General features: G+C 28.3%; 3 protein-coding genes across 3 annotated transcripts; 2 read left to right on the top strand and 1 right to left on the bottom strand.

Moving 5' to 3' along the window:
• The first annotated feature begins 9,448 nt into the window (after nt 1–9,448).
• On the top strand, nt 9,449–17,330 carry LOC113870079 (vinorine synthase-like). Its single transcript, XM_027506678.1, has 2 exons — nt 9,449–10,770; nt 17,300–17,330. The coding sequence occupies exons 1-2, from the start codon at nt 9,449–9,451 to the stop codon at nt 17,328–17,330; spliced, it is 1,353 nt and encodes a 450-aa protein (XP_027362479.1).
• A 14,188-nt stretch (nt 17,331–31,518) lies between these two features.
• Nucleotides 31,519–33,381, bottom strand: LOC113870080 (B3 domain-containing transcription factor VRN1-like). The gene is made up of 5 exons (XM_027506679.1): nt 32,865–33,381; nt 32,626–32,765; nt 32,106–32,183; nt 31,848–32,021; nt 31,519–31,761 (listed from the first exon to the last, which is right to left on the bottom strand). Exons 1-5 carry the CDS (start codon nt 33,379–33,381, stop codon nt 31,519–31,521), a joined length of 1,152 nt encoding a protein of 383 aa, XP_027362480.1.
• A 5,416-nt stretch (nt 33,382–38,797) lies between these two features.
• LOC113870081 lies at nt 38,798–39,343 on the top strand. Its single transcript, XM_027506680.1, has one exon. It carries the CDS (start codon nt 38,798–38,800, stop codon nt 39,341–39,343), a length of 546 nt encoding a protein of 181 aa, XP_027362481.1.
• The last annotated feature ends 32,746 nt before the right edge of the window (nt 39,344–72,089 follow it).

Here is a 72,089-nt window from a genome sequence, read left to right on the forward strand (position 1 = left end):
ATGTTTGCTTGCATTGTATGAAAAGTACTTGATATGTAATATTATGGGACTTGTTGAGTGATTTTGTGAAATTTTATGAAATATATTCGAGTAAAATGATATAAGGCAACGATGATGATATCATATGATTTACAGTTGAAATTTTATCAATAAATGTATGCGTGGAATGAACTTAGTCTGAAAGTGCTTTACTAAGCACGATCTGATGAGTGAAGAAGAGAATAATTTGAGAATAACCTAAGAATCGAATACAGATTTGATCTAGTGTGAATAGTTCCAGAGATACACTGGGGGTATAGAGTCCGGAGACGATGAAAATCTGGAGGAAACGTAAGGTGGTGAGCCACATTCGTGTATGTGTACACACTCTTTCTGAGAGCGAATGCGTCACATGACCTCACACTCGTGTCTTGAATGCGTCACATGACCTCACACTCGTGTCTTGACTAGACTCCCGACTATGCCTTTGCTAAGAGGCCTGATTATTGTACATGTTATATCCGTATTGGAATGAGAAAATGAATAATAGATAATAAATTGTGAACGATGTGTGTTTAAATATGTTTACTATGTGAAATTAGTGTAAATATAGATATGTTGCAATTATACTATAAATTATAATTTTGTGATATAATGTTTGCAAAGGGATAGAATAGACGCTCATACTTACTAATAATTTCAGGGAATCAGGATGATGGAGCCTCAAAGAAGGATTAGATTAATAGATAGTTCTGTATATTTTAGGTTAAATTATGTATTCAATGAGTATCAGAGAGTAAATTATTTTAAATTCGCTGTACTTGTAAAAGATGAACCTAGAGTTTTTGTTATGATATAGATGAATTTCTCTTGAAGTATCCCTTTTGACTTTCCTAGGAATAGAATACACCAGACCTTGTGTGTATATATGTACAAAGGTACCGTTAGGACCCCAGCAACTTTCACGTATTTATTTACCTACCATGACCACGACTCTCTCGGAAGACTGTCTAGATGGAACTTTGAGCGTGTCACTAGCACAGAGGTTAAAGCTTTTGGGTGATCACTACCTGGGATCAGATGAGGATCTGAATTTGGAAGACTTAGCTGAGATAGAGAGTTGGGACGCTAGAGATGAGTAAGACTGATCTTCAGTAGTGTGTTTTGGGAAAATTGCTCTGGAACTTATACTTGTTTATGGATTGTAAATATTATGATTATGTATATGTTGTGTTAAGTCCCATTCATTTTGATAACAGTTTGTAAAGTTTGATGCTAATGTATGTAATTTATATTTAGATTTCCCAAATTGAAGAATACTTAGTGTAATCGTAATGTTTATTTATTCTTCACTGTATTTATTATTATTATTGTTATATTAGTATTGCCAGTTTTAAAATTTCCATTTACATATAGAACTTAAAGAAATTTTTCAGTAATTTTCCATAATCAATTCATTAAATTCATCAAACGATATTTATATTAAATGATTAAGAATAATTTATGCATTGTACGAATTTTGAGATAAGGATGTTACACCTCCCTATGCTAATTCTCTCATAATCATTAACTCTCCTCTTAGTAGTACATAACTCTTTGAGAAACTTTGCATATTTCAAAATCTATTTAATGGCATCCAAGAGTGGAATGTTCACTTTAACTCTTCTTAAAGTCTAAAAAATCTCTTTATCAAGGTTTGTTGGTGGCTTTTGTTTCACAACTCTGTTTGGAAAGGGAAGGAGTGTTTTTTTTTAACAGTATATGGAGAAGGTGAAGTACTGAGAGCAGAAATATCATGATTTTGTATAATAGCTTGTGTCTATGTTTTGTTGCTTGTCACCCTCAATATTATTAAGTACTCCTTTATTATGTTGGCTATTTTGTATCGCTTTCTCACTCCTTAATATGATAACACTTATTTTTCTTGGATTAATTTCTGGTTGAGAAGGTGGTTAACTAGATCGTTGAGACTTAAATTGGTTCATAGTATTAGCTAGTTGACCAATCTGAGTCTGGAGATCTTATATAGTTGCAATAATATTTTGTTGGAACTGTAAATTGCTTTTATCCATCTATTTTACCAAATTCTCAATTATGGTTCAACATTTTGGCTTGGCCTATTGTATTGCAATTTTGTTGTTGCCTAAGTGGAAGGGATCTATAATTACTACGATGTTGTCCAAATCATTGTTGTTGTTTCCAAATAACATATCTCATATTTGGATGGTCATTGAATGTATGATTATGGGATTGATATTAAAATCTATATTATTGTCTCTGAGGTTACTAAAAATTTTGAGCTCCATATTACTCTTCCCTTCTACTAAAAACTCCTTGGACAGAAGCTTGCTAATTACTATCTTGATGTAAAGGATAATAATTTGAGTATGTTCCATGAATGAACAATTTGTTGTGTAACAACTAACTGCCTCACAAAGGTGGTCAGCTTCTCAATTTTGCTCTTAAGTTTGCTCTCAGCTGTCATCTGGTTAGGATGATATATATTATGAACTTCTTTTATTGACATTATAGCTCTAATATTAAAATGTTGAGAATTTTCTACCATGCTATCAATCAATGCTCTGACTGTAATTGGTGTTTTATCAATAAGGGCTCAACCACTGGCTGTATCAAGCATGTTTCTCTCCGTTGGAGCAAGACTCTCATAAAAGTATTGAATAAACAACTGAACACTAATTTAGTGGTGTGGACACGTTGCATACAATTTCTTGAACCTCTCAGAGTATTCATACAAAGTCTCTTGAGGAAACCACTTTGCCACTTATTTCTTTTCTGATTATTGTTGCTTTAGATGCAAGGAAAATTTTCTCGAAAAGCATCTTCTTCATGTCAATCCAACAAATTACTGATCTTAATTGCAAATAGTATAACCAATCATTTCTCGCTTATTTGAGACACTTTTTTGCTTAAGTTAAGGATTTTTAACTTAAGCGAAGGATTTTTTGCTTGAGCTAAAATAAAGATGGACAATTCTTATCTATTCTCGTTTGAGCTAAAAGAAATATTCCTTAGAAATTCTTTCATTTTGAAAACAAAAATAATGAAAAGAAATTAGGGTGTTATAATAGACTTTAATCTTTGATTGGTGAAATTAGATCTTTACTTTAATCTTGTAGAATTATTTGTCTCTATAGCATTTTTAGTAAGACTAATAGATATGTTGACTTTCTTACTAGTTTAACACATCTTGAAAATGACGATGACAATTTTTATTTACTTTTCTCTCTTTAACTTTTTCCTCTTCTTTGTGAGAATAATAATGATATAAGTTTAACTTAGAGTGATTAGTTAAGTTTTATTTTGTCGGACTTTTAAGTTCATTAATTAAAAATAAATAAATAAATAATGAATTTTAATATCATTAAAAATATAGTATAAATATTTTCATATTAATAAAATAATAAAATTTTGGTTGTATAATAATAATAAATAAATAATTTTAATACACTAAGGATAAAAATTATGAACTAAATTTATTAAATTTATTTATAAAAAAATATATTGAAAATCAATACTTTCTATTTATATATGTTTTAATTAACTCCTTAATATAAAAGATATTTATAAGTAGAAAGATGAAAGATCCTTTTTTTATATACATCCCTTTTTAGTGAAATTTTATTCACGTGAGAATAAATTAAAATAAATAAATAAAATCCAAATTAAATAAAAATTAGAAAAATTAAAAATTAAAAAAACTTTTAATTTTGAATTGAATTGTATAACTACTTTAAAAATCAATAAAATTCAATTCAAATCAATTTTGTGTATATATTATTTTACTTTTTAAGTTAACTCTTTTCTTTACAATTATATATTTGTAATATAACAATGCTTAACTATATTTTCTTTATTTTACTCTCAAAGTTACATTTTATTATTATACTTTTACAAATACAACTTATTATTCAGCGTGTTTATAAATTTTAAAAAATAAGTTTTAATTAAAAATAAAAAATAATAATAATGAAATAGTTTATTTACCACTTTCTAACTAATATATAATTGAAAAACTAACAATACATTTACTAACATATTCTTAGTTGTTGGTTAAATTGATTAAAATTCTCAAAAATTATATGACTTCTTATTTTTATACCTTTAATTTAATTATTTTTTCTTGCACTTTTATAGTTTTTAATAAATTTTAATTAATAATTAAGTATTTTTTAAAAATATATATTAAAATGTTAGATAAATATCCAAATCATCCTATGTAAATATTTTTAATACTTGAATTATATTGGATTTAAGATTTGAACAAATTCAAACTAAATTGTAAAATATATTTAGGGGTAGAATATTCTTACACTAGTGTAAGTCTAAAAACTCTTACACTTGATTTGAGCATTTCATTTAATTTATATCTAATGAGTTATAATTTATTACTTTACTGATCGTTAGATGTAAGTTAAATAAAATGCTCTAATCAAGTATACAAATTTTTAAACTTACACTAATATAAAAATATTTTTTCTAAATATATTATGTAGTTTAATTTTAATTTTTTTTTGGAATTCTATAGTTTAGTTTGAATTTGTTCAAATTTTAATTCCAATATGATAAGATCCTTTCCTTCCGCGTATACGTATGATCAAATGAACGATTTCCAAGTATATGAGCATTTATTCTTAAATTGGTCTAAACTAAATTACAAACACTCCTAGTAAATCTAAATTTTCATTAACATTCTTAAGAATTATTTTTCTAAATACATTTCCTTTTATTTATGTTATGATTAATTTTATTTTCAAATACCTTTTCTTTTGGTTTCCAAATAACTTTCTTTCTTTAAACCAGTAAATTTTTCAAACACTGCACGAGAACTATTAAATAAATTTTAAAATAAATAGTTAAAATGTATTATATAATTATTTTTAAATTTAATAAACTTTATAATTTAAAAAGAGTAAGTATTAAACTTATTAGTAACTTTTAATTATTTTATTAAATAAATAGATACATTTTATAAATTAAAATCAAACTTATAAAAGTTTTAAAATTTGAATTAAATAGTAAAAACTTATTTGACATGACATGAAAAAGAAAACTAATTTTTAAAAGTTATTTGGTTTGACAAAACTCCTAAAAGCGTTATAATTTAAGAAATTATGAGATTGATTTTAAATTTACTTTAAATTCACAATGAAACCAGTCAGCTAACACTACGCTGAAAATGAGATAAGAGAGCGGTTCCGTTTTAAATTAGAGAGCGTTTAGAACTGCTCTAAAATCTCGTGCTATCCAATATATTACATTTGGGAGAGCGGTTAAATAACCACTCTCAAATGTTAAGATTGGAGAGCGGTTCTGCGTGAAACCGCTCTCTAAAGTATGTGTGTAAGATTAGATAGCGGTTCCACGCAGAACCGCTCTCCAAAATATGAATTTAAACCGTGAATCTGAAATTTGAAATTTATTTATTTACAAGTTTTCTGTAGCAAACTAAAATTAATTTATTGTTACGTTTAAATTTTAATTTACAAGCCTGACAATCAAAATTTCTTCATTTTTATCACAAATCAAAATTAAATCTTGAGTTCATACGCTATGTTAATCAAACAGCCATATTTGCAAAAATCAAACAATAAACAGAGAAAAAGAGAACAAATTAATAAGATAATTCACCGTTAACAAAGAGAAAATAAAAGAAAGAGAGAATGAATGATTTAGCATTAATAAAGAGAAAAAGAAAAAATGGAAAGAACTGTGAAAAAGGTACCTACAAATGTGAACGAAGAACTGTGGAGACATAGAAGATGAAGAGAACCTATAAACGTGAAAGAGAACAAATTAGGAAGACAAAGAGAACTATAAAAACATAAAAGATGAAAAGAACTTACAGAAGTAAAAGAGACCAACTTTGTTAGGAAGACAAAGAGATTCATAAGTTGAGCATGAGCGTGTTTCATTTATAAAAGTTAAAGACTTTAAAGAGCGGTTCTTTATTAACCGTTCTCCAAGAACAACTTTAGAGAGCGATTATTTATTAACTGCTCTCTAATATATGACTTTAGAGAGCGGTTAATAGAGAACCGCTCTCAGAAGTATAGATCTGAGAGCGGTTCAACACTAACTTGCTCTCTAAAGTATATTTTAGAGAATGGTTAACAGATAACCGCTCTTAAAAATATAGATCTGAGAGCAGTTTAACGTTAACCGCTCTCTAAATATATTGTTACAAAGCAGTTTTTACTAACTGCTATCTAAGTTAGCGCTTCAAAAGCTTATTTTTGACGTAGTGTAACAACATTTAATTATTAATTAGTGTGAAAAAAAAAATGAGCAAGTCCTCCTAAGTTCTCTTCCATCACATTGAGGCAATGCAATGCACCTTTTTCAATTATTCATTTTTCTTTCTATAAATGCAGCTTGGTTCAATCTTCAATGTGACCTGAATAATATTTTTAATGGTTTTTTTAGCTTATACAACATTACATTGGATAAGAAACTATATACAACAAATTTTTATTAAAAATTATAAAATTAGATATATTAATTATGATAATTTTTAATAAATTTTTATCACATGTAACTTATTAGATATAATGTACATGTTAAAAAAAATATTTTTTTAAATGTAGTCATTTTTCTTATGACAATGAGACAGTAAACTAGCAAATTTCAAATTAATTTGATTTTGCTGTAAATTTATTAGAAACATGAAATCAAAGGCATGTGCTTGTTTTTGTAATAATTATATTTTTATATTCAATTTTTTATATATTTTTTCTTTCTTTCTTTCTTTTTACTTTCTTAAAAATATCAATATTTTGTAATTAAACCAATCATCAATTTGATAATTGTGATGAAACCAATAGTATATATATATATATATATATATATAAAGTATTAAAAAATTTAAATGATTTATTATTTTAATTATGGTTGAATTAGTAAAAATAATGTTAAATATATATTAAATAATAAAATAATCTAAAATCTAAAAGAATTTAATTAAAATTTTAAATCAACATGTAATGATCTTATATATGATAAAAATTATAATAAATAATTAAATAATAAAAATTAATATATAAATATTATGCATGACTTTTTTTTTTTATTAAAATCTTAGAATAAAATAAAAAGGAAGTCCTTATGAATTAGGTGGTTCAATTTGTTCAATTTTAATTAACTTTTAACTAATTTTTCTTTCCACTAATTTCTTAGCTTTATCTAAGATTTTAACTTACCTGTTCTCAGTTTCTCGGTGAAACAGATTGAATTAGATGGTCCATTTTAATTTTGATAACTATGACTAAGTTTAATAAAAAGGGAAAATGATCATAGATTGAGTTAAATTAAACGATAATGTTAAATTTAACAAATAATATTTTAAAATATGTTTTAGTGAAATTAAACTTTATTAATTAAATTGTTCAACTTAAAATATTTATAACTTCCCATTTAATAATTACTATTATGCAAAAGGTAAATTACAAAAAAAATTAGAGAATCAAATTTTAGCATTAAATAAATGAAATATTTAATAACATTTTAAAATATAAAAAATCAGCTATATTATATTAAATATTAAAAAACGTCACGTCTTATTTTATGCTTTTGCTGTTAAGGAGTTACAAATTAAACATATATAAATATATTAAATAAAAATAGCAAATAAAAAATCAAATTAAATGACCATTAAATGTTATGTCACTCAGTCAAAGAGTCAAAAATAACTCCAACTTATAATTTATGTCACCAACCTTTCATTCAATGCCATTATCAATTTCATTTAAATGACCATTAAATGTTATGTCACACAGTCAAAAAGTCAAAAATAACTCCAACCTATAATTTATTATGATTTTATCTGACTCGAAAACTTCTAGATACATTTGATCTAGATAAAATAAAAAAAAATAACTCCATCATAAAATAATAAAACGTTTCAATTTAAATAACTTAATTTTTAACACTACATAAATTAAAACTTTTATACAATATACCTAAAGATACATGATAAGAAATTAATAAATATTAATTTTTTATTAAAAATATAACATTTAATATTATTGTGTAATTTTTAATGCGTTGAATCAAGTGATTTTCATAAAAAAATTATCATATACAAATTTTTATTATGTATCCTTTCACACATCGTTAAAAATTATCAGTATGCAAATAATAAAAGAGACACACACGTTATCTCATGCAGTTAAAGAACACCAAATTTAATATATATAATTATATTATTATTTTTTAATTTATATAAAATGAATAAATAATTTTTATTAAAAGATAAAATATTTAATAATATTAATGCATTAAATTTTATTATAATTTTTTAAATATTTTTAGTATTTAATAGTATAAATACATTAAATTATATAATTTTTAATAAAAAATATTATATACAATTCTTTATTACTTATAATATTGTACTGATTAAAAAAATATTATGTAAAATACAAAGATCAATTTTTTAAAATCATAAATTAAATGAAATTAAAAATTTTCTCATGCAGCATCACTAATACCCTCATTCTCACGCGTTTAATAATTACTATTACATGAAAATAATTAATAATATTTTAAAATATCAATTAGAGTATCTTATATATATATATATATATTATGTTTTTTTATTTAAGAATTTTTTTATGCAAAATACTTACATTATTAATATAGTTATAAAAATAATATTTTTAAAAAATTATTAATAAATACTTAAGAGTAATCATAATCATAAATTGATCCAATTTCATGGAGTTTAACGGTCACGTGTAATTTTCAATTTCATTATAACTGATTCCACCGACGTCCCATTCTACCGTCCTCTTATTTAATATTCATTATAAAAAAAGATAAAACCATAAAATAAAAATAAACAAATAAAATAATTGAATACTAATATCTTAAAATATTAAAAAATAATCACATCTATCTCTCATTCACTAACCACTTTTATCGAAAGCATAAAACGCAAACGTTTTAATAAATTAATTCTTAATACTAAAAATAAGTAAAACAATTAATATATTTTAAAATATAAAAAATAATATCAACTATATCATATTAAATACAAAAAATATAATTCAAAAACCTTTGCATAGATAGTGTCTAAGAATCACTATAAAGTGAAATTACTTTATGTAGAATATATAAATAATAATCTTACAAAATACTTCAACGGTACTTTTTTATTAATGATTTTAACCTAAGCATTTTAGGATATCATTAATAATAATTTGTTACATGTTTGAATGCATTTTATATAAATTTAGTGATATTATTAGTTTCTTCATATGATAAATATAATATTTGTAATAAAAAAATTATTTATAATTATAATTTTATTCCTTCTAAAAATTATTTCTATATTAAATAGTTTCTTATATGTATTTAATAATATTAGCAAATTGTTTCAAGGCAAGGAATATAAAGTGATTGTTGTTTGTGGCTTTCTCACCACAGCTGAAATTGTATACACAAAAGTAAAATGGAAGCTAAATGTAAGATTATGTCAACTCAAAGAGTGAAGCCATCCTCTACAACACCTAGTCATCTCAAACACTTCAAACTTTCCTTTCTTGATCAATTGGCACCGAATCAGTATGTTCCATTTCTCCTTTTCTATTCTAAATCTGATGTGAGTGGTTATGGCAAGTTTACAACCTTGTGTGACAAACTAAAGGATTCCTTATCAAATCTCTTAACTTTCTACTACCCATTTTGTGGAAGAATCAAAGAAAATTCCTATGTTGATTGTAATGATGAAGGCGTGCTTTTCATTGAGTCTAAAATCTCTTGTAGCCTCACCAACATTCTAGAACATCCAAAGGTCAACCTGTTGAAAAAATTACTTCCACTAGATCCATTTGGAAGTAGAGTAAACAATGGTAATGATGAGGAATCGGCAATGATGGCAATTCAAGTTAGTGAACTAAGTTGTGGTGGTATAGTACTGGGAGTGTGCTTACTCCACAAGGTTGCTGATGGTATAGCAACAGCCTCATTCCTCAATGCTTGGGTTGAAATGGCAAATAAGGTAAATGATAACACAATCATCAAACCTTATATGGAAGCAAGTTTGTTGTTTCCAACAAGAGACATGGAATTTTCTAGTCCACTATCTGGTCGTGTTGACAACAAAGAACTCACAACCTTAAGGTTAGTGTTTGATGGAACAAGCATGTTTAGGCTAAAATCCGAAATGGGTGGCTACAATCCTACTAAGGTAGAAGCTGTGACGGCTCTCATTTGGAAATCAATGATGGAAGCAACAATTGCAAGATCAAGGGCTCAAGAGTATGTAATTATAAGGTCCTTGGTAACACATGTTGTGAACATTCGCACTCGTGTTGTGCCAACATTGCCGGAGCGTAACATAGGAAATATTGTTCAGCTGGCCGTTACTCCTTTGATTGAACACCAAGTGAGAGGAAGTGTTAGTGTTGAGTTGAAGGATTTGGCAATGATGGTTAGGAAAGCAATAATGAGATTTGATGGGGATTATGTGAGTAAAATCAAAGGTGATGGTGGGTTTGATGTGGTTGTGGAGTCCATGAAGCAAGTGATGCCTACACATCTAGAGGGTGTTCAATGGTGTGACTTCACTAGCTGGACAAGATTTCCATTATATGAAGCTAATTTTGGATGGGGAATTCCAACTTGGGTGAGTACTGTTGGCATGCCTGTGAAAAATAATGTGACTTTGTTGGCCACCAAATGTGGGGAAGGAATAGAGGCATGGGTTAATTTGGATGAAGAAGACATGGTTGAATTTGAGCGCAATCAAAAGCTTTTGGAGTATGCATTGATGTCACGAGCTTGATCTTGTTGACAACTATTTATATTTCAAGGATGACATTTGTTTTGTTGTTTACATGTATGTTTTGTTAGATTTCAAATGGAAATAATACCGGTGAAAATTGTGCTTAATTTTGTTTCTGATTTATGGAAATGAGATTCTGAATGAATTTAATTATAATTACATTGAAAAATATATTTAATGTGCATGTAAATGAAAGGAAAGTACTGAATCATGTTAATTTCTTTTTTGTAAATATTTTATTTTACTGGTTGGATGGAAGACTAGCAACAATATGTTTCAAAGTATTTTTATTGAAAAAATTATTTGTTTAAACATTTCTTCTTTTAGAATTTTGTTTGACCCAACATTCTTTTTATTGTAAATATAAGTAGTTAGAGATTTTGTATTTCTCAATTCATTGCTAGTTTATAAAGTTTAAGGCGTAGCATATTGAGAAGTTATGTGGATCTTGAATGACATAATAATCATATAAATTTCACTTTTTCTTACTTTTAAATTAATGTCTTTTTTATATTTTTTTAAATTTTTATTGAATTTTAGTCACTATAGTAAAAAGTATATGAAAAAGTGTGTAATTATTAGCTTTATATATATATAAAAAGCAAAGACAAGTTATGAAATGTAATGGTTGGTATATTAATTCCTCATCCAATTAGGTAGAGAAGAAACAACTCAAAAATAGTGGACGAAAGAAAACTTTGGTTTGGATTATTTGTCCATTCGATTATATACATTCTTGATAACAGTATACGTATATGTATGTCTATTTTCTTTTTGTTCATTATGTATATGCATGTTAAGAGAGACATTACAGGATCATTCATATAATATTAACACAAAAAAGGGGCTCTATAATTACAATTTTGTTCACTCACTTAATTATGCATATATACCAAATAAAATTTAGAAGAGGTCACAGTACAAAATAACACTTTACAGTGAAGGTTCGTAAGAAACTTATTGTCAAATCCTATTCATTGTTTTAACAAACAAATCATGCTACTCTAGTTTTCTTTGTGGCGGTTGATCTCCAAGTTCTTTGCCATCAAAGGGATTTTTCTAGCGCCTTTCCTTTTTTAATTTTGTATACGCTGAGGATAGGTGCAATTTCTTTTAATTTAATGATATTATATTTAAAAATTAGGATTATACACTGAAAAATCGAATAAATAGGTAGACAAATCATATATAAAAAAAGGAAAAGGACAGTTTAATATATAGGTAAGAAATAAAATTAAGTTAACATGGTTAATTATTTTTTTTTATTTTCTCACCCTTAAGTTTACAAAATGCACCCTTCTACAATTGCTAATACACTTCAACAATTGTCTCACCTTCAATGACCTATAAACTTATGCTTCTAGCCTTTTACTTTACTATGAAATGAGGCAATGTTGTTTATTCATTCACTCCTAAATTCATTCCTTTTTTCATGTGTTGTGTTTCTTCAACCAATTTGGGAAACCAAAAATTTTTCTTGGTATCGAATGATGAATACTTAGCTTCTTGAATCTGCTACAACATAAATATTGTGATTTATGCCATTGTGATCCCATGAAAATTCTTTTGCATTATTTTAAACTAAACTTGCCATAGCTATTTCACAACTCTTCCCCAAATGATGTTGGGTACTAGACTACCATCCTATTTAATAAAAGGTCCAAAATGAGCAACTCACTTTATCTTACTTATACAAGTAGATATAAGTCTTTAGGGTTGTTTGTGTGTTATTGAGAGAGAGGTCATACTCACATTCTATGCCCTAGGGGCTCAAGAGTCGAGTAGTGAAAGGTCATTAGAGTAAAAGAACAACCACTTTTATGACAAAAGAAGAAAGAAAGTTATTCTTGCATAAACTCAAAGCAATTTTGGTAAATTTGTGTTTGCAAAGTCATTCAGCATTAGATCAGGCTAAAACTTTGACAACAATTTCACGAGGCTTGATTCTTTGTTTTGAAAAGGCTTGTGATATAATTAATAATGTTCATGTAATAGCTCTATTTGTTGGGTATTTTTATTTTCTTGATTCAAAATTTTGTAAGTTTTGTTATTGGAGTTGATTATCTGATTGTAAGCATAGTTTGCGCACTTATTTGTGACTCTCTTCTATCCTTATTTGATCATAGTGGAGTTATTTCTTTTATCTAGACAACTCATGATTTTTACCTCTCACATTGAGGGAGTTTTCTATGTTAAACAAATTTGATACCTACTTTCTATTTTATTCTTTTTAGTTGTTACAACACTTGTTGTTACTCCTCATAGATTCTTGCAAGTTGGGAGATTTGATTCTCCTACGTTATTCATTATTACATTTGTGTTGGTATCCCCTATTTGAGTTGCATAAGAGATTTTTGGCTTAAAGGCAGACTTGTATGAATGATAGAGGTGAATACAAATAGAATGGTTAGTTTGAATGACACTAATTATCACTTGTGAAAGAAGAAAATGAAAGACTTGCTACTTGTAAAGAAAATGCATCTTCTGATATGTGCTACTCAGAAGCTAGATTCTATGTCTAATGAAGAATGAGACTTTAAGTATTAACAAATGTGTGGTTTCATTTAGCATTTTGTGGATGATAATGTTTATAACCACATTGCGAGTAAGTAACAAGACAGGACTTTGAAGGAGAAGATTGAATCTTTATATGCCTCAAAGTCTTGGAACAAGTTGTATTTGCTAAGTTCCATTGTGAGTTTGAAGTATAAGAAAAAAAACTTCCATTTCATATCACTTGAACGAATTTCAACAGCTCCTTGATCAAATTTTAGGAATGGACATCAAATTTATTGATGAGATTTTGAGAAGTTAGTTGAATTCTCTACCTCACTCTTAGGAGACACTTAAGGTCTCTATTACAAACTCTGCCCCTAATGGTGTTGTCTCTTTACAAATGGTAAATAATAGTGTTCTTCATAATAACGAAGACATAAGATTTTTCATCTCAAGTTAAGGTGCTTGTCACTAAAAATAAAAAGAGAAGTCAAAAAAGAGTATCTAAAGGTGGTAGATATTAAAGCAGAAGTAAATTCAGATACAAGAATGTAAAGTATTATTGATATCACAAAACAGGGCATATATAGAAGGAATATTTTTAGTGGACAAAAGGAGAATAGAGACAAGAGAAGTAAGTCATAGGAAAAGGATCATTTTCGCTGAGTTTTGGTGTGGGAGTGATCTACTTGTTAAAATCTAATGTACTTTGATTTTTCTTCTTTTATGTAATTATTTTATTTAAAGTTCTAATGTGTATTGACTATGATTTGCAAATATTTTATTTATATATTTTAGTAATACAAATAAAACAATTGTTTAATGGTGTTCAAATTTTATTTAGTAAGTTATATTATGACGATAAATGTTTAATTATGTTTAAAATTTTATCATTTTAAATAATTATTAAATTTTAAGGATTGACTGGTGAAAAATAAAAATTTTAAATTTTCTTTCAAATTTGTATACTATAAGTATAAAGATATTCATTTTTACTTTCTTCTTTTGTTGTAGATTATCACATAAATTAAATAAATTAAGGATGTTACATATATTTGTAGAATATTAACGTGATTTAATTTTATGTTTATGATTTACTTTCTTTTATTTCATGAATATTAAATTTTTATAATAAAAGAATAAATAATAATATAAGTATATCAATTTATAGTACTAAAGTATAATTTTTTTATAGTTATATATTATAAATTGATAAAACTTACATATATTTACTTTACCTAGACTTTATGCAATAGTATTTTATTATATCTTATTTTTAATTAATTAGATAATTATCTTAATAATTAATCAAGATATATTCCTTCTCTAATTACTAACTTACTAATCAATCAACTAATTTAAATTAAAGTTATTTTATTAACGCAACATTTTATAATACTAATATATACCAATGTTACTTTAAGTTTTATAAACCATCAATATATTAAAATATTAAATATAATTTATAAAATTAATCAATTATATAATTGTTTTTATTTAATTAAAATTTATTATCTAAAACATTCTTCTAATTAAATTATTAAGTAATATAAATTATTAAGACTTACTCATATTCATCTTTCATTAATCATATATATATATATATATATATATATATTTATATATATATATATATATATATATATATATAAATAATGATTAGTTAAGATTTTATATTTTAGGAGATAAAAATGAATTAAAGAAATAATACTCTTTGAATTGAGGACAAAATTAAGTAACTAATTATTTGAATCAAGACAAGTCTAGTTATATATTAATTTAATGCATAAAAATTTACATTTTAAATTATGATGAATAAATTCAAATAATAATATTTGAGAGAAAAAAATTATAAAAAAATCATGAAATACTTAAAAATTATTAAGTTCATTAAGAAAGTGAAGATTGGGATAAGTTGCCACTTTTTATGTCATTAGTGAGGATTAAATTTAATATGTACCGGGTGATTACTTCAATATAATGTTGGATACGTATGTTTGTAGATTGGCATAAATCAATTTTTGCTATAAATTTAATTTAATTTAATTTTAGATTAATTGGATGTCAAATTATTAAATTAAGTTGTTTAGTCCATATTCTAATTAATTATTGTTATTAGGCTTATTTGAAATAACTTTATTGTTAGTGAATATGGTTTCATGGTTATTATTATTGAGTTGAGACATAATAAGTACATGACTCATTTTGTTATTAATCAGAGAGACTCTGCTTTTAACCCATTAAAAGTAATTGTTGCCTCATTTAAAAAGAACGTAAAATATTTGAAATGGTAATAGAAGTTTTGTTTTTGTATTTGATTTTCTCTTATTGATTAAGGAAGCACTCAGCCGTAAATTTATGAAAATTTATCCTTCTTATATGGACTTGACTGAGACTTGCATAAGAAATTTGAAGAAAAAATAAAATAAATTTAAAAGATTGGACCAAAGAATAAGAAAGTAGCATACTTTTTGCTTTTAATTTGATTCTAAAAGTACAAGGATTTGACTATGTGATTGGTAGGATCAAGTGTTTGTACTTGATGATGTATAAGTCTGAGAATGTCCTAGGAACCTTAAGAAAAATGTGTAGCATGGTTGGGATTTATAAGTCTTTAATTAAAAGGACATTTTTGTAAAATAATAAAGTTCAGGGACTATACTGTAATGTCAATAAGTTGCAAGGACTATTTTGAAAAAAATTACAAAGATATTTTATTTAGATAGAGGACTATTTTAGGAGTAATTAACACATAGTTTCATTAAATTTGGAGTTAAAATGAATTATATACTAAACTAGTGCTAGAAATTGGTGTTTTGTGACTTGCTGGGAGAAACTGAAACTCATGCTACTATCTATTTGTGATTAATTTATGTTTGTAATATTGTATGAAAATAAACAGTTAAAGGAATATAACCTTACTAGTTTCATGATTTTTTTTATTGGACTTGTAATGAATGAGTTATGAATTTTCAATGATGATTAATCTTTCACCTAAATGAAGGGATTATCCTTTTGAGTTGTATATGTGCCTTGAGATTTGATCTATGAACAGTAATTAGAATGTGTTATTGCAATGTGGAGCAAAAAGTGATTGGTTAAGTTATTACCAATAAGAATAGTATAATATCAAATTTCTGACATGAAATGAAGTCTAACTAACTTTTGTTGCATGCAAGAAAAATATATTTAACTATCCTAACTATCAACCATCCCATGATTTGTTGATGCGTGAACAAGTAGAAGTAGTCATTATTATTCATATAAATTGCATTGTAAATTGTGGTCCCACGAAGGATGATGTATCTTATGACACTGTATGACTACAAACTCAGAACTCTTAAGAATTTGAAGACAAAAATAATCCTTTCTTAGTTAATATTCTTTCTAAACTTTGGTAAGAATATGAAGGTATTTTAGACTAAAAGGAAGGTTATTAGTTTCACCAAGCTAGGTCTATATGGATTCAACGAGGAGAGACAAATAATAATTTTTTTCATCAAGCAATTATTATTCATAGGTTGGAAATATAATAGAAGCTCTTAGAAATTTTGAAGATCTATAAGACTCGTATGATCTTAGCTATCTTAAAAGTCATGTTTAAATCATTGTATTATAATTAATTTTATGATAAAATTAACTTTGATTGTTCAATTTTTTTATTAATTTTAGTAAGGTTGATTTGAATATTATTAATAAGATAGTTTCTTTACAAGAAATTAAAAATGCACTTTTTAATATAAGTAACTACAAATCTTCAAGTCCTGATGTAAAGTTTATTAATGAAATATTTGTTAATCTTTCTAAAATAGCAAAGGTAAACCATATTGTCTTAACTTTAATTGGTAAAAGTTTACATCTAAAATACATTAATCAGGATAGGCCTATCTCTTTATATAATATTATCTATAAAATTGTAACAAAAAATTTAGTTAATAAAATAAAATATCTTTTTTCTCTAATTAATATATAAAAATTGATGTAGTTTTGTGCCAAAGAGACAAAGGATTGATCATGTAGTCATCCTCCATTAATTAGTTTAATTTTTTGAAAATTATGAAAGGTAAGAAACAATTTATGATTTAAAAATTTGACCTCAATAGAATTTATGATAACATTAGATGAGATTTGACTGGAGAGACTTTAAATAAGGTGAGATTTAGTAAGTTTTAGTTTGATTTAGTTTATGGTTGCCTAATTTCTTCGTTTCAAATTAATTAGAATGATGACTTGTTGGAAAAGTTTCTTCCTTTTAGGAGTATTCATCAAGACAATCCTTTGTGTCTATATATTTTTTCATTTGTCTAGAAAGATTTGCTCATCATATTCAATTAAGGTAATTGTTGGAGACTTGAATCCTTTTTGTTTTGGAAGACATAGGATGAATATTTTTTACATTTTTTATATAAATAATTTAATTCTTGTGATCGAGGCATCTAAGGATCCTATTAAAGTAATTTAAGTTGTTACGTAATTGTTTTGTGAAGTCTTGAGTCAACAAATTAATAAGAATAAATACCTAGTTTTCTTTTATGTTAGTACTAGCTTTTCTAATTAAAAAAATTTAAGTTAGTAATTAGGAATTCATTGGTATGATAATCTAGACCTCTATTTAGGCACTCCAATTTTCAATAGGAAATCTAAAAGAAGTCTTTATTTTGACATCATAGATAGAATTAGGAACAAACTTCAAAATTGGAAAATTAACTCTATATTGTTGTTGGTAGGATTATTTTAGATCAAGCTAGCATAATGAGTATTCCAAATTATATAATAGTCTCAACTCATCCCTTAGGAATATGTGACGAGATTAATGGAATTTCTAAAAAATTTATTTAAAATTCTACCAATACTAGTAAAATGTATCATTTAATTTTGCGAGAGCCTTATTTTCAGGGATATTCATAAACTAATTTAGCTTATATGACGAAATTAGGTTTTGTAAGCTAAATATAAATTTATCGTTATTATATTTATCGTTGATAATATCCTTATTATTTCAAGTACAAGTTCTTGTTCTATTGTTTGGTGAGAGATTTCTAGTACTTAGACTAAAAATTAAATTTTGGAGTAACATTTAGATTTCTGAAGTCCAAAATTTTGTTTATTTATCTTATCCTAAAATTCTATAATCTAATTTGAACTTTGCTATCACCTATTTTGTTTCAAATAATGATTGAGACCGGGAAAAATTTAATTCTTATACTTTAGAAAATTTTATGATTTGATTAATATATTAATTTCTCCTAAGATTTTTGTATGTGTGAACGTGACTAGCTGGTTTCCTTTTTCACTAACTTTTTTCTCTTTAAAACATGTACATTATTTATTTCTTGCTTTTAATAATTTAGAAAATTTTGATTCCTATTTATTTAAATTAATTTGAAAATTGAAAGGATCTCCAAAATTAAGTTTTTTTTTTTCGGAAATTAATTCACGTTAAATTATTAACTAATAATAAAAGGATGAATAGGGGTATTATAAATTTTGATAGTTGTAATATATGTAGTATTATGGATATGAATTTGTGATGCATGCTTAGAGACTGTGAGGTTGCTTCAAATATATGGAATACTTTAACTTATGAAAATAATTGGTGTTTGTTCATTTTCTAGTCTTCAACTTTCTAAATTGTTATTTTTTTTAATTTGAATAAGAAATGTTCAAATGAATTGCTAACTTGGATATTTGTTTTGTTGTTGTTATCTGTTTATTATAGTTAAATAGAAATGAATGAACTTTTAATAAACATTTTCTTGATTTAAATTCTTTTTGTTGTAAATTGCATAGTTACGTAAATTATATCAATTCTGAGTTTGTGTTGTATCCTTCAAAAATTCATAGGACATGTTAGCAAGAGACACTTCTTGGTAGAATTCAAATGAAGGGACTCTTGTGATGGTTTAATAAGAGATGATTAAGGATTTTTTTTAGAGCTAGTTTCATCAAGAAATTAGGCCATTGTTCTATCTAAACTTTAGACTCTATTGACAAGTCTCATATTAGCCAAGAACCTTATCTAGAAGGTGTTTTGATTGAGTTGGACTCAAAATTGGTAATTCAATTTGTTAATTCAAATGTTTCTATAGAATAGTTAGTTATATCATGTGTATAGAGAAACTAATTGTTGAGTAAATTTTTTAGCTAATTGGGGTCTTCTTGTGCTAAGGATGAAATTATTTTAGAATCTCCCTTCTCCACTCATTTCTTTTATCATAGAGGATGATATGGTATTTTGCTTTTTCAGGTTGATTAGTTAAGTTCTTTGTTCTTTTGGGCTTGTGTATGTGTATCTCAAATCTAAATTGATTTCATCTCTGGTATGCTAAACTATGATAATGAATGATGTGCTCTAGTCAATGTTCTTTATTTTCTGATAATTTTGAACTTTGTTATTTTCTCAACAGGAAATTTCAGTGTGCTTCATTTTCAATGTTGAATTTCTATCTTCTTTTATTTTATTTTTTTGGCAAAAATTTCTATCTCTAGAAGCACCAGTTCTTTGGGAATGATTATAGTTTGACAATGCTTCTCAACTGAAATTCTTGAATATTGAATAATTTAGTATGCCTATGTGATTGTCCAATTTTGAAATTTTATTTTGATGCTTGCTCTTAAGAGTATAAATGAGTTGAACTGAACTGTTATTCTTTAAATACTTGAATAAACTTATTTATTTTATTAAAAAATAAGTTTAAACTTAAAATTAGATTCAATTATTTAAATAAACAAAATTTAAGCTTTATTTTAAAACTTTGGCACTAATAGCTCAAAAATAACTTCTATATTTTTTCATATATTCGCACACACTTAGATAATTTTAATTTTATTTGTTATATTTACTTGAGATCCATATTTTTAAATCATTATATTGTGTGTATATTATTTATTTAGTTTAAATTTTTAAAAGTTGTATTTTAAACAAGTGAGCATAATTTTTTTTAAAAATGTTATTTTTGTTATAGAAAATTAATTTTAATCATAAATAATCTTTATATAGATAAAATTATATTTTATTACTATTTTACTTTACTTTTTAACATAAAATATTCATTAATATTAAATTAATAAAAAATTATTCAAAATTTGTTGAGAAAATTAACAAATTATAAGTAAGTTAACAAGTTAAATTCAAATTTTATTTTTTTTTTAAAAAAGTCAAGCTCAAGTTTTAAATGTAACTCATTTAAATAAATAAGGTTTTTATTTCCGCCGCAACCCAGAATTAAACTTCAAATACTTACCTCCGCACAACTCATGTAGATTGGTAACATGACTCTACATTTGGCTAGACATCAGCACACAGTAATTAAGAATACTAAACGCTAACGAACATAGTCTAAGCTTTCAAATTCAGAATATATTCTGAGAGATCCAAATAGATTGCCTAAGGTTGGCCCCTGAAAATGTGAACATAAAACACTGCATCTTCTTCGTTAATGAGCTCTAAAATGCAAACATCTCCAGTAATCAATTTGCTTTCTTTTTCAAACACAGCCCAATTCTTTGACAATTTTGTTGGAGAGCCCACATGACAGAGCAAATCGACGTGCCACAATTTATTACCAAACTGTAACGTCACAGTCCTCTTGTTACTGAAGTAATTCCTCATGAAGGTGATTGGAACAACCTGCATCAAATTAATGTTCTATATATATATATAAGCAGTGTCTTAATGTTTTATATTTTGGACATCAGCTGTGTCCAAGTGTTTGTGTCGTGTCATATTTAATGTAGTCAGAATCCATGCTTCATAAGTTAATATTATAAAATTTAAATTAATAATTTTTTATATTTTAAAATGACGAAAGATTTAAAACAAATAAAGAGAAATCAAGTAACATAACATATAATATACTATGAGACGCAACAATAAGATGCTGCATGACATAAGGAGATACTAATGACTTTGATGAGAGAAAAAAAAAGCTTTACCGGCCTGTGATCTCGCTTATGATCGGGCTTTATACAGACTTTGAAAAAGGGATTTTTGGAGGTGAACTTGCTAGCTTCTTTTATAGCTTCATTTGTGAATGGAAGTGAACTAATCTATTGCGAAGGTTTCTCAGTTGCCTTCCTCTTATCTGTGGCATGGCCATTGTAAGATATTTACATTTGCATTATACACAATTCAGCTTTAGCTTTTCCCAGTGCATAATAAGATATTAATTGCCAAAAGGTCACAGGGCATTGATGTCTAAGACTTACCTTAATTAATGACATATCTTCATGTAAAATCTTTATAATGTTTTATAAAACAATGGATATGCATTTTGAGGTTGTTACAAAAGGGTTTACAATTATTCTTTACCTTCATTAGGAATAAAAATTCTGCTTCTAAAATATGGGATTCTCTTAGTGGGTATGCAATTAAATCCGTCTCCTTGAACTGCTTCAAAGGAAGAAAATCAAAACCATCAGTACTTTGCACAAACAGTATAAATATAGTTTAAAACCAAAGGCCAACTTGGATTACCTGTTGATAGAGAAGAATCTGTTTCATCTGAAAGTCCAAAGATTCTTACTTTCAAACAAAGGTCTTTACTATTTCTGAGCTCAAGAAGGCACACATCCCCCACATTCAATTGATTATCTGACGTAAATTTCATCCATCCCGTGTAAATTTTGCCGAGACTATAATTAACAAGCCATGTTCTCCCATCCAAGGACTGAAGCAGCATATCCATATGCTCTTCCTTCAAATATCTCTTTGCAAATTGAGGGAATATTCTGAATTTTTTTTCTTTTACATGTTAGAAGATCGAAACACTAAGATGTTATATTGCTGCTTTAAACAAAACATGCCAAACTATGCATCTTATTGTATAAAAATGAAACTGACCAAAGCTCACCAAAGAACGTCCAAAGACATAGGAAGGCTTCAAGACAATCGTGCAAGATGGATTATTAGATCCGAAGGTTGCAGCTCTGTTTAAAGTTGCATTAATTTTTGAAGTCAATTGCTCCATTTTTTAGCTCTCGGTGGCATTACCTATAAGAACGTTAAACAATATGGCATGCCATGAAAACATGACCTCAAAATCTCAAATGTTCCATGAAAAGAAAAGAATAATCTAATTATGAAATGTATACCATCTGCTACTTCCCTGGCAGATGCTAAAGCTGATTTCTCAAAATTAGTGTCTTGGGTCAGGTTAGCTTTAATTTGGACATGCTGAGGCATTTGTTGCAAATTGGTGTTTTTTCCAACTCCACCACTTGTGCTTGTCCTCAATTTTTTACATGGTCGAGGACATGATATGGATGTGGCTGATTTGTTAGAATTTGGAATTGGAATCATCTCATCCAAAATTTTAACAGTCTCGTTGGTGGTATGGTCAGAGTGGCCATGATCAACATTTTTAGTCTCATGGAAAAGATATTTGATTTCAAGGCAACTCATGTCAAATATGGACACCTCCAAATGAGACATTTTTTCTTGGTATTCAAACACCACAAATAATATAAAAAGGTAATAAATAAGAAAACAAGAAAGATTTTGGACATAGAATTTTGAAATTCTGACATAATATATTTATTCGATCGAATAGATACATTAGATTGAATTGAATTATTTTGCTTTACCCAGACTAATATCAAGTCAATCCATTTGATCAATAAAATGTGACCAATTAACCAACCAACAAAACTACTTGTCAAAAATTCCATCTGAATTTTTATTGAAGAATTATGCCCTACATTCCATCTGAATTTGGTCCTTCCAACCCTTTTCAAGCCAAATACCGAGTTTTTTACTGTAAAATGACCAAAAAAGAAAAATTTCTCATATAGACCCATTGCCAATTTTATTACACGAATGGACCCATTTTTGTTGCAATTCATAATTCGGTCCCCTAGGGACTGAATTCTAAGTTAGATTTTTGTTTTTTGTTTTTTTTATAATAAATAAATATTATTATTTTGTTAAAATAAATATTTATAAATATTTTATTAGTTATATATAATAAAATAAATTTTATTATTTAAATTTTGTTTTATTTTAATATTATTTAAAAATAAATAAAAATAGTAATAATATTAATTTTAAATGTTTATTAAAATTTATTTGATATATTTAAGATAATAAATAATATTTTTATTTTTATTATTATATTATTTAATATAATTTTTTTGAAAATAATATTAATATTATATTCTAAAATTATATTTTTGGTTATTTAATATTATATATTTATAAAATAAATAAAGTATTAAATAATAACCATTTTATTTATTTATTATGATATATTAATATTTATTAAAATTTATACATAATTATTTATTTAAAAAAATATGTTATTAATAATAATAAATATAATTAAATAATATTATGTAGATATATATATATATATATATATATATATATTGAATATAAATTATAAATACTAAAAATTTAAAAGATGCAATGACATTCATAAAATTAAAAATGACATGAAAAAAATTTAAAATAATAACAACAACATAAATCAATGGCGGGAACTAGAAGCTTGACCGATATTTGGACATGTCTTCCTTATATGACCAGCGGTATGACAATAAGAACAATTTTTTGCCTGACTTTGTTGTTCTCTAATGTTCATCTCTGTTCTTATCCTACTAGACTTAGGTCGACCCTTTGAAATTCTTTTCAGTTCTGGATTTGGACACAAAGTTGGGTCCGTGTAATTTGGCCAATAGTCTTCGTGTCTGAGTTCTCCAAATTGACCTTCGTATAGCCTAGAAACTTGTTGTAAGGTATACACAGGAGATATGTAGATGTCAAAGTTGTGGTGTGTATGTAAACATGAAGCAATTACATGTGAGCATGGGATGTGAACTTTTTGAAACTTGCCACAATCACACCACATTTCATCTAACCGTACTGTAAATCTTCCTACGGGTCAAATTTCTGTCAGATGTTGCGTTTCTTCGACTAAAAATCTAGTGCTTGTTCTGTCAAAGGTGATGACTCTATGAGTATTCGCCTTTGACTGTGCATCTTGAATTGCTTTAATTGCAACCTCTGAGTACATATGTCTAGCATTAATCATTGCATCTACTTCCTTGCTTCTGTCAATGAAGAACTTATTGCAACGGGTGTACGTTGCCATGACCATGGAGCAAATGGGTAAGTTTCTGGTTTTCTTCAAGACCGAATTGATTGACTCCGCTTGGTTTATTGTCATGTGTCTCTAGCATCGTCCGTTGTCCCATGCCAGTGTCCATTTTTTCCTTGGGATATTGTTTAACCATTGTGCAGCTTCAGGATTATTATCTTTTATTATGTTGTAATAGTTAAAGAATCTCAGTTCAGTCATCCCATATGCTGGAAACAAGATTACAAATTAAATTAATATAATTAACTAAGCAATTGTATAAAATATTAATGATAATATAGACTATGTAAAAAATTAAGATTACCCATATAGACGACATCTTTCTTCAGTGCAGCATTTTTGAATCGTTACATGAAGTTTTGTGCAATGTGTCTAATGCAATAGACATGGACAGAATTGTTTTCTGTCCAACCACTTCCATTTCTCAAGTATGCACTTCTTATGGCCTTGTGACGATCCGAAATGAGGCACAACCCCTCTTGTGGGGTTACCTCCTTAAGTTTTTCAAAAAAAAGAACCATGCATCGCTAGTTTCACCTTCAACCACAGCAAAGGCAATGAGAGTTATGTTGTTGCGGCCGTCTTGTGCAACTGCTACTACTAGTCAAAAATGTTCCATCCACTTGAACAATTGGTTTGCAAAAGGCAAAACCATCAATGCATGCCTTGAAGGTCCAAAACAACCTCTTGAAGAACACATTCCCCTCGTCAAGCAAGCCACCGCTGTATGCCGGTTGTGTACTCAATTTCCATATGAAGCCTGGAACATACATTTGCATTGCAAGCAACTGTCTAGGTAACTTATGGAACATACAGTCCCATTACTAAAAATGTTGTTCTAGAAGCAAAACGAACACAGATTCGCCTTCATTGGAAGAACGGTAAGTTTTACACATTAGCAACTCTAACTGAATATGTAAATCAATATTCTACATATAATGTTACTAATTTATTAATAACTGCAGGAAACTGAAAACATGATTTCATCTTTCTGTCATTCAATGCCAGAACCCAATCCCCTAATTGTTCCTATACTTGAACAACTTGGTTTTGCTGGGATAGCAAAGCTAAGGCATCTTAAAGTGGATCACGCATTGATAACAGCTTTGATCGAGAGGTGGAGACCTAAAACTCACACATTCCATTTTCCAATAGGAGAGTGCACCATAACCTGGGAGGATGTTGCACTTCAACTCGGGCTAAGAGTTGATGGTTTACCAGTCATTGGTCCAACAATGTTTGACTGGGAGGAAATGTGTGACACATATCTCGGTATCGTGCCAGTCAAGGGAGAGTCACTTATTGGCTCTATGCTAAAACTAAAGTGGCTGAGAGACAACATGTTGCCATTATCAGAAGAACCATCTGAAGAAGAAGTTCACGCCCATTGTAGAGCTTATATACTAGGTTTAATTGGAGGTGTTTTGATGCCTAACAAAACAGGCAACAAAGTACATCTTATGTATTTAACTTTATTAACCAATCTTAAAAGAACAAGACGATATAGTTGGGGTTCTGCTTATTTAGCTATGTTATACAGAGAAATGAGCAAAGCCACAAAAGTTGGTAGCAAAATAATGGGTGGTTGCTCATCACTGTTAATGTCCTGGGCATGGTATCGCATGCCATATATTGCGCCAATTTCTAGTAATCCACCAACATACCCTCTCGTGTGCAGATGGAGCGGGGGTAGAGTACTAAACTTTCGAAATAAACCTCAAAATGATGTTGTGGGGTACAGATCAATATTTGATCACATTCAAGCTAATCAGGTAACTCGTCATATTTATTTTCTTATCTTTTACACATCATTTTAAATAACAAACTTAAATATATTTGTAGTTTTTATGGGCGCCATATCAAGACTTGCAAACATCAATACCCATGGAAGCATATAGAGATGTTCAACTGTGGACTTCATGTACCGCCATCCTTTGTTTTGCAATTGTTGAATGACACCAAACAGATAGAGTCAAATTACAGTTTCGTCTAATCCAAGAAGTCTCTTCTCCACCGAATAATTTGAATGACCTCCACAAAATTGATATGAGAGGAAGACAGGATGAAAATTGAGTTACAAGACATGGTCAATGGATCGAAATATGGAATAACAGACGTGAGCTAACAATAACAGGTCATCCAATTCAAGGCCCATTTTGTTACATACAAGAATACATGGAATGGTACATTGCTAATTCTATCTATTTTCTATCTGTGCCACAACTACTACAAGATCCCAAGACGAGCGACCAACAATAAAGGACTACCAACACATTTGAAATGGGTACGACTTCCACACCGTCATACCACGAGACTGCATCAATTCCTCTGAACATTACGCCAAAGCAAATATAATTAACACAATACATTCATTTGCAACAACATCAGAGGATTTTTTTACAAATTTATTTGGAGTTGATTTTACAACTCCATCTTCAGCACAAACTTACATGCAGTCTCTTTACTAACCAGATTTTGTTAATGAACCTGGTAATTCATCAAATGCATTCCAACAACTAGACCTTCATGATGATCCAAATCCTCCACAAGTTCATCTTGAAATCCCAGAGCAACAACCACAACGACGAAACTCACCACGTCACAGATGTCGCCCTCGTTGTGGAATTGGCCACCATTACGGAGATAGTTAATTATTAATATTGTTATGAATTTGTTATCATTTTTATTAATGTATTTTGTCTTCATCAATGTTACTTTAATAATATGAAAATTTTAATTTCAAAATATTTGTCTCAACTATAAATAATTAAATTATAATTTAATATTTTATTTACTTTTTAAAAATAAATTTTTTATTTTCAAATAAAACTTATTCAAAATTATAATAGTATAATTTTAGAGTTTAGGATATTAAAAATTATAATATTAAATAATAACATTTTTAAACAAATAATTTAATTAAAATAAAATTTTTATTCAAAATATCATTTTATCATACTAATATTTAAAAATATTAAGTCAAAATTACATATTTAAATAAATAAATAAAAAGAATAATATTTAATATTTTTTTTTAATTTTAAAAAATATATTTAGTATTCTTTAAGTAGAAATTATTTAAACATTAACATTGTTATGTAAAATAATATACTTATTATTTAAATATTTTAAATATTTTTTAAAAATTAACTAAAATAATTTACTTATTATTTAATTATTTTTTAAAAATTTAGTTATTATTTTTTTCTAAAAATATTATTTATTATCTTAAATATGTCAAATAAATTTTAATAAACATTTAAAATTAATATTATTACTATTTTTATTTATTTTTAAATAATATAAAAATAAAAACAAAATTCAAATAATAAAATTTATTTTAATATATATAACTAATAAAATATTTATAAATATTTATTAAAATAATAATATATAAATATAATTTAAATAATAATATTTATTTATTATTAAAAAAAACAAAAATCTAACTCGGACCGAATTCTGAATTGCAACAAAAATAGGTCCATTTGTGTAATAAAATTGACAATAAGTCTATATGAGGATTTGTTTTTTTTTGTCATTTTACGGTAAAAAAAACTCCCAAATACCACCAAATCATTTAGTCCAGTGTACTTTCGCTGAACTTGTTTGGAATCTTCTGAAAAGTGCAAAGAACTTTTTGTTAGCATGCGTAAAAAAATTCACAAGTAATTCATATTTTTTTATTTTTTATTTTATTTCAGTCATTGATATAAATGATTTTTTATATGTATAAATTTAATTTGTGCTACTAAATATCAAGTTCCATTCCCCACACTTAAAATAAGAATAAGATGAAAAAACAAAAGGTTAAAAACAAAGGAAAGAATGCTTGCAAGCTTTCCATCTTGCAGATATGTTCGTAGAATAATCTTAAAGAGGAGTTTTGCAGAGCGAAGCGGATGTTTTTGCTTGCAAGTCATGGCTTCTCTCCTTCTCTCTCGCGAGCAAATCTTTAGCACAAATAAACCAAATAGTGAGTTGATTGTCTATAATACTGGAAATACAATAATCTTATTTTTTAAAATATTAACTGAATTGCTTTCTTTAAATAAATAAATAAAGTGATATTGTTTAACTTCAACGAGTCTTTCAATGTCATTAGTGCCTAATTAAAGTTAGTTTTTTTAATAAATTGAGTCAATGATTTTATTAATGTAAATCTTTCTACCAAAACAAAAATATGAATATATAAAATTTAAAATTTAAAAACGACCAATTTTATATTTTTAAATATTCAATAAGTTTAATAAAAGAAATAACTGTAATCCAACCTTAATGTTTCATTCCTTTTTTTTTTTTAATTTTACTCCTCAACTGAATAAAATATTAAAGAAGATTAATGGGAGAAAAAGTAAGAATAATAATTCATCTGGGAAGTAAACAAGTAAGATTCTATTCAGCAATCTTACCAAAAGTATTCACTGTTTTTCATATTCTTCAAGCATAGAAAATTAACAATTTGTATCACAAGTCACAACATTGACCACCGTTTATTGTTATACAATATATGTATATATATAAAACAAAGACAATCTTTGGTGTCCATGATCACCCCAAACTAACCAGAATGCTCTCTACAACAAAGGGCAGAACCCACTTATATAAAAAGGCCAATCACCACAATAAAAGAGGAAAAGTTTAAAACTTCAAACAAAAACCCAATCAAACATTTTACTAAAAAACAAAAATTCAAACATACAGAGAGCAAGAAGGATGTCGTGGCGAGGAGTGGATGATGAGTAGTGACAGAGATGAAAGTTGCCCAGTTTATTTATTTATTTGTTTTCTGAATTTTATTTAAAATAAATAAAAAGTAAAAGGATTCAAAATTACATTCTTCTGACATTACTGCAGAAAATACATGCTTCTTTGTAAAAACGGATTAATCTTTTATATGTAAAATTTGAAAAATATATACCAAAATATGATATTTTAAAAAAATTACAGAAATATGAAATTTAAAAATTGATACAGATGATTTTTGTATAGATACTGATAAAATAATAAAAAATGACTAAGTTTTAAAAATTGCTACCAGAAATTTTTTAAAAAAAATATTAAAAATTATAAATTGTTATCACAATTTTTTAAAAAATAAAAAATGCCCGTAACAACTGAAACGAAAATATGGGAAGATATGATGTTGGGATATGCGTTGTACGGTGTTCCAACAGTGTCAGAAGCAGTTATTTATACATACATTTGGACCAACTCCCTCTTGCTTAGCATCCAAAAGAAGGATCAGGATCCCCTTATGTTTCAACTTAAACATGAGAGTTATGTTTTTTTATTTTTGTTCTAAAATGCAAAAATACATTAACATGACTCTTGTATCACAGGAGGGAATCTTTTTTCCTAAAACAAGGGTAAAGGTGAACTTGATTCTAAACTATATACATACTGCAGTATCGAATTATTTAATAATTTTTAAACATCTACGAGTACTTGTGATTAAAGGCGTTGTTAAAATAAAATAAAATAAATGAATAAAAAACAGTGTACATAAAATAAAAATATATTTAACATTTTTTATTGAAATTGCGTTTGGTCAAAATAATTATTCTTCTTAAAGATAATAATTTAAACTATGTATCATAAATACATTAAATCAGAACAATAATTAAAAAATAGATTGAAGTGATTAATAAGTATTAATCAGATTAAAAGGTAAATAACTACTTTTTATCTCACCTTTTTTATCTCTTTTACTCTCTTCTAAAGTTAAAAAATATTTTTACTTTCAGAACTTTTCTTCAATTTAGAATTTGAACATATTTTTTACTTATTTTTAGTTAATTTCGTAGAGATTATGTAGCATCTTTAAATTTTAAATCTCAAATACGTGTAGTAATTTATAACAAAAGAAGAAATTAAAATAATTTTTTTATCTTTATATCTTATAAACTTAAATAAAAAAGACAAAACTTACATTTTATCATTTTATCTATGAAAACTTAAAAGTGTTTAAAATTTTAAAAGAAATAATTTTTATATTTTCAGATTTATAAAAATAGAGTGGAAACAAAATTTTATATCGTGATAATCTATTTAATAAATATCGCAAACATTTAGGTTTAAACTGTAAATAATTTTGTTGGTTAACAAGGTAATTTTTTTAATCTAAAACATATTGTAAACTATAATTAAATTAGCTAACTGGCAATATTACTAAAAAATTTAACTAAGTATAACAAATTCAAAACAAATTGATATTAAAATTATTTACATACTCTTTTCAATAAAAAAAAATAGAACTTAATCAAATTATCACAGTCCTTAAATTAATCTAAATATTATTATAACAACTCTTTCTTATAATCTTATTGAGAGTATGATTGTTGATGAAATCAATCTTCCTCTAGTTTTTAATTTTATTTCTTGGAAACATTTCGTAAGGATGAGTATTCTACTCCGCTAAATTTTCATTTTATAACATAACCAAAGTAATATATTAAAATATTTTCTACTTTTTTAACTCTCTTTTTTCTTTTATTTCCACTCTTCTTCTTTGTGGGTTTCCTCTTCTTTCTTTTGCCCTAATTTCTCTTTTTTACATTCTCTTCGTGCATGAGTTTATGGCTAAAAGGGTTATTATATAGCTCCAAAAATTGTTAATGGCGAGTTTCTTATTCTAAAAAGCTTCTTCCTCACTTGTTGCAACTAACAATGGTAGAGATTCTTTTAGAAAAATCGCCACTAGTGATTCTTCACTCTGCAAGGTTACTATTCAACATTCACATTTCACTGTTCAAGGCAGATGGCAAGACTGAACATGGTAGATCTCTCAAAACTTGCCATGGCAGTTTTTTAAAAGACCACATTCACGTAAAAGCTTCAACTCCACTGTTTATGGTAGATTGCATGATTAAAGATGACAGACTCCCCAAAACGCGCCATTGACAATTTTTCAAAACCTATATTTACATAAAGTTGCTAAAAATGTCACATTAATGTAATTATAACTCTTAAATTCTATATTTAAATTAATAAACCAATATTTGTACACATTTAGCTGAGCATTAACAATGTTCACACATATTAATAAGAATACTAAACACTATAGAACAATGTCTATGATCATTAAAATTCTGTTCAATCATAGTTCAAATGTTTATATAGCAAAGGCTCCAAATAGAGTGCCTAAGGTTGGCCTCTGAAAATATGAACATAAAACACGGCATCTTCTATGTTGATGAGCTCAAAGATGCAAACGTCTCCAACTAGCAATTTACTTTCTTTCTCAAATAGGGCCCAACCCTTAGACAACTTCGTTGGAACACCCATTGAACGGAGCAAACTTACAGGCCATAACTTATTACCTAACTGTAACATCACAGTCTTCTTGTTACTGAAGTAATCTCTCATGAAGGCAATTGGTACAACCTGCATCAAATTAAATTCTCATCACTGCAGGATCATAGTCTAATAATGACTATGATAATGACTTTGTTGCATAAATAAAACCTTACCGGTCTGTAATCCCGCTTGTGATCTGACTTTATTTTGAATCTAAAATAAGGATTTTCAGAGGTGAACATTTTAGCTTCTTTCATAGCTCCATTTGTGAATGATTGTGGACTACTCGACTGTGAAGTTTTTTCAGTCTCCTTCCACCTACCTAAGGCATGACAATTGTAAATTATCTATATTTACATTTTCATTTTACATTATTCAAAAGTCATGTGCATTTTGACGCTGTCACAAATGGACTCAGAATTATTCTTTACCTTCTTTAGGAATAAAAGTTCTGCTTCTAAAATATGGGATTCTCTTAGGGTATATGCAATTAAATCCATCTCCTTGAACTGCTTCAAAGTATGAAAATCTCAATCATTACTACTTTTCACAAACTTGATAACAGTTTAAAAGCCAACCAACTTGGATTACCTGTAGATAGAGGGGAATGTATTTCATTTGAAAGCCGAAAAATTCTTACTTTCAAGCAAATTAATTCTTGGCTCTTGATCAGCTCTAGAAGGCAAACATCTCCCACATTCAATTGATTATCTAGTGTAAAATTTGACCATCCAGTGTAAAATTTGCCGAGACTGTAATTAACAAGCCAACTTCTCCCATCCAAGGATTGAAGCAGGATATCCATTGGTTCTTCCTTCAAATATCTCTTTGCAAATTTTGAGGGGATATTCTGATTTTTTTTCTTTTACAAGTTAGAAAATATAAACACGAATATGTTTAGATTAAACTATATATCTTATTGTATAAAAATAAAACTCATCAAAAGCTCACCAAAGAACGTCCAAATACATAGGAAGGCTTCAAGACAACCGTGCAAGATGGATTGTTAGATTTGAAGGTTGCAGCTTCGTTTAAAGCTGCATTAATTTTTGAAGTCAATTGCTCCATTTTCGGGTTCTCATTGACATTACCTAAAAAACCATTGAACAATATGGTACCATGAAAAGGTGACCTCAAAAACTCAAATGTTCCATGAAAAGAAAAAGACAATATAATTATGAAATGCATACCGTCTAATACTTCCCCCACAGATGCTAATGTTGACTCCTGAAAATTAGTGCCCTGAGTCTTGTTGCTATGGATTTGGACATATTGAGTCATTTGTTGCAAATTGGAGCTACTTCCAACAACTCCGCTTGTGGTTGTTCTCAATTTCTTACTTGGCGGAGGGCATGATATGGATATGGGTGATATGAGTTTATTGTTTTGAGTTGGAGTCACCTCTTCCAAAATTTTAACAGTATCATTGGTGACATGAACAAAGCTGTCATGATCATTTTGAGTGTCATGGAAAGGATATTTAATTTCGAGGCAACTCTGGTCAAATATGTGCACCTCCAAGTGAAATGTTTCTTGGTATTCAAATACTATCAAATGCCCATGACTTAAGGTGTAGTATGTAGCAAACTCCTTCCAACCCTTTTCAAGCCAAATAGCACCATCATGTTTAGTCCAGTGTACTTCCCATTTAGTGTCATCTGGAGGCTTGAGAAACAATGGATTTGGCAGATTACCCCCATGTTCCATAGTGAACTTGTTTGGAATCTTCTGCAAAGTGGAAAAAACTTCTTGTTAGTGTGCATATATAAAGAAAATTTACAAGCTATTATTCAATTATCCTTTTTTTTTTCCATTATATAAATGCAAAAATTTGCATAGAAGAAGAGGAAATGAATGAAAGAATGGCTACAAGCTTTCCATTTTGCAGACTTGATTGTAAAATAATCTTAAAGAAGAGGGTTGAAAAGGAAAGAGGAGGCTTCTTTGGCTGGTTGCAAGTCATGGCTATTGTGAAACTTGGTTTTCTCTTTCTCACGAGAAAATATTGCCTACGCACAAACCAAAAGATAAGTTGTTAGGCGCAATCAATAACCTTTCAAAATTGGTAATTGTAACTAAGACCCCTTGGGGGCTTGGGGAAGTAGAGTAGATTTACTTTTTTCTTTGCTGTTTTATCCGAATTAAAAAGATATTACATGAAAATTCAAAATTTAATTAAATAAGACAAGAAAAGTCAAGAAAAATACCCATATAAGTAAGAAGAACTATATAATCCATGATTTACAAAAAATGTAAGAATAAAAAACAAAAATTATAAATCAAAATTTAAATTTAATGTAATTTAAAGAATAAAAACTATATTTAATCCTAATAAATATAATAAGCAATATAATACGGTGAAAATATAAAAGTGTTGACATAGTTAAATTGTTTAAGAATTAGAAAGAAAAAAAAAAAAAAAAACCAAGCACCTGACCAAATGTTTAAAAGCAATAGGGAAGATAACTATCTAGGTACACCTTCATATGGCCTAGGAACATGCACCATGGATAAATAACAGAGCAATGCTTACGGTGAACACGAACCAACATCATTTATGTTTTTGGCTAAAATAGTTTTATATATATAGATAGATGGGTAAGTGACATAAATAAGGTTGAGTTCATAATTTACAGTTTTCATCGAATTTCCTTTTACATCGTTTAGTACTTCTTCAAATAATATACGAAGAAATAGAACCTGGACAGTGACTGAGAAAGTGGATATGTTGTTTTCAAATTTAAGAAAATAATAAACCTAAAGTAAAATAAGATGATTACAGGTAATAAAATAAAAACATAAATTATATATATAAAAAATCAACTTGATTATTATTTTGTTTTCCAGACGAACACAATTTCATGCTTTTTTTTGAATTTACTACATTTTAGTTTCAGCTTTTGCTTCTCTCTCTCTCTCTCTCTCTCTCTCTCTCTCTCACTAAAACACAGCAAAAATTTACTACATATACAATTTTAAAAAACCCATGCATGCTGAATTATCTTTTGGTCAGAATCTATGCCTATCTCTTATGTGATCCATGCTTCAACATTATCGTAGATTCAACAGATTAGAGTTCCTCGGCGCACATCCCTTTATCATCATTTAAAGAGCTAAAATGAAAAATAACACAAATAAACAAACAAGAAAAGAACTAGCAGAAGCAGACCTGGGAAACGATACATGCTCTGGAACTATGGTGGTTGTTTACAATATTGTGACTGTGTAGTGTGAATGCCTTAAAAAAAACGCAGGAAAGTAATATGCAGAGAACAAAAGAGTGTTGTGTGAATATCTCAGAATGCCAAACCACTATAAAATCTTAGAAGAATGAGAGAAATACCAAATTAATTCATAGATTATTCGGATCTTTTCTCTCTGAGTTTTCCTTTACCCCCATTTTGTGGTTCCTTTAACCACAGTTAAGGTTAGGAATTGAGATATGGGTTAAACAAGAACACAGTTTTTACATGCATCTCTGTTCATTTCCTCTTTCAGTAACTGCAAGTTTTCTGTGACATTAGTTTGACCGAGTTGAATATTGCCTCATTAATTTTCTTTCACATTTTTTTTATTATCAGTTTTATTAAAGAAATAATTTTTTTTTCTCATTTCCTGTTTATAACAAATAATTATTAATATTTTTTGTCCTGATTATAAAAAATAGTAACTCTTTTTAGATGTATTAATTGTTAAAGTTTTTTATATTTTATTTATTGTAAGATTTATGTTAATAAAATACTCACTCTTTACCTGTATAATTAGATATATTTATTTATTTAATATATAATACACTAACATTTAATTTTATGAATATTTTTAGAATAAAATATAAAATTATACTTCATTATTTTTTATAATTAAGTATTTGTTTTTTTTATAAACAAGAGCAGTAATATTTTATTATTTTTAATAAAATTTTACTACGTGAAAAAAAAATATTTGGTCATTATCTATTTGTTACCTTCACTTTTCTTTTTCTTTTTTACTTTCTTTTTAAAAGGGGAATAAAATCAAAAGTAATTGCAATTGAATCATGACTCATGAGTATAACTGTCAGCTGAGTTGGAGCGGATTGCAGTGAGGTAAACGAAAAATAGAGTTTCCTTTTCTATTCTATATTTCAAGCAATATATATTTCATCTATTATTATTATTATAATTATTATTATTATATGCAGCATCTTTATTTTTCATTTTATAATTTATAAATTTAAACAAAGAAGAGAAATTCGGTTTTACAAATTTTACCCTTCAAATAAGGTTTTCAGCAAACCGAAATATAATGAGCATTGCAAATTTATCTTAAAAAAAAAATGGAAATGTACTAAGGTTTTATTCATATTTGATTAAGAGTTACTATATATGTACAGATTTAGTTAAGTTTTTATTTGAATTTAGTTGATTTATATTTTATGGGGATTATATTTAGGATTTTATTAACATCTTAATTAAGGATTTGGTTATATTTTATTAAGAGTTATTAAAAATAGCACAAGAAGCAAAAACAAAGATTGAAACGTCTAAATTAAATATAAATCAAACTTTAAATATATCATAACTTTAAATATAAAAGTTATCAACAAATTTTTATCCAATGACATATTAGAATCATCAACTTGATGAGGACAACTTTTCACAATTCTTGATACATTTCTAAACTGTTTTTTCAACTCATCAAGCAAAGAGGAAATCCACCCACTAGAGAATAAATAACTTAAAGAAATAATATATTTCTCTATTTGTTTTATTTTTTACTTCTCCTTTCAAGTGAGTCATTATTGATACATATCCAAATACTAATATTAGAAAATTATAATCCAATCCTATATAATATTTCAAATGAAATCCTACTTTAATTATAATAATAAAATATGAATAAAATTCTAAACATAGTTCTCATAGAATATAAATAAAATGATCTAACTCAAAATCAAATCCTAACTAAATCCATACATAGTAACTCTTGATCAAATCTAAATATTTTACAAATAAAATATATCACTGAATACGTGAATAAACTAATAGATAGTTATTTTACCATAAAATCTGATCTCAAGTTCAAGTTCCAATGAATACATTATATTAAATGCTCAAAGAAGAACTTATTTGTCGCTTATAGTGTTGACTTTAAAACTTTGATTGGAGAGTAACATGCGATGATGATAAATTAAATTTATAATTAAATAAAAAATATATTTAATAATTTTCATTATACATTTAAGTCGATTTCAAAATGAAGTTTTTATGGTAGACAATTTTATAGCCTGACAAAGTATTATAATAATTATAATTTTTTGTATTTTAATATGATTTTTTTATCTAATCTAAATGTAAACAACAAATATTTTTCTTAATTATTTTTCCATTTATAAAATATTGAATGAATTTAATAATTTTTATTCATGTGTTATATGATAAATATGTAATATTTTTTACCTTAAATATAATTCAAAAATATAAAAAATTAAAGTATTTTAAATTATATGGAAACTATACAAAAAATTAATTACATAAAATAATTTGAAAATTAATTATCTCAATTAGGGAGAAATTTGAAAAAATTAAAAAAAATAATTGAGAATATAAATAGCTGAGATTTGTTTCTATTTTTAAAAAAATTTATCTTTTTAAAAATAAAATATATATTTATTTTTTGTTTCTAAAAAGACAATTTTTTTAAAATAAAACAAATATACTCTTAATACTTTTAAAATTATAAAATGTATTAAATAATAATGAAATTACTTACAAACAAAAAATGAAAAGAGTGCATTAAAAGATAGAGTAATGCTAAAAACACTCTTTGTAACATACCCACCACTATTGACTAAATTTTATTAAACATTATAAATATTATATAGGTCTCATTCTTTTTCACTCTTAAATTAATATCTTTCGCTTATACTTTAAAAAAAATTATGTTAAAAGTGTATTACTAACATTATTTATAAAAAAATATCTTTACTTTTAAATATAAAAAATCTTCACAGATACAAGTGCATTACAAGAGAAGAATAAGATTAAATTATATGTTTTTGTTCTTGTCAATGTTAAACATGTTATAATGATAGGGAATAAAATGTAACAAAATACTTATATAAAAGTTAAAATATAAAAACTTTTAAGTGCATTGACTAATTCATAAATAAGTATTAATTATAAAGATTAAAAGTATATTTTAAACACAAATTAAAAAAAAAAATTGAGAACTTATCTAGAAGAAATAAAAAATGAGCCAAAGAATCATGAATTTTAAAAATATCAAAATTTCATAGATTTAAGTCACTTACCATTTATGACTAAGATTGTATTTATTTATTGATAAAACTTATTAATTTAGTAAATTCATAAACTAATCAAATGATAAAAACTTTTTATTATAGTTAAAAATATCTAGTTTTTTTTTAATCTAATTGATAAAGAAAGTAGCAAAAAAACTAACTAATGAAATTGAGTCAATATAATATATAAAACTTACTTATATCATGATAAAAAATGCACAAATTCATTCATGTAATAAAGTTATATCTCAAATATAATAAATATTTTATTTCTTATATAAATTTTTTTTTCAAAGATATTATAGAAATTAATGTATCATATAAAAAATATAAACGTAATTAAGTGTTTGATCCCTACAAAAGTTGCACAAATATCTAATTAGAATAGTTAAGTTCAAACTATGCAACTTCTTTAAAATTATAATTAATTAAAATATATATTTGTTTTTTATATTTGATATGTTTACAAATTGGTCCCTATATTTAAAAAAAATACGTTTTAATTTTTATATTTAAAATAACTACTGTTTTTATGTAAGAACAACAATATAAATTACAAAAATTAAAATGTAACAAAATACTTGTATAAATATTAATATAATTTTTCAATTACATAAACAAATTTGTAAATATGTATTAATTATAAAGACTAAATATATAATTTAATTAAATAATAAATATTTAATTTAATAAGGATAAAAATATCATATATTTTAAAGTAAGTAAATAATTAAAGATAAGATTTAAAGTGAAATGACAATATTAAATGCTAGATATTCAGAGTGGCTATATAAAGAACAAATCCTGGAGTGGCCTTGAATGTATAGAATCACAAGAAAGATGAATCCCTCAGCACAGTTATCATTCTTCTTCACCGTTTCCTTAATTTTTATTTCAGCTCTTGCATCACCATCAGCATCAGCACCAGGCACCGAGTTGTATCAAAGTGTATGCAAAGATGCTGGAGAAAACGCTAATAGGTGCTTGAAATTTCTAGGAGGCTACCCTAAAATCACAGGGGCCAAAGACTACCTTTCACTTTGTAAGAGCCTCCTAGAGGTGGCAATAAAGAGAGCAACCGAAGGGCAAAACTACTTTGTTGCAGCAGCGAAGAAAAAGCCTTCTTCTGCAGCTCTTAAACAATGCTCAACATTTTTCTACGATGGATTGGTTAGATCATTTGAAAGTGCATCTGGTGAGTTGGTTGAGTCTCCTGACACTGCAAATTATGATTGCAAAGTCGCAGGTGATGGACCCGTGAATTGCAACAGCGCTTTGATGGATGAAAAAATCAATGATCCTGCTCTCTCTAATCTCAATGACCAAATGTCGTTTCTTAGTTATGTTGCATTTCTCGCCACCAATCATCTTCCGCAAGATCCCTAGTTTTCTATGTTAGCTTCGACATTAATTAAGGTCCAATTCTATCATATATTGCCAATCATGTTAACTAAATGACGATTAAAATAATTCATAGTGAATGTCATAAAGATGTTATATAATTAAAAATACTCTATCATTAATTTTTGTTACTTAAAAATAAAGATATATTCATAATTTTTTAAGACTTTATTATATTTTTTGCTGTTATATTTCTTTTATAAGTTAAATGATAGACCATAATAAAGTATAATAATTTTCTCTCACACTTCAGTTATTTCTAATAAACTTTAATTAATGATTAAAATTATTTATCATAAATATATTTTATTATGTAATTTATAATAAATGTCATAAAAATGTCATATAATTAAAAAGTCTTTATCAAAAATTGTTGCCATTACTATATATATATAATTTGGAAACTAGTATTAAATTCTTTTTTAGAATAAAAACTTAATCAATTCAATAATTAATTTAAACATTCTTATTATGTAAATTAATTTTATAAAATTTAATAGAAAAACAGAATAAGTAGATACTTTATTATATTATTTTATTTTAATGTAAAATATGTATTTAAAATATAAATATTTAAATTATATAAAACTTAATATGTAAAATTACAAAAATAATATAAGATGATTTATCAGTTAAATTAATCAATTTTATATTATATAAAAAGTCATTAACTGTATAAAATTATTTAATTTTAACATTTAATGTAAATATATACCATATATAAATCGTCATAATCTATTAACCTTAAATGTTAAACTTAAATAATTATGTTACTTAATAACTTTTTTAAATGAAAAAAATTGATTAATTTAACGTTAGTTTAAAATTTTTTATTAAATAGACTAACTTTATAAAATTTATTATAAAAAACAAAATAAATAAATACTTTATTTTAACATAAATTTTTTTTAACTATAAGTAAATAATTAAATTTTAGATAAAATATTTATTATTGAACAAATTATATAAAATTAGAATTATATAATTATAAAACTAATATAAGATGATTCAACAGTTGAATTGGTCAACTTCATGTTTTATTAAAAAATTATCAAGTGAGAGGAAAAAAGAAAAAAAAATTAGTTAATTGATTTTACTTTCATGAGAATAAACACATGGAAATAATATTTTTATTTTTAAAAAATATATTTAAAATTTATAAATTTATAAAATTAATGAGTAAAATGATATATTAGAATAAGTAAAATATATTAGTTATGGAAAAACATTTTTAATTTTAATAAATCATATTTATATAAATTTTAAATAAAGGAGACTATTTTTAGAAGTATTGTAAAATGGAAATATTTTTAAGAGCTAGTTATTTTTTTTATCATACCATGTATTTTTTATATTATATATATATTTTAAAATTGAATATTAATTTAATTTTTATTTTATATACTAGAATTTATATTATTTATAAGTAAAACATTTAATCTTTTTAAATTCGTTTAATTTAATGATATTTTTGTAATGCAAAAAAATAAAAATAATAGTGTATTTTATAATACAAATTTAAGGTTCTCTCTCAAATTAAAATTTGAATCTGAAATTTAAATTTTAAGCTTCATATGATTTCTTAGAACATTTTTTGTTTTTCATAAAAAAAAAACTGTAGCAATAGTAAAAAAAAAAGAGGTTATTTTTAATCTTTGTTATAAAAATCGTTAAAAACAGGAAAGGAAATGAAATTTTTAATTTCAAACTTTGGTCAAATACAAAAAATTAAATTTTGAACTTCAATTTTAAACTTTGTTTAAATTAAAATAAAAATAAAATTTCAAAATAAATCTTGAATTTTTGTAAGAGGAAAAATTAGTATTTTTAATTTCAAAATTTGGTTAAAGAACTATTAAAATTTGAGTCTTAAATATAAATTTAAATAAAAAATAATACATAAAATTTTTTATTTTTATTGTGTGAAGTAAAAGAAAATGAATATCATACTAAAATGTGAAATTGTGTGACTAAGGACACCACTTAGTATTCTCTAACATTTAACCCATTTTAAGGTGTGATACTTATTCTTTTTACTAACACTTTTTAGACATAGTTAAATTTACTCATTTTAATAAATCATTTTAAAGTAATATTAGTTTAATAAATAACTTTTCGAATTATATAATAGTTGTCAAAGAACCAACCTTCCTTTGTACTCGTCTTTCACATTTCAATTAATAGAAGCTTTTCTGATAACTATTACTTTTATTTTTATATTAAATATATTATTAATATATATTTTAAATTTTATTTTACTCCTTGCGCAAGCTACTTTTACACCCCCAAGTTTTTTTTATGTTTCATGTTCCCAATTAACTTGTATACTCCCAATATTTGCACTAAATACAAATTTCTCGTTACTTTATCATCAGATTTCTAATAGTTTAAATTTTCTATCTAAAATGTTTTACAAAACTAAGATAATAACTTGTGCAATTGATATGTATTTTACTTTAATATAATAATAATAATAATAATAATTATTATTATTATTATTATTATTATTTTAAACATTATTTAAAAAAATCTTATATTAACTTAATTCAATAAATGAAAATATTATATATTAAGATGATAAAATGTTAATAAAATGCTAATATTTTTAAAATATAATCTATTTTAAAATAATAGAAATAATATATTAAGTATTATGAATTTTATATATTGAAATATTTGTAAAAAATTTGACAGTTCATATAAGACATAATAAGAAATTTTATAAATATAAATATAGAGATTCACGAAAAATCCAAAAATTTATATAAAATAATAAAAAAAGTTAAGTAATAATTTTTATATCTAAAATTTAAATAAATTTAATAAAAAAGTGGCAAAAAAAATTAAATTTTTATAATAAAAGTATGTAATTAAGACATTATTTTCAAACAATTTTAATTTAAAAAAAAACACATGACAAACCACGAAAGAAAATAGTTTTATTGTATATTTTATTTATCAAATGAAATAATTTTATTTATAATATTGAAATTGATTAATAAAAGCTATTGATGAATTCAAAATGTATTTTCATTTTTATTTTTAAATTTAATTTCTTCGATTACAATAAGAATTATCAAGTATAGCAATCCTTTTTCAGTTTATATTTTTATCTACTTTATTTTTCATTTTCGTGGGCAGAAATTTCATTCATTAAGCACTTTTTTCCTCTTTTTGAGCAGCCATAAACCGTGAAAGAAGAGGTGAAAAATATTTATCCATTATAAATTGTTAGATGATGGCAAAAAATTGTCTACTTTTCCTCAATTCATTATGCTGGTTATGTCATGGATAAGGAAAAGTATAATACTTAAGAAAGGAACGTTAGGAACTGAGTTGATGACAAGCTGATTCACAAATTTTTTATTTTATTATTTATAATTTTTAACAGTGAGATGTGTTCTTTAAACATGATAAGTTCAATAAAAGTAATAATGTTATAATATATACATTCAATTTTTTTAAAAAAAATTATTTTAAAACATTATATTGTGTCAAATTATTTTTTAAAATTTTTACTATAATATATATATATGGGAAAAAATTTTCTAACACTGATGTAAATCTAAAAAATTTTACACTCAATTTGAGCCTTATATTTAACTTATATTTAACGGTCAGTGAAGTAATAAATTATAATCTGTAAAATGTAAATTAAATGAAAGGTTCAGATCAAGTATAAGAGGTTTTAAACTTACATTAGTTTAAGAAGATTCTATCCCTATATATATAAATATATAATCTAGGGTTTAGGATCAATTCCCTTTGTCTGTAAATAGGTCTATGAGACTAAGTTCTTTGTGAGATCTAGAGGAAAGCTCAATGTTTTAACAAGATATACTATCTAAGGACCAAAGTTCTTCCTAACATCATAGAGTAGAGTACTTTATGAAAAGAGAAAACAAAAAAATAAGAGTGAGATAGAAGAGTTAAGCTCTGAAAATTTACTTGAATTATAGTAGAATAGGCATTCGTGTTCAGATATAAAAGAGATTCAGAGTTTGAAGAGGTTTTCTCTAAGAAGGGGAAGGGAGAGAACAGAGAGATTGAGAAGGAGTACGTGAAGTTCCTTAAATACCCTTCAAAACCTGCAATTTCTCACTTGGGCGAACGGGCGATCGCTTTAGCGAGATCATTCTCGCCTAAGCGAGCTCATTCTCGCTTGAGCGAGAAAATCAAACAATAATTTTTCTAACATTTTCTGATATTCTTCCTTGAGCCATTCTCACCTGAGTGAGAATAGGTTTAGAGAACTCTCCATTTTCTTGTGATTCCTTGCCTGGACAAGCCACTTTTTGCTTGGGCGAGAGAACAGTTGAGATAATATTATCCTCTCTTGCTTGAGCGAGACTTATCTCACTTGAGTGAGAATGCCCTAGAATGTCTAGTTCAAAAAAATTTGTCTCACTTGAAATACCAATCATACCTTTCTAGACCCATTGGACCATTTGTATCTCTATATGCATTAGGATCCTGATTCATGGATCTCTCTGTTCGAGAAATAAAAATAAGAAGATCGAACTATTTCTTCTGACTCTTTTTCAAATTTGATAAATGTTGGTTGATCGTGTATTTCATTATACTTCTATGATTCAGAGTATCATTTCCAATTTGATACATTTGAATTCCATATTCGAAGTTGCGATCGAATCAATTCTTTTTAATGAATTGATTCAATATATTTCTTATGTAACCAGGGATGACCCTATTAGTTTTAGAACATAAGATTCTTAATTTGAAATACCAAAGACCTTCTGCATCAGTCACGATGGCTCTTCTCACGATCTTGTGATACTTTCTTCTTCTCTCTAATCATCTTGATTTATTCATAGTGCATTCTTTCCACATCATCTGTTTCAAATTTCTCACTTGATAAATGCATATTATGTATTAGAATTTGGTGAATCAGCTAATATTGTAGTAAAACTCCATATCCTTACTTTCTTCTTTTTATTATATCATCTTTTATAGATATCTACTTTCTTGTTGTAGCTCTAATTTGCACTAGAAGATTATTAATAATCCTTGAGAATTCCAGAATAGACTTAGGCTGAACTTTCAATATTAAGTTTAAGTTTCTAAACTTCTTCATTGATTGACATCCCTTCACTGTCATAACCAAATTGTATAGTAATTTTTTATTTAACATAGTAGCTACAATGCTTACTTCACAGGATGGTATAACCACTCAAAGTCATAATTCTTCATAAGCTTTATCCACTTACCTCATCATCCATACAACTTTCTTTAACCGAATAATTACTTCAATCTTTTGTGATTATTAAGCATCTCAAATTTGGTCTCCTTGATATACTTCAATAACAGGCTCTCGCTTGAGTAAGATCATTCTCGCCTAAGCAAGTTCCTTCTTGCTTGAAAGACAAAACTAAACAATAGTTTTGTTTTATATTTTTGTTTGAACAAGAGGCATTCTCACTTGAGCGAGAATAAATCCAAAGAGTTCTCTTTTTCTACGATTCCTCGCCTGGGCGAAAGGGCAATTGGGATGATATTATCCTCTCTCACTTAATAAGACTTTTCTCGCCTGAGCGAGAGTGCCGTATAATGCTTGGTTTAGAAAACTTTATTTCACTTGAGCAAAAATCCTTGCACCAAAATTCTTATATTCCAAAAGCAAAAACAATAAAAATGAGGGTGTTACACGACCAAACATAGCTAACTTGTATCGTAGGCAGTGAGAATTATGCTAACTTATCCTAATTAGCACTAGAGCATATCATGATTGGTTTAAGTGATGGTTACTAGGAGTAACTATAAAAGAAATTGTATACTAATATTTATGTCTCTAGTTTATTTAAGCTTTTATAAAAAAAATATTATTGATTAAGAATGAATATTTAATATATAAAGTTTGTAAGACATTTGTAAATGATCTAACATTTAAATTAAATAAACTTTGATATCATATTAAAAAAAAATATGTTTAACTTTCTCGTAAGAAAATATTTACTCAAGTAAATATTGATCTATTCTTAGTAAATATAAAATATTTTAATAATATGAAATTAACTTTTGAATGGGAGATAAAGGTTAAATAAAACAAAAACAAAGGTCAAAAGTCATATAAATCATTGTTTTTAATACACTGATAATATTCATTAATGAATTAAAATGTAAAAAAAAATATTGAACAAATAATATAATAAATACTAGTTTGAACATTTAAAAAAACATATTGAATAAATTGTTTGAAGTGATATTTAATAAATTTCATGAAGATAACATATAAAACTAATTTCTTAAATTATTTGTTAGTTAAAATTAGATATATTAATAAATATTTTTTTAACTTTATATTATCCTTTTGATATTTTTGTTAAGTTAAATGACGCCTCATGATTAAGTAAAAGGAAATATAATAAATTAAGTCTTTAATTTTTAATTACTATTTAATCAATTAAAATATATTATAAATATAATTTTTATATTAATTAATAAATTAAAAATATTTACTAATAAGAGAATTTGTAATTAAATAATAGAATATTTTTTTAAAATTATTATTAATTTAAAATTATTTAATAAACTAAATTTATATTTGAATAAAATAAATAATATTTAAAATTTTTCTTTATATGCATAGTCAATTTTGAACTAGAGAAAGTATTTATTATAATTAAAAATTTATTATATTTAAAATAATGAATTTTAATTAAGAATAATACATTGTATTAAAAATTTTAATATTTAACATTATTAATATATTAAAATTTGTGATTTCATATGATTATTAACAAAATTTTATTATATGGTTAAAAAAAAGCTAAAATAATTATCCCTTTCACTCTTTATAAATTTAAGTTTGTCTTAAGTTATAGATTATACATAGAGGTGAAGAGTACGCACAACTTGTTAAGGAACAGATGAGAAATTAAAAACAAAAATGACAAAAATATATAACATTTAATGCATAAAAAATAAAAAAAATTATTATTTAATTTTTAGTTGGCGTAAAGATATTAATATTGTGTTTGACATTTTTTTTAAAAAAATATAAAGGATATAAATAATTAGATGATGATTTTTAAAATAAAAATAAAATAATTAATATTTAATAATTTTAAAGATAAAAGCACGGGTTGAGAAAGAGTTGGTCTTATGTTGTAGGATTTAATTTTTTTTAAAATGAGAACATAGATTTATTTTCTGACGTGAGAGTTGATCTTATAGCAATCCTTACTAGAAATTATCTGATGCATTAAAATAAATGTAGTAATTAATTTTAATCAATAAATAGTTATAAAATTAATTATCCATATTTTCTGAGGTTGAAAATTAAATATCTTGAATATAATAAGAGAAAAGGAATAAATTTTGAAAAATTAACATTTAATTTAGGGAAAAAGAATATCAAGGTTAATTAACCTAAAATGAAAAAAACTAAGGTGATTAAAGTTAAGATTTGAAATCGAATGACAATATTAATTGCTAGATATTCATGTTGTCTATATAAAGAATTTTGACGTAACCTTCATTCAATGCCCCAAGAAAAAGATGAATCCTTCACCCATCATATCCTTGTTGTTCACCTTTTCCTTGATCTTCATCTCCAACGCTGCATCAACAGTAACGCCATCTCCAACACCAACCATCAAGCTGTATCAAATTGTATGCAAAGATATTAGGAACGTTAACGACTCTGATCGATGTTTGAAACTTCTAGAAGCCTACCCTGAAATCACCATTGCCAAAGACTATGTTTCTCTTTGTAAGCACCTCCTAGAGATGGCAATAAAGAGAACAAATGAAGTGAAAAATTACTTTGTTGAAGCAATGAAGAAAAACCCTCCTTCTCAAGCCATCGAAGAATGTGCAACCCAATTCTATTGGGAATCGGTTGAAGCATACCAAAGTGCAATGAGTGAGTTAGTTGAGTCTCCAATGGCTGCAAACTACGATGCCAATATCGCGGGTGATGGACCCCATAATTGTAATACTCGTTTGAATGATGAAAGAACAAACAATTTTTCTCTTACTAAGCTCAACAATGAGATGTCGTTTCTTAGTTTAGTTGCATCTAGAGCCACAAGTCATCTTATGCATGATCAGTAGTTATATGTTAGTTAAATCATTAATAAAATAGTGTTTTAATTACCTTATATTTTCATTTTGTATATATTTTAGGTAAATTTTCTTAAACTTTGTTTAGTTTTTTGACATGAAAAGTAGTGAAAATTGTTCTGGTGGATATGTCTTTAGCTGCTAGATTGATGAAGAATATAATGGATCAAGGTGTTTATGCAAGAAACACTGATATATTCATCTATTGAAGTGATCGAGAGTTCAGAAAAGGAAAGTTTTCTTACAAGAAATACTCCAATGAAAAAGTTTAGATAGATGAACACAAAGAAAGGTATGAAATCGTCAACATTTGTACGATATTATTGCAACATGAATTAAAGTAATTTGAAATTGAAGATTGATTTATACATGCAGTTATAGTATGTATAAAATATGTACGAAATGAATTTAATCTAGGCCAAATTGAATCAAATATGAATATCAACATTTCTTTTATTTTTTTAATTTTGAACATTTATGTCTGTTTATATCGTAAAGATTAATTATTTGCGTGTGCGCAAATCTCATATTTTTTAAGTAAAGTAAATATTTAAGGATATCAATCACTTATTTTAATTCATCATATAGACATAATATAACATTTTAATGTTTTACATTGATCAAATCTGATGTTATTAAGACCGTAATAGCTTCTTATAAATTCTAAGAATGATAACAATATAGAAATCAAAATATAGTAAAAAACTAATTGTTTACGTAATTTTCTCAATGCTTGAATTGCCTTAGTTATCTACGCATAATGACTTTATTTCTGATATCTCGTAAAAATTATTTATGATTTAGAAAAAATTTATATAAAAATACAAATAGTGCATTTAATAATATATCAAAATAAATTTTTAATGTATATCTAATAATACGCAATGAGAAATTAAAAAATAATAAATCTTAATTAAAATTATATCATTTAATATTATTAATAAATTAGATAGTGTATATCTAATAATACATTTCTTTCGGCACCTATTAAAAGAGTTTGCGTAGAAAAGGGTAAAAGATTTTTAGAAACACTGATCGGTCATGTTTAACTTTGATAATATAAAAACCTTTACAATCTAATCATTTTTGCAACAAAGGGGAAAAAATGAAGTGGTCGTTCGGAAATCTTTTTTAAAATATTATATTATTTTTATCTAACATTTTTCTATTTTATCTTTAAAAAATGGTCATTTAAATATAAGAGTATTGTTATAAAAAAAATTACTATAAAAAATATTTAAAAAAACAGTTTATCCAAAGATTACTTTTGAAAAAAATATATTTAGATAATGAAATATTTCATATAACTAATTATAATAATAACTAATTGTAAATATAATTGGTCATGGAAATAAGTTAGCTTATTACAATTTTGGTTTATAGCACTTTATCAATTTTCATCTTTTAATTTTTAATTGCACGATTCTGATTTCTCTTTTTTATCATTTGTTTGATTTTGGTCCCCAACTTCTGATTGTAAGATTTTCATCTTCGTATTTTTATTTTACATTTATTGATTTATCATCCAATTTTATCAAGTAATGAGTTGATTGCTAATTATGTTGAAGTGTTTATGTTTATTTTGTTGTTAATAATGCTGATGCGTTTGTGTATATGATCAAAGAAAAAATATATATCGAGAAGGTTTCTTGGAAGACAATAAGAGTAATAAAAGAAATAGACTGTTTAAAAGTAAAATTTAGAAAGTAAAATATCAACTCAATATCAATACACTTTACTAAAGGATAATATTTTAAATCAGGTCAAGTTCAAGAACATACAGATAGTCAAATAATTTTGTTTTTATAACTGATTGTCGCAACCAGACGGTCACAACTATTCGTCATATCGGAAAGGTGGGATTTCAGGACAAGGTGAGAAGCCCTATTAAGTGACTGATTGTGACGGTTCTTGCTACCTCTTTAGAACGAAGTTTACCTCTACTATAGTATAGTATAGTACTCAAAAAACTTCGTTCCTTGAAAGCGCTCTCTGCTTGATCTGGCACTACTACTATAAATTCGGGTGATAGACGAAGGCGTTGGTCCATCGGTGCCATCTGCGCCAGTGTATAAAAAGACATTTGCAATTTTTACAGTAGCGAGGAGAGCTTATGGACAATAAATTAGGATTCCGGCGGCTTTTGCCACTTATGATCAGTGTTCACAAGAGCGAGACGGTTCAATGTCTTACAATGTTCAAGCAGCATTCTTGCCGGAAGGATTTTTTAGGAAGCCCGGACACCTACCGAACATCCCTGAAGGATGGAACAACATGATGAAGAAGGCGGCGAAAGTATAGAGGAAAATCTGGGAAGAGAACAAGGAGATCTCTGAAAAGGGGGGGCAAGGAAGTAGTAGAAATGTTGAAGAGGAGACAACCCGCTCTTGAACTTAAGACTATGCGCGTCGCGTGCTCGATCTAGCAATTGTTTTGATTGATGAACTGTCATTTTTCATTCCCTGGGCTTTCTTTCCATCCTATGGCTTGAATGCGGGTCTTTGGCTCTAGACTACGATTCGATAGAGAACGATTTGGCACATCTTCGATTTCCTGGTATGAAAGTAGTTAGGCTTGGTTTTCTTTGAGTTCACCAACCGAACATGACAGTTCTTCCATTCCTCATGCATTCAATAATAGGTCTGGTTTGGGGCTTTCTACGATACTTAATTGTACGATCCTTTAAAGTCTCCGGTGCTGCTCCTGGCAACCGAGGCCGACACAAGACCGCAGCAGTTCGACTAAGAGCATGCTTCCTCCTCCTCACGAAATGGATTTGAAGTTCTTTGCCTCGGGTCAGCGGATGGAACACGGTCAGTGCAGTGGACAGGGTGATATCACGAACTAACAAAGCTGAATGGATAGGGATAGCTCGCTTACTACCTTCTGGTCTCATCCAGCTTCTACAAGCTGAGAATTAGTTATAGCGTAGGGGTGGAAAAGAGCAAGAGTGCCCGCTAGAATCTTCTTTCACAATCGCACATCCATCTCCCTGCAGCAAAGCCTTCTTGTTTACCGATCTGCGTAAAAGCTTTATGTTTGAGTACTGGCCTTCCTCTCGCTCTTCTTAAACTACCCGTCCGATCGCTTTCAGGAAAGGAGCATTGCCAAATATGTGGATTTGCCGAGATGCCCAACATTCCTTACTGATGGATGTCTAGGTCTTCCCAAAGATGTACTTTCGGTGTCAAGAAAAGATCCTGCTAAACCAGAATCAGGGGATCCGCTCAATGGTCTATTTGAGATACCGTGCCCGATTCTAAGAAATGGAAGAAGTTGCTTGACCTTACCCTTGTGACCTACGAGCCTTGAGAATTGGATTGATTTGGTTATTGCGGAACCAGCGTTCTCACTTTGCCAACTTTGTTTGTTTGAAAAGAGAGATCTATGATCCCCCTATTACCATAAATAAAGGAAAGATCGGAAATATAAAATGTCTATGAGCCCTATGGCCTTTCACTCCTGGAATGTGCTTTAATCCAAGGAAGCACTTACCGGACATCTATATCTAGGGCTTTTGAAACCGGAGATCCTTCTTTTTTCTATTCGGGAGGCTAACAGCTAAGTCAAGGCGGCGCAACGATACGGAAAAAATATATTTTTAAGAAAAATATCTTTTAAGAATAGAAATATTTTTCTAAAAAAATCAGAAGAGTCACCACTAAAGTTTATTTTAAGAAAAAATTTTAAAATAATATGATCTTTGAAATCAAAAATAAGTTCAAGAGTCATTTACATGTAGGAAAGTATTAGTACCCTACATTGTCCGTTTAAAACGGTTACCTTAAATTAATTGTGCAAATTCATTCTAATTTTGAAAAATATTTATTTAACCCCTAAACATTAATTATTTATATTTTTATTTTAAAAGAAGACAAATTGTTTATTAAAATGTTAATGGATATCTTAAAAAATTATTTTTAAAAATTATTTTAACTTGACAAGTCTAGTTACGCTCCTACATATCCCTGGTTGTAATGGAGAACTCAAAGCTATGTAGTTATGTCTAAAAATTATGAAGTTGGTTGATTAAAATTAAGTTTAGTAAAAAAAATATTTTGAAATTAAAATTATTTTCATAAAATTATAATGTTTATGATACAAGATAACACGATTATACATGTGCCCTACGAGAAACAATACAAAAAGTGAAGGAAGATCACACAACTATATTGCAAATCGTTAAAAAAAATTAATAATAATAATAATAATATAGTTTGTAAATGAGAAAAGGTTTGAATTTGAAGATTCATATTAAAAGAGAATTTAAGATAGTGTAAGTTATTCATAAATCCCTCATAATTTATTGAACAATCGAATGTAATGTAAATTATACATCGATATTGTAGAAATTTGTATAAATAAGTAAAGAAATATTTAATTATTTAATTTATTAAAATTAAAAGTATGACTTAAGAAATTTTAAAATATGAATTTAATTTTATTTTACTAAAAAAATAAATTTATTTGAATTGATTAAAGAAGATATTTATTTAATAAAAAGATTAAAAATTTCATTTGATATATTTATATTATATAAAACTTAAGGTAACGTTGATACACATAAGCTTTTGACAATTTATAATGCATAAAGGTAGAGTCGCTACACATTAGCATTATAAATTGCTTCGTTAATAAAATAATTTAGATTTAAACTAGTTGATTGATTCGTAAGTTAGTAATTAGAAGATGAATATATCTTGATTTATTATTAAGATGATTAACCAATTAGTTAAGGATAACATATGATAAATTGAAGTTGCATAAAGTCTTGGCAACGTAGGTACACGTAGACTTTATCAATTTATAATACATGATAATAAAGAAGCTATACGTTAGTATTATAAATTGATGCAATTATATTATTATTTATTAATTGATTGTATAAAAAAGAAGTAATTTACTATTCATAATATAAGAGTAAGTAATCATAGATATAAAATTAAATCACATAAATATTCTATAAATATGCAATAAATGAAATAAAAGATGACAATCCTAAAGAATAAATAAATAACATGATAATTAAGATATAAACAATGGGATATAAAAAAAAAAGGAGGGGGAAATAATTTATTGTTAATGTTAGAATGAGATAAGTTAAAAAAAAACTAAAATATACTACTGTAAAGTAAATGGTATCAAGAGAATTAAAACAAACAAATAAATTAAAATAAAAAATTGAATTTAATCTAGGCTAACATAAAAAAAAACAAAAAAATAAATAATAAGAATTCATTCCTTAAACAAATTAATCATAATAATAAATAATAATAATGATGAACAAATAAATAAAACTAAAATAAGAAATTGTATGTTGAACTAAATAAAAAAATAAAAAAAAATTTGGACCAAAAAAATAAAAAAAAATTAAAAAGGGGTAAAATGGTCCAAAATTTAAAATTTTCAAATTTGAGAGGAAATGACTTTAGGGTTAGGATTGTGCTTTTTTTCAAGAAAAACAAGGAGGCCATGAAAGGGTGGAGGTGAGATTAATGGAGGTTATGATTTTGGGTGGTGGAAGTTAGTGTGAGAGAGGGAGAGGAGAAGGAAGAATAGGGGAGAAGCTTCTATGGTAAGTTTTATGTTTGAGAATGACGATTGATTAAGAAAAAGGAAAAAATTGTTAGTGGAGAGATAGTTGATCTTGAGTGTTTAAAAGTGGTGGTTTAGATAAAAGAATGATGAGTGGAAAAGAGAGATGGTTGAAAGTAGTGTGGCTTAAGAAAGAGAGAAAAAAAAAAAAAGTAAGGATGAAAGAAGAAACTTTCATAGAATAGGTAAAAAAAAGATTTACAAATTTATTTATTTATTTTGAGATTATGAGATTTGTGTGATGTGGAAATGCTTATTCATTAGTAGGAATATGTAATAAAAAAAATTCATAGAAGTACGATGAAGACTTACATGTAAATCTTGAAGTTTTTTGCTTGCCTTTGTTATTCTTTCTTCCTCCTTCCTTCAACCTCTTTCTCTCTATGTTCAAAGTATCTTTTTTTCAAACAAAATTTTTCAGCCCTTTATTTGATGTCTTCTCTTTATTTTTTATGCTCTTAGAATTAGGAAAAGGTCAAATTTCTTATCAAAGTTCTATTTTCATGCTAAAAGACTTTATTTATTTTTTGGTGAGTCAAATCTGAATTTTTCTAATTTGTTAAAGCAAATTTTAATTTTCATAAAATATTTTGTTTCCATTCTCTTTTTATAAAATAAATTCAGATTTTTTTACAAATAAAATAAAAATAAAATTTTTAAACAAAATTTAGGTATTCACACTAATCCAAATACTTACTAAAAGCATTTGCTTAAATTATTAGTCAGTTTATAAAATACAAAATATTTAATGGTTTTAACAAACCTTACTAATAAGTATCCTCTACATTATAATTGTATTTTTTAGTATAAATTAAAAAATCAACAAACATTATGAAAATTATAAAAGAAATATCGATAATTAATTCTTTGACGATAAATAGAAAAATAAGTAGCTTAGTTTTATAAGAAAAACACAAAAGAGGTAATTTGAAAATTAATATAAATATCATAAACTTGAGATAAAAATAGAAACTTCACTATAAAAAGAAAAACACAATATAGAAGCAATTAAAGATAAGATTTTGTGGAGAAAATTCAAGGTGTAAAAAGATAAATTCAATAATAATTAACAATTTAAAATAGAGATGACAATGGATAGGGTATTACAATACTCATACTTGTATCTGTGTTTTTAAAAAATACTCGTATCCAACTCCATACCTATGTGAGTAGTAATTTTAATCTCTATACCCATACCCTTTGGATACCTTCATGCCCATACTCGCCCCTATGTTTGTCTAAAAAAAATACTTACAAAAAAATATATTTATATAATTTTATATAAATAGTATAATAATACAAAAGTTTAATATGTAACTACCAAACAAAGTTCAAGTAAGCATAAATAGAAAATAAATATTTAAAGATTTTAAATATATTTTAATACATTAACTTTCTATTTGAAGGAGTTATACCATATACATTTTTTATTTGTTATTACTTATATCGAAGCAAGAATTTAAATTAAAAATCTTATTTAACTCAAGTCAATATAATATCACATAATTTTAATCACTAAATTTCTAAATATTTTGTATGTGTCATATATATATATATATATATATATATATTTAAAAAGTCAATCTCATATAGACTATATAATAATTAAACGATATAAAATAGTAAATAAATTTTTTTATTAAAAATATGAAAAAAAATTATTTTTATGATTTATATCATTGATAAATATATTTTTATGTTGATCTTATAAAACAAATTTAATTAGATAGATTTTTATATCTTTAATTATACATTCTTTTATTTGAGTAACATAAATATTCATATTAAATTTTTTAACCTTTTATCTTACATAGAAAAAATTTTGAAAATAAAGAATTATAAATTGAAAGAAAATATTACTCAAAAATTTAAAATTTAAAATTTGTTCATTCAAAAAAAAAGTATAGCCTATAAAAAAACTTTGAACTAAGTAAAAAATATAAGATATGAAATTACATGTAATAAATAGCGAAATCTTTATCTTGATTAAAATTTTACAAACTCATCCATAAAAACTTTCTAAAAACTAAAAATGGGTTAGGTTCTTATTTTCTTAAATTCTTAGTTGTTCAACTACAAGTAAAAAATTATGCAAACAAGATTATATGAAATTAAAACAATAAAGATAATTAGAAATACCAATAATAATTATAGGTTAGATCTTTTTCTATAAGTCACACTCCTAAAGCATAACTCTTGGTAGGACAAGTTGTGAAATAACTCATATAATTACATAATTACCAATGACTATAGTAGGGACCTAGCTAAATATATAAAGTATTAACCCTAATTCCCTCTCATTATGGATTTTTGGATTAATGTATCCCTCACATAAGTAGTACAATCAATTATATATATATATATATATATATATATATATATATATATATAGATCTTCTTACACCAGTATAAGTCTAAAAACTCTTGCATCCAATCTAAACTTTTCATTTAACTTAAATCTAATAGTCAGTGAAGTAATAAATTATAACTCATTAGATTTAAGTTAAATGAAAGGCTTAGATTAGGTGTAAGAGTTTTTAGACTTACACCGTTATAAGAAGATCTTACTCCTATATATATATTGCAGGTATGGGGCAAGGTAGGTACTTAGGTATATCTATTCTTATAAAATTTGCAGGTATTTTTTCATACCCATACACGTACCCATTGACGGTAAATTTTGCATGTATCAATCATGTACTTTACCCATTATCACCTCTAATTTAAAAAATATAAAAATAAGTATTAACTTATAATTGAATATGTCATCACATTTAAAAATAAAAATATAAATTTACAATATGCAATTTGATTTTAATTAACATTAAGATTAGCATCCGTTGAAATTCATTAGATAACTTTCAATTTTAAGTAAGCCATTAGATATATATAACTTTGTTAATAAACAATTAAAATTCATTATATGAGGCCAAATATATGTAGGTAAATAATAAAAATATTTATAAATTGCACCTCCTCCCTTGTGTAAAGCGTCTTTTGACTTCACCAAATTTCCACCTCCGTTTGTCACTGTCGTAGTGATTGGAACACGAATTAGATCGATGAGGATCAAACAACTCACCACTAAAATTTTGCTTATTTTCTGCGGAATTTCTTATGAATCATCATTAAAAGTCTACAAGCAAATTTGGTTTTGCATATTTTCTTACAAATTACAATCCCAGGATAAACAATAATTTATTCTGCAAATTTTAAAATCTACAGGAAATTTTCCTTTAAATTTTTGTGCAAGAACATCCAATTATAAAAAAAAATTCATGTAAATCCACAAGTAAATTTTGCAGGTAATTTCACCTGTAAGATCTACAAGCTAATTCGGTATGAAAAATTTATAGGTAAATTCACAAGTAATTTACCTATAAATTATTTTGTAGTTAAATTCGTATATAATTTATTGCACACAATTATTTATAGTTAAATCTACATAAAACATCACACTCTTTATTTATTAATGTCACCGACCTTTATCAGATTAAAAATAAAAAGGTAATAAATAGTAATTAATTAACGAATTATATAAAACTTTGTGAATGGAAGAGTAACATATTAGGAAACACCACTAATAGACTTGTTGATATTATTTAAAATTTCAAAAAGTTCTGATATAATAACTCTCTCTCTCTCTCTATCTATATATATATATATATATATATATATATATATATATATATTCAATCTATGAGCTAGACTATCATCGATCTTTCACCTAATTGATTGGAGTAGAAATTTGAGTTTCTTACCTAATCTTTATCTTATTATAGCATTTAAGCTTTTTTTAAGCACATATTACTCTCCAAGCTAAATTCATGTTTATTGTAATGAGGTTTATGAATTCATAAAGGAAACTATAATAATAATAATAAAAAAATACTAACATAAATATTCAAGAACATGACAACTTCTATTTAATATTGTTTAAAATATATATCAATAAGATGAAATTACTAAAAAAAATAAATGTTTCAATACGACTGCTATTCAAAATATTTAACTTATATTATTAGTACTATTAAGTATAATTAATGAAATTTTTTTTAAAAAAAATTATTTTAAAATATAATTGTAATACTCACTTTTTATTATTTATTAATTGATAAATTATTTGATATTGAATAATATTGGAATGTGTTTTTATTTTAATTTGATGAATGTTTGATAAAGGTCTAGTACAAGGGATTTCACTCAAGCAAGATAAGTCTCACTTAGGCAAAACTGTAGTCCAAGACCACATGATTTTAAAGCAATCTCACTCAAACGAGAATGTGTATCGCTCAGTGATAACCACGTCGCAATGGTATCAAACAAACTAGATTTTCTTTTCTTAAAAATTTTGCAATAGAGGGAGTAAACCTAGGTCATCTCACAAGGACATAAAATACATTCTGCTTCTGGTTCCATCATGTAATTTCATATTGGCTTAGGGATGGATTGTTTTGAATTAAATTGTAAACAACAGAAAAAACAAGAACAAAGAATAATTCTAACGAAACGAAATATGAAGTTCAACCAAATCAAGATCTCAATCATTACAACGCAATTCTCATTGTTACACGAATACAATTCCAACAAATTTTCAATCAACACTAATTCAATACGACATTAATAACCTGAAATCTAAATCTAGATTATGAATTCAATCAAAACAAGAAATGCAATCGCAAATCCAATGCTCTAACAAAATTCAGAAAAATTGATTTATTGAATTAAGTGAATTCATTTATTTCAAATCTGAAATTCTCATTTTCTGTTTAGAATGCAAACGAAAATTCAATATCATGAAAAACGTAATTATCCTAATCAAAAAAGAGGAGGAAGAGTGAGAATTCGATAGAACCTAACCCGAAACTCAAATGCAATGTAATTCTTGAAACCTTGAACCGATTGATGGATTAGCCTTGCTTCATGATCATGCTTGCTTCGGCCAAAACCAGAAAATACGAAAAGATGGAAGGTAGAGAGAGACAAAAATAAAGGAAAGAATTTAAAATAAAGACTTTGAATTCTGAAAAATAATGAGCGGGAAAAGAAAAACAAGAATCCGTACATAGAGTCATAACCTCTATTTAAAGACAAAATAATTGGATTTCATTAAGGCCTAATTCCCTAATGAGGTTCCTAAACACTAACTAAGTAAAAGACAAAATAATTGGGCTTGATTAAGGCCCAACTCCCTAATGAGGTTCCTAAACACCTAACTAAGTAAAATCAACAATACAATCAAATTCTAAAAAATTTCAGTGTAGGGCCACAACATTGTGATGCAATTTTGGACCTGAAGATGCTCGAACTGGGCTTTTCTCCCAACAGATAAGTTGTAGATCTCTGTCTTATCTTTCCAGGGGCACCAATTTTGTCCAATTCCAAGTAGTGTAACTATAGATATGGTCTTTCCAAGAAACTGTGTCAAAATAAGAAATTATGGCGGGAATTAAGAAAGATTTATATTTAAGTCATAAATTACTTACTAACACAAATCTAAACTAACACATCAAAATAATGCACTAATAAAGCTCAATTAAACCAAAAACATGGAGAGAAAGATGTACTAAAATATGACTATCAAATACCCCCACACTTAATCCTTTGCACTCCGGGGCAAAACTTTCTAATGAATTTCCAATGCAAAGAATAAGGAAAGAAAACAAACATTTCTAGAATCAAGGCAACAAATAATCAATGAGACACAAATGACATTACAAGTAAGAAAGAAGGCAAGTTAAAATAAAGAAAGATTCAAAAATGATAGAACCTCACAAGATAGTGTATATAGCTCTCAACTCTCAAATATTTTTGGCTAGTATTTATGCTCAACACAACATGAAAACTAGCACCATCAAGCTTTAACAAGCTTCTAATTTCCACAACTTGAAACACATGCTATTAAAGATCAAAAGGACTTTTATTTAGCTTGTAATGTGGCTAAGGTAAAGGTTAGATGAAAAAGATATTTAGGCTTAAACAACCAAAGAGAAAAGAGGAGCAATGGGGAATAAGTTTAAATAAGCAAAAAGATTACCCCTAAAAAAATATCCTAACCCCTATGGTTTTCCACTTTTATATATATATATCTATATATATATATATATATATATATATATATATTCTTTTGCTTTGCTTTGTTTTTTTTTGTTTGTTTTTTTTTTAATTTAAATACCAAACAACTCAATATCCACAATATAAAAGTATTTCCTAGAGGCACCCCCACACTTATTAAAGACCCATTCCCAGAACAATTCCAAAGCTCCTATAATCCCTAAGGTTATGGAACATCATGGTTTTTCACTATATGGCTTATAATGAGCTAAAATCAAAGAAGGGTTATAAAGGCCCAAAGGGGGTAAACAAGAGGAATCAATGTAAGGTAAGTCAATTTGGCAAAGTAACTACAATTTGAAGAAAGGCCTAAATCATATCAATAATGCATGTGATAAGAAGCTTCAAAAAGATACAAGGCAAAACCAAAGGTAATCTAGCAACATGAGTGAAATCACACAAGAAAGAAGTAAAATATGCCCAAAATTCTCACAAGGTTCATATTCTATCATTAATGAATCAAACTCAAATTTTTTTCAAGCAACTTGCTCAACTAAAAATGTAAAAATGACTCATATCAAGTATTGCAACCTATCAACTAAAAATGGTGTAGCAACTTTCACAATTCCTACATCTAGACATTAAAAAGAAAGGATGAAAACTCCAATAAAACATCATCAAAACAGAAAAATAGAAGCACAAAAACAGCAAATATTCAATACATAAAACTGCAGAATTTGAAAAACAGCAAAAAATGAAAAATAGCATAAAATGAAAAATAGAAAACAGAAAACAAAAAACTGCAGCAGACGAAAAATAGAAAAACAGAAAACAGCAAATGAAAAATTGCAGCAGACAAAAAATAGAAAAATAGAAAAAGAAAAACAGAAAACAGCAGAAAACAAAAACAGCAAACACAATTTTGCATGCAACTCCCCCCACACTTAAAAGTGACATTGTCCTCAATGCAACCAAACAACAAAGACAATTTCAAAGAATACAGAATGGGGAAAGAACTCCCTCAAGGTTCAAGAGTTGGTGCTTCCAAGGACATGCTTTCTACAATTTCCTCTTCCAACTTTGGACTTTGATGAAATTCCTTGAGTTGATGTTCATTGACCTTGAAAATGCTACCGGTGACTTCATTCTTAATTTCAACTGCACCATGGGAAAACACATTAGTAACAATAAAAGGACTATCCCATCTAGATTTAAATTTACCGGCTATAAGTTTTAGGCGGAAATTGAACAAAAGTACTTGTTAGCCCACTTTGAACTCCTTTCTCAAAATATGTCTATCATGAAAGCGTTTAACTTTTTCCTTGTATATTTTTGAGTTCTCATAGGCTTCCAAACGAAGCTCCTCAAGTTGTTATAATTGAAGTTTCCCTTCCATACCCGCTTGTTCAAACTCTAAGTTACAATGTCTCACCGCCCAATATGCTCGATGCTCAATCTCAACAGGCAGATGACATGCTTTACCAAACACAATCCTGTAAGGATACATCCCAATCGGTGTCCGGTAAGCTGTCCTATGGGCCCATAGAGCATCCTCCAAAAATTTGCTCCAATCTTTTCTATTAGGGTGTACTATCTTCTGCAAAATCTGCTTGATTTCCTTATTAAAAACTTCAGCTTGCCCATTAGTTTGGGGATGATAAGCTGTAGACACTCGATGCACAACCCCATACTTATGAAGCAAAGCCTGCATGCTTCTATTGCAAAAATGGCTTCCCCTATCACTGATAATGGCTTTAGGCACACCAAACCTGCAAAAAATGTTAGACCTAACAAAATCCACAACAACTTTAGAATCATTAGTTTTGGTGGCCTTAGCCTCCACCCATTTGGAAACATAATCAACAGCTAGTAAAATAAACATGTAACCAAAAGATGCAGGAAATGGACCCATCAAATCAATACCCCAAACATCAAAAACCTCACAGAAAATAATCGGCTGTTGGGGCATCTCATGTCTCTGTGTAATGGCCATCCCTGCTCTCTCACATTGCTCACAGGTGCTGGAGATTTGATTTGCATCTCTGAAAATGGTAGGCCAGTAAAACCCACTCTCCAACACCTTCCTAGTTGTCCTATATGATCCATAATGTCCTCCAACAGGTGAACTATGACAAAATTGAAGCACAGAATGGATCTCCTGATCTGGAATGCACCTTCGAATCACCTGGTAGCTACAAAATCTCCACAAATAAGGGTCATCCTAAACGTAATATTTAGCCTCACTTTTCAGTTTGGCTATCTGTGCTTTAGACGCATCTGTAGGAAAGACACCTGCAACCAGGTAATTCACAATATCAGCAAACCAAAGAGTAATATCATGTAACTGCATCAACTGCTCCTCAAGAAAATCATCTTTAATTGGAAAGGGATCAACATTCCCCCTTTCAATCCTACTCAAGTGGTCTACTACCAAATTCTCTGCACCACTCCTATCTCTGATCTCAATATCAAACTCCTGAAGGAGAAGCATCCATCTGATCAATCTAGATTTAGCATCGGGCTTCTTTAACAGGAATTTCAAAGCTGCATGGTCAGAATATACAATAATCCAAGAGCCTAGCAAATATGAACGAAATTTATCTAAAGCAAATACAATAGCTAGAAGCTCTTTTTCAGTAGTGGTGTAATTAACTTGAGCTACATCCAATGTGCGAGAAGCATAAGCTATTACATGAGAAAGCTTCCCAATCCGCTGAGCTAGAACAGCTCCAAGTGTAAAGTTGGATGCGTTGCACATGAGCTCGAAAGGAAGCTCCCAATCAGGTGGCTGAACAATAGGTGTTGTGGTAAGCCGCCGCTTCAGCTCTTGAAAAGCTATTACAAGGCTGATCGAAAACAAACTCTACCTCTTTCTGCAGAAGCTTGGACAATGGTAGTGCAATCTTGCTGAAGTCCTGTATAAATCTCCTGTAAAAACCTACATGTCCAAGAAAGGAACGCACTTCTCGTATAGAAGTGGGGTAAGGTAGAGAAGCAATGATATCAATTTTAGCTTTATCAGCCTGAATACCCTGACTGGAGACTAAGTGACCCAAGACTATACCCTCTGTGACCAAAAAATGACACTTCTCAAAATTTAACACAAGGGTAGTTTGGATGCACCTATGTAACACCTTAGATAAATTCTCTAGGCATGCATCAAATGAAGAACCATAGACAATAAAATCATCCATAAACACCTCCATGCAACTCTCCAAAAGGTCAAAAAATATACTCATCATACACCTCTGAAAGGTGCCCGGAGCATTGCACAAACCAAATGGCATCCTGGTGTAAGCAAATGTGCCAAATGGGCAAGTGAATGTGGCTTGTGTTGGTCCTCTGGTGCAATATGAACCTGCATGTATCCAAAAAATCCATCTAAAAAGCAGTAATGGGATTTACTTGCCAGCCTTTTCAAAACCTGATCGATGAATGGAATAGGGAAATGATCCTTGCGAGTAGCCTGATTAAGTCTTCTGTAATCTACACAAACTCGCCAACTATTTTGAACTCTGGTTGGAACCAACTCATCATTCTGGTTCTTCACCACAGTCATCCCAGTCTTCTTTGGAACCACCTGCACAGGACTAACTCACTTGCTGTCAGAAATAGGATAAATTATACCTGCTGCCAGTAGCTTTGTGACCTCCTTCTTCACAACATCTAAAATAGTAAGATTGAGTCATCTCTGTGGCTGTCTAACAGGTCGAAACTCATCCTCCAGTAAAATTTGGTGCATACAAATAGCAAGACTAATCCCAGGAAGGTCAGTAAGAGTCTAACCAATGGCCTTTCTATGATCTCTCAAAACCTGCAGTAATCTCTCCTCTTAATCAGATTTGAGATCACGAGCTACAATGACAGGAAGTCGCTAGTTGTCTTCTAAGTAGGCATACTTCAGATGTGCAGGTAAAGGCTTAAGCTCTACTGATGTAGGTGGAGATGGGTCAATTGCTACTGGTGAAACATTTACTAGGGTAACTATACCTGCTGTTGCATCTGCAACATCAACACTACAAACAGCACAAATAGATGAATTATCACAAGTACATGATGGGTTAGTGGAATCTGTAAAATCAGCAAACAAATCATTTAAATTTGTGCAGTCTTCAACAAGTAAATCAATAACATCCGAACTGAAAACAGAGTGGTTCTTTGTTGGGTGTCTCATTGCCTCAAAAATGTTGAACTGCACCAAATTGTCACCAAACTCCATAGAAAGGGTCTCTGCATGCACATCTATCTTTGTTTGCGCCGTCCTCAAGAATAGTCTCCCAAGGATCAAGGTAGCATGGTTGGGCTGGTCATCCTCCATCTCTAGAATATAAAAATCGGCAGGAAAAATGAGGTCCTCAACTTTGACAAGAACATCTTCCACGACACCAAGTGGCTGCACAGTGCTTTTGTTGGCTAGTTGGACTACAATTCCTGTAGGAATCAAATCTCCAATCTGCAATGATCTAAAAACAGATGCAGGCATAACATTAATTGAAGCACCTAAATCCAGCATAGCATTTGTAAAAACTTCCTCTCCATGGTACAAGTGATGGTGAAAGTTCATGGATCTTTGCACTTCTGTGGTAACTCAGGGAGCAAGTCTTATGGAATGATTGCAGACACATTCTTATTTTGAAGAAGTGCAGAACCATTTCTCCCCATACTCACTCGCTCATTACCCTTCAGCTTCCTCTTGTTAGTACACAATTCTTTTAGAAACTTTGCATATTTTGGAACTTGTCGGATGACATCAAGGAGAGGAATATTTACTTCTATTCTGCTGAACATGTCCAGCAACTCATTATCCAACTCTGGTTTTTTTCTTGCGGCTACTGGTCTATTCAGGAAGGGCAGTGGAACATGTTTCTCAGTGGCTGCATCACTATTGTTTTCAGAATTTGGTGCTGTAGCTACAACTGCTGGTAACTCTTTTCCACTTCACAGTGTAATAGCACTCACATTTTCCTTTGGATTCATAACTGTTTGAGAAGGTAGATTACTGGAACCTTGAGACTGAATCTGACTCAATTGAGTTGCTAGCTGACCAACTTGAATCTTCAAATCCTGAACAGTTGCTTGCATGTTCTGTTGAAACTGCAGATTGTTTGTAGCCATCTATTGCGTCATCTCCTGGAATGATGGCTCACTCCTTTGTGCAGGAGGGGGTGGTGGAGGTGGCTGTTGCCTAAATGGAGGCTGATATTTGCCTACAGCAGGTTGAAATGAAGGTTGTTGACTTTGTTGCTGCTGTTGTTGCTCCCCCATTTCAGGTTTGGATGATCTCTGCAACCTGGGTTATATGTCTGGGAGTATGGGTTATAATTCTGATGCTGCTGATTTGGAGATCTATATTGCTGCTGTTGGTTTGTGTAGATTCCAGAAACATTTGCATCTGTCTCTTGCAATGTAGGGCATGAATTCGTAGGGTGCTCAGTGGAAGTACATATGCTACAAACTCTTGCTGGTTGCTCACTTACTGCACTTACTTGTTGTTAACCAATTGCCAAATGCCTCACCATGGTGGTCAACTCGTTGATTTTGTTTTCCAGCCTTTGATTTTCCACACCATAAATAGCACTAGTACTAGGACCAAGTGCTATCTCATTCACTCCTTTAGCAGCTCCTCTGAATCTGAATTGTTGAGTGTTGACTACCATGTTTGTAATAAGTTGCCCTGCAGCGTGTGGTGTCTTATCCATCAATGCTCCTCCACTTGCCGCATCTATCATACTCCTATTCATCAAAGTTAGTCCCTCATAAAAATATTGAATTAGTAATTGCTCATTTATTTGATGGTGGGGACAGGTAGCACACAGCTTGTTGAATCTCTCCCAGTAGTCATACAAAGTCTCTCCATTCATCTGCCTTATACCACAAATCTCTTTCCTTATTGCTGCAGTTCTGGAGGCAGGGAAGAATTTTTCCAAAAATAACCTCTTCATTTGATTCCATGTAGTGATTGTTGAAGGTAGGAAGTAAAGCCAATCTTTTGCAACACCATCCAGAGAGAAAGGAAACGCCTTCATCTTGACATGGTCTTCAAGCACACCCTGAGGTCTCATGACGGAACACACCACATGGAACTCTTTTAAATGCTTATGAGGATCTTCACCTGCAAGTCCATGAAACTTTGGCAACAAATGGATAAGTCAAGATTTAAGCTCATAGGAAGTTGTTTCGTCTTCAGGATATTGGACACACCATGACTGATACACAACATTAGGTGTGGCCAATTCCTTCAAAGTTAACTTAGGGTTATCAGTCATATCCTCAATTTCAATCTCAGATTCACTAACAGTAGGATTAACAGTTTCAGAAACACCAAGTACACTACCACCGTTTTTGCTAGCACTACACTAGGGTTGATTCACTACACTAGGGTTGGCCCTGGTCATGTAAGGTTAGAACCAACAAGAATAACAAGTACTCAATGAATGCACAAAGTAGGTTTACAAAGCAAGTACCATCCAAATACAAGATATGAATGAAGTGGGAACATGATAAATCTCTTTTTGGTATAGGAAAATACCACAAAAAATTTCAGAATTTTTTGAATTGATTTACTATGGAAACTAGAAGCCTAAAATCAAGAAAAATAGGTCAATAAATGATAAAAATAAATAAATTAGAAAACAGACAATTTTTGAAATTCTGGGCAGCCTCAACCGACAAAATGGGTTGTGTTGGATAGGAAAGTTTTTTCTACCCCAAATGCATATGCAATATGCCCAATTCTGAGTTTCCTAGCAAAAGTTATGCCACTTTTAAGTTTCACAAAAATTTTCTTGGCCACCACAATGTATCTCTTTTTCTATTAATGATTTTTGCAATTTACCAACTCTAAACACTAATAGACACTAAAAGAAATGTGGACACAAAAATTCAGATCAAAATTCAATCTCTAGTTATTTTTTTTGGAATTTTTCAAAATCTGATGAATAGTGCATAAATAGTGCATGAATAGTAAAATCTGATGGCAAAATATGCAGCAACTATGTTTTCTATTCCTACTAGTCCTCTATTTTTTTTTTTTCGCATTCTGCAGCCACACACAATGAAACCAAATCACACACTCAATTGCAAATTGAATTACAATGAAATAATGGAATTGACAATCAAAGGAACACCACTAAACACTAAAACACAAATTAATCGACACACACATACAAATTCAATTGCAAAACTAAATCTGCAAAATTAAAACTGAAAACTGAAAAACAAACATGAAATACTTATTGATCAAATCTAATACGCAGTTCTAGAATCACAGAAACACAGAATCAGTTAGCACATATGATGAAATAAAAACAAAATGACTTATGTCCCCGGTAACGGCGCCGTTTTGATAACCACGTCGCAATGGTATCAAACAAACTAGATTTTCTTTTCTTAAAAATTTTGCAATAAAGGGAGTAAACCTAGGTCATCTCACAAGGACATAAAATACATTTTGTTTCTGGTTCCATCATGTAATTTCATATTGGCTTAGGGATGGATTGTTTTGAATTAAATTGTAAACAACAGAAAAAACAAGAACAAAGAATAATTCTAACGAAACGAAATATGAAGTTCAACCAAATCAAGATCTCAATCATTACAACGCAATTCTCATTGTTACACGAATACAATTCCAACAAATTTCCAATCAACACTAATTCAATACGACATTAATAACCTGAAATCTAAATCTAGATTATGAATTCAATCAAAACAAGAACTGCAATCGCAAATCCAATGCTCTAACAAAATTCAGAAAAATTGATTTATTGAATTAGGTGAATTCATTTATTTCAAATTTGAAATTCTCATTCTCTGTTTAGAATGCAAACGAAAATTCAATATCATGAAAAATGTAATTATCCTAATCAGAAAAGAGGAGGAAGAGCAAGATTTCGATAGAACCTAACCTGAAAATTAAATGCAATGTAGTTCTTGAAACCTTGAACCGATTGATGGATTAGCCTTGCTTCATGATCATGCTTGCTTCGGCCAAAACCAGAAAATACGAAAAGATGGAAGGTAGAGAGAGACGAAAATAAAGGAAATAATTTAAAATAAAGACTTTGAATTCTGAAAAATAATGAGCGAGAAAAGAAAAACAAGGATCCGTACATAGAGTCATAACCTTTATTTAAAGACAAAATAATTGGGTTTAATTAAGGTCCAATTCCATAATGAGGTTCCTAAACACCTAACTAAGTAAAAGATAAAATAATTAAGCTTAATTAAGGCCCAACTCCCTAATGAGGTTCCTAAACACCTAACTAAGTAAATTCAACAATACAATCAAATTCTGAAAATTTCAGTGCAAGGCTGCAATATTGTGACGCAATTTTAGACTTGAAGATGCTCGAACTGGGCTTTTCTTTCAACAGAGAAGTTGTAGATCTCTGTCTTATCTTTCCAAGGACACCAATTTTGTCCAATTCTGAGAGTGTAGCTCCAGATATGGTCTTTGCAAGAAACTGTGTCAAAATAAGAAATTATGGTGGGAATTAAGAAAGATTTATATTTAAGTCCTAAATTACTTACTAACACAAATCTAAACTAACATATCAGAATAATGCACTAATGAAGCTCAATTAAACCAAAAACATGGAGAGAAAGATGTACTAAAATATGACTATCACTCAGGCGAGACAAGATAGACTTGGCCTAACTGTCCTCTCTCTCAGGCAAGAGGTAATCTCGCTCAAGTGAGCAGAGATCTCACCCAAGCGAGGACTCACAGGAAAAAATAGCCAACTCTCTGGATGTCTTCTTGCTCAAGCGATAATATCAGAAAAGACTTGAGGAACCATTATTGGGTTTTCTAGTTGTTTTAGAACCAGAAAAAAATTACTACGTTTCAAGGACTTCGAAGTAAAATCTAAGTTCGTGAACTTGTGAAGCACATCTTTCCAATTGTTTCCTTGCTATGTGTACTTCTTTCCCTTACGACGGACCCCTAGACCTCTCACTAGGACGCCGGCTAAAGCTTCCTAGCTTTCTGATGTCAGTTTTCTTTTTCTTTTTTGGTTTTAGCTTCTTCTTCAATCCATTGTTGCATTTTCGTTTTTTGGTATGTATTACAATCGAGGTGCTCCTGAAGCGACCTTCCTCTTCCCTCTGAGATCGCTCTCCTTTTTTTTTCTTCGAAGGTTGTTCTTCCCTGAACTCTAATGGGATGGGGGTGCCATTGGCTATGGTAATCGAGGTCGCTACATTGGATCTTGCCTTATCTTTTTATAGCCTACTAGATTTTGTTTATCTTTACTCTGGACGTTTTGGCCTTGTAGGCCCCTTTCTTTATTTCTTTATTCTATTCCTGGGCTCTTACAACATATTTCCTTGTTTTACCCCTTATTGCATTATTCATCTCTCAACATTTGCCCCGCTGTAATTGGCCATGTGGGAATATGGTGAGTTGCAGTAACTCGTTCCACTTCCATACTCAAAGAAGGGCAGAGTTTACCTTGATCCTTATAGCTTTTAATTCTTATTTAATTATTCCATTAATTGCATTTAATACCTTAAATCCGTTCTCGATTACCTCCTTCATCATTATTACTTAGAAGGACTCTAGGGCCTGGAATTTCTTTTCTCATTTTTCGTTCCTTGTCTTCTTTTATCCATGGCCTATACTAAGACCATCAAACCCACCGAGCTTGCCAGGATGTCCAGTTCTCCTAGAGACCCCACTACTGCCTCTGTCCTCAAACCTCTACCTCGCGGCATTTTATTTGGCATTTAGGCAACTCTTCCTTCACCTCGTGTTGATCTTGAGGCGAGCGGCAGTCAGAAGCTTCTAAACAACGTCTCTTTTCCTTCTCGCCCTTGGCCGAAGTATATCCCTGGAGGCCTTGTTGAGGCATGCAACGGCCCTGTAGGAGCGAGATTGTTACCTAGGGCTGCTCATCCCCACCATGCTATTGCTAAGTCTTCTTCTTCAAAGTTAGCCCCTTTTATGTTATGCTCCCATTCGGCCCACAAATCCTATCCTCGCTCTTCTCTATCCTTCGTGACATGACAGGGAGCCACTATTGGATGGCAGTGGTGGGTGGAACATGTTTCTGAGGCTGACCAACCTTTTGTGAGGATCTTGGAGCGCGCAGGCGTGGCGCACACCATTAAGCTTTTCGCTGACATTGTCATCATTAAAGAACGTCTTCTTTACATTTTCCTGCCCTTATTATAGCACAAACCTTGTCTTTGAAGAAGTCTACTGTGGAAAGTGTTGCTCGCTGGTCTAGGAGCAGTCCCCGACATAAAGGCTCAGTGACATACACCTTCACTATGTGGATTCGTTATTTTTTGGGTAGCTTTGATCAGGGCGCGTTCTAGTCGGCCCTCTTCTTCCATTGGATTTGAACCGCACTGGTGATGAATCCACATTTTACTAAATTTTTATACATCATTTATTACTTTTTATAGAAAAGAATAGACTTACATAGTGTAAATAAGATGAATATTCCAATTAGGCTAAGTAATATAGGTTTCTTAGTTTTTGGTTAATTTACATTGATTTAGATAGTTTATTTTACATGTTTTGATCATTTGAATAATGTGACAGGAATCCCCAAGCTTATTTTGAAGAATTATTGGATTTTGAGAAATTTGAGGTGAAAGTAACTACTTTCAAGATTGATAGTGACCACTACAACAAGCTACTTTAAGAAAAGGGACCAAAGTGATCACTTTCAAAGCTAAAAGTGATGACTATAGTAGCCCAGAATCCACTAACCCTACGCGTGACTACTATGAAAGTTCATAGTAGTCACTCTAAAGTGTGTAGAATTGAAGGTACTGCACGTAGCTACTATCAAAGTTCATAGTAGTCACTCTAGAGTGCCCAAAATGTACTAGTGTTGCGCGTGTCTACTATCAAAGTTGATAATGGACACTACAGAAAGGCAACAACCAACTGATGCTGCGCGTGTCTACTATGAAAGAATGAAAGTAATCACTTTAGAGGGCGCCAACCTTGGTATAAATAGATTTTTGCCAAATTAGAGCAGGATTTTTCTTACATTTTTCATACCTTTTCTCTTCTTTACTAAATTATGACATTTTCCAAAGCTTAGGGCAACTTTGGGTTACAGCCAAGGGTCCAACCTAAGATTTGGTTTCTCATTTCTCTTGCTTTTACATTAATGCCAATGAGTTTTCTGCATTTCCAAACTGTGTTTTTGACCCCCATTTCTATGGAGGGCTAAATTTTGTGTAATCCTTAGTGAGTTCACATGGATTCTTGAGTTCCTTGATTTTAATGATAATATAACTCCTTTCTTTTCATGAAGTACTTATTTCTTGCCTCTTGAATTGAATTAATGGTGAATGAGGGGGACATTGCTTAATTAATCCTAATTCGTTTAAGAAGATTCTAAACTAGGGATTGCTTAATCCTAGGTTTAATTCTAAGGTTGCATAATCTTTGGATGAGGGATTAGAGCCTAACAAATTGCGTAATTTCGTTAGGACCATAAAGTTGATTTTCGCTTGTTAAATTAACCTAGTTCATGGGAGAGAGGATGAGTGTTAAATCTTGATTGGAATGAAGATAGAATCTATGTGGATGAACTAATGATTGCTACTTTCTATTGTTTAAATTAATTAAACTTGTTTGCTTGTTGCTCTTTATATTAATTTGAAACCAAACCCCCCCAATTTTAATTGCTTATTCAATTAATGCCTTCAACATGTTTAATGAAGATTAATAGCCAATGTTCTCGGGAGACAATCTAGGGTAACCCTAGTACTACATTAATTTATTTAAATTTTGATGAAGATTTGCGACAAATCTTTTAAACATGACAAGAAACTGCTTCATCAAATTGGCGCCGTTGCCGGGGAACATTGTTGATTTTTCATAAACATGTTATTTGCTCTGTTTTCATTTTCGTTTTCTGCATGTTTAGTGAATTCTCTTTGAACTTTTGCATTATGAATACTTTAGTATAGTTGTAGTCTCATAGGTAAGTAGAGATATCTTGCATTTAGGTACAACCAATTGTTGTTTTTTGCATTTTGTGAATTCTGATTTCTGCACTTTAGTTTGTTGCACTGCATTTTCGTTTGCTGCACAATTGCCTTGTTTCTGCTGCATAATTCTACAGAAATCTGCAGATTTAATCAATAGGACTGCACACTTGTTGTTTCATCTTCATTGCACATTGTATTTAATTTTTCTGCATAATAGTTTCCTGCATAATCTGCACTTTAGTTACCTCATTCATTCAATTTCTTTTCAATTTCCATAGCTAATTCCTAATGAATGACCAGATCAAGTCCGAGACATTTATATCCTTTGGATACTGAAATTGATAGGACATTTCTTAGGAATCTTAGGACAAATAAACAAAGCTCTGCACATACTGAGGAACCATTTTCTCCATCTTCCATATATTCTTCTCTGCATTCTTTAAATTCTGAATCTTTAGAAATGGTAGAAAATGACCTGACACTTAAGGAGCTTGCCGCACCGGACGTGACTTACCAGACTTTGTGTATCCAATACTCGGATGTGGATGCCCCTTTTGTTCTTAAAACTGGCCTAATCCATCTTTTGCCTAAATTTCATGGTCTTACAGGTGAAGATCCACATAAACACCTCAAAGAATTCCATATTGTTTGCTCTACAATGAGACCACAAAGTGTGCCTGAAGAGCATATGAAATTGAAGGCTTTTTCGTTCTCTCTTATGGATTTGGGTAAATATTGGTTGTATTATCTTCCACCTGGCTCAATTACAAGTTGGGACACCCTCAAGAGATTGTTCCTGAAAAAAAAATTTCCTGCCTTAAGGGCTGCCTCAATAAGAAGGAAAATGTGTGGTATTAGGTAGCTGGAGAAGGAAAGTTTGTATGACTATTAGGAGCGTTTCAAGAGACTATGTGTTAGCTGCCCCCATCATCAGATAAGTGACCAGTTGCTAATCCAATACTTTTATGAAGGGTTACACCCAATGGATAGAAGCATGATTGACGCAGCTAGCGGGGGAGCCCTAGTTGATAAGATTCCT

Source organism: Abrus precatorius, unplaced genomic scaffold (assembly GCF_003935025.1).
Source record: "Abrus precatorius isolate BTA unplaced genomic scaffold, Abrus_2018 Scaffold6, whole genome shotgun sequence".
In the NCBI taxonomy this organism is placed as follows: Eukaryota; Viridiplantae; Streptophyta; class Magnoliopsida; order Fabales; family Fabaceae; genus Abrus; species Abrus precatorius.

Excerpts from the sequence above, each read along its gene's own strand:
- LOC113870081 (XM_027506680.1), top strand. The coding sequence starts at position 38,798 with ATGAATCCCTCAGCACAGTTATCATTCTTCTTCACCGTTTCCTTAATT.
- LOC113870080 (XM_027506679.1), bottom strand. The coding sequence starts at position 33,381 with ATGGAACATGGGGGTAATCTGCCAAATCCATTGTTTCTCAAGCCTCCA. Across the intron at positions 32,022-32,105 it reads AACTTTTATTCCTAAAGAAG|ATAATTTACAATTGTCATGC; the intron begins GTAAAGAATAAT and ends ATGTAAATATAG. Across the intron at positions 31,762-31,847 it reads ACAAGCGGGATTACAGACCG|GTTGTACCAATTGCCTTCAT; the intron begins GTAAGGTTTTAT and ends AATTTGATGCAG.
- LOC113870079 (XM_027506678.1), top strand. The coding sequence starts at position 9,449 with ATGGAAGCTAAATGTAAGATTATGTCAACTCAAAGAGTGAAGCCATCC. Across the intron at positions 10,771-17,299 it reads CTTTTGGAGTATGCATTGAT|TCATCCTCCATTAATTAGTT; the intron begins GTCACGAGCTTG and ends TTGATCATGTAG.